At 46.6% G+C, this 72089-nt stretch overlaps 2 protein-coding genes across 12 annotated transcripts; both read left to right on the top strand.

Annotated features, from left to right (window-relative positions):
- Nucleotides 1-13775: 13775 nt before the first annotated feature.
- On the top strand, nucleotides 13776-45553 carry LOC120056809 (core histone macro-H2A.1). 11 transcript variants are annotated; one of them, XM_039005015.1, is made up of 10 exons: nucleotides 13790-13947; nucleotides 15708-15902; nucleotides 17184-17290; nucleotides 17562-17756; nucleotides 19781-19891; nucleotides 31311-31397; nucleotides 31536-31626; nucleotides 33075-33164; nucleotides 41086-41257; nucleotides 41749-45553. In XM_039005015.1, exons 2-10 carry the CDS (start codon nucleotides 15731-15733, stop codon nucleotides 41912-41914), a joined length of 1191 nt encoding a protein of 396 aa, XP_038860943.1. In that variant the 5' UTR covers nucleotides 13790-13947; nucleotides 15708-15730; the 3' UTR covers nucleotides 41915-45553. The 11 variants fall into 11 exon arrangements, 10 of the variants coding, with proteins under 10 accessions (XP_038860947.1, XP_038860946.1, XP_038860943.1 ...); XM_039005014.1 differs by having other exon boundaries at nucleotides 13791-13947; nucleotides 19784-19891; nucleotides 41083-41257; XM_039005011.1 differs by having other exon boundaries at nucleotides 13791-13947; nucleotides 41083-41257.
- An 18965-nt stretch (nucleotides 45554-64518) lies between these two features.
- LOC120056734 (extensin-like) lies at nucleotides 64519-71881 on the top strand. Its single transcript, XM_039004940.1, has 2 exons — nucleotides 64519-64760; nucleotides 70846-71881. The coding sequence occupies exons 1-2, from the start codon at nucleotides 64519-64521 to the stop codon at nucleotides 71879-71881; spliced, it is 1278 nt and encodes a 425-aa protein (XP_038860868.1).
- The last annotated feature ends 208 nt before the right edge of the window (nucleotides 71882-72089 follow it).

The raw sequence follows: 72089 nt of genomic DNA, 5'->3' as shown, positions 1-72089 counted from the left end.
GCCTTACAACAGGCCTACACGCCCTCAGTCCAGCCTCTCTCAGCCTATTGCGGACAGTCTGAGCAACTGATGGAGGGATTGTGCGTTCCCAGCTTCACCCGGTCAACCTACGGGATAGGGAACGTGTGATGACACTGGGTGTCAAGTGAAGTGTTACCTGATCATTGATGGGTTCGTTTATTAGTTAGACACATCCAACTCAAATCAAACACTTGCTGCATACTTCTGGGAGTATACAACATCGTAACATCTTTCAATCTTAATTTCAGAAATAGATTTATTAAATAACAATTCAACAGATCTCTGCTTTCTAATCAGATAACGAGGTTATGTCTGACTGGTAAAGTATCATTGACCTCTGTCCTGTCATTTTTCCTGAGCTTTGCACCCTCACATGGACGTTATCACAAAATGTTGAAACTCACAGGGATGTTCTTCAATATCTCGCCACATCTTTTTTTTATTTGCTACCTAAGGTGATCATCTAGCTGCATTTGGCACACATAAACAGAGAATATTTATGACTTATAAAATACAGGCTTGGGTTATGCTAGGTCACTAGAGTATCTTCTACAGATTGCAGGAGGGGGTAGGCACTGGGTAAACACTGTAAAGGGTCAATCTGCAGTTCCTACATTCATTTTTGGACTTATAAATTAATTTAACTTATAAATGCCTCATGAGCTTGGTTTCATTGTCATACCCCATCAGAATCCAAAATATAAGTTTTACTCCAATGTTTAAACCTTATTTAGCCTCAAAACATGGTTTAAACAGTCCTTGCATCCATAGCTCTGTCTATGAATTTGAGAGTGGTTACATCTCTCAGATTTTTTACCAAAACAGGGGCGGGGATGACGCTTTGTTATTGTTTCAACTGCTGATTGCTGCTTTAAGTAACCAGCGGTTATCAGTAATGGTGGTCGTTATCTCGCCAATGTCCTGTCCAACAACATCTATTAATTAAACTCCGTAAGAGTACTTTGGACCGATCGACAGATGGGCATGCCGTTCATAGGGACCGGAGTTTTCCCTGACCATGTGACCTGAACAGGAGAGAAACTCCTGGTCCTATTTACAGTGTAATTATTATGAACTTCCCAACACACATGCTAGTACAAAACACACACGCACACCAGTGAAAATTTGAGGATTTCATAAGGATGGTGATTATCCGTGTTGGACGCCTACTGTAATAATATGGAGGTCATGGTGAGATACAGGAGGATATTGTGTGTGTGTCTGTGGAACAGGATTCGATTGACTGTAGCGGGTTGTTCTTGTTCGGTGGAATTCTGTACCGGGTGACGAAGTTGGGCTTTCCAGTGTATGAAATCTGTACTGGGTGAAGTTGGGCTTTCCAGTGTATGAAATCTGTACTGGGTGAAGTTGGGCTTTCAGGTGTATGAAATCTGTACTGGGTGAAGTTGGGCTTTCAGGTGTATGAAATCTGTACTGGGTGAAGTTGGGCTTTCCAGTGTATGAAATCTGTACTGGGTGAAGTTGGGCTTTCCAGTGTATGAAATCTGTACCGGGTGATGTTGGGCTTTCCAGTGTATGAAATCTGTACTGGGTGAAGTTGGGCTTTCCAGTGTATGAAATCTGTACTGGGTGAAGTTGGGCTTTCCAGTGTATGAAATCTGTACTGGGTGAAGTTGGGCTTTCCAGTGTATGAAATCTGTACTGGGTGAAGTTGGGCTTTCCAGTGTATGAAATCTGTACTGGGTGAAGTTGGGCTTTCCAGTGTATGAAATCTGTACTGGGTTGTTCTTGTTCAGTGGAATTCTGTACCGGGTGATGTTGGGCTTTCCAGTGTAATCAACCAGCATGAGCAGAAGATTGGAGCCCCAGAAAGCCACAAAGGGCCCCATGTTCAGCACAACACAAATCAATGCATTATAACGTCCAATACAAAACAACAACCACATCGCGTACACATGGTCCAATTCAAGATACAGCATCATGTCCTAACACTGTCATAGAACAGCTCAGCGTGTTTCACTCAGTCCAGTACATTAACATCTCTTAAAAGTGATAGAACCACAAGGCTACCTGGGGTGGCAGGTAGCCTAATGGTTAGAATGTTGGGCCAGTAACCGAAAGGTTGCTGGATCGAATCCCCGAGCTGACGAGGTAAAAATCTGTCGTTCTGCCCCTGAACAAGGCAGTTGTTCTCCGGTGATTTGTCATTGTAAGTAAGAATTTGTTAACTGACTTGCCTAGTTAAAAAAAGGTTGGATAAATAAATAAATATGTATATTTAAAAGCAATACCAGAGCTGGTGACTTAATTACTTCCCTCCCATATCCTAAGGCAATATTACATCGTGACCATGTGGCTAATAGCAAGCCAAAATGGCTCCTGAAGTTCCCTGTTAGACAGGTTTCTATTTAAAAGACCTTAGTGTGTTGGAACAGAAATGGATTTCACAACTGAATTCTGCGGAGAAAAAAAGAAAAAAAAGCCTTTACTGTTGACTTATTTTGTCATTATTTTGACCTCTGTCACACAGATTTCAGAGCTGTGGAATATCAGAATTCCAGGAGAGTTCTACTGTGCTGTTAATTCCTTCCGGTTCCTTTGTGCTTCCCAGAATGCTTCCCTTAGTTTATGTCAGATGAATATTTCCAGCCTCTATATTCCAAGATGGCCTGTCACCCTGTCATGTATGTCACACCTGTTATAAAGCTGTATGGGGACATGTTTTTCTGTTGTACTCCTCCTATCGTGATGAGGTAGCCTTGCGTGCAACATAGAATCATTATCAGGTGGGAATTAGCTCATGGTCTAATGGTTAAGACTTTTGTTTCCCAAGTAGTGGCCAGTGGGAGACCAGGGTTCAGATCCCACCAATTATATTGTCTCTTACCATTTTATAGAACAAGGCTGTCTCATGTCCCTCCCAGCTCTGGACCTTCACTGGTTCTGCCAGAAGTCTCCTGATGCTCCCCAAAACCTTTGTAGATGCCTGGGATGAACAGGGAGAAAGCTACATTTTTTTTTTAATTAAGCGCAAAAACTATTAAATATTGTGCTTATTACTGTATGTAACTAATTAATATAATTCACGTAAATATAACATTGGTTTATGTTTGTTCTGAAATCATCCCTAGATGCTGTGTAAAGGTCTTGTTGTCGTTAGGAACGCTGCCGGGACAAAGAGGCCGTATCCAATGACGATGACTGCTTTCATCACAGAGTCTGTCTGAGACTTCTGTGGCATTGTGTGTTGTTACAAAACTGCATATTTTGGAGTGGCCTTTTATTGTCCCCAGCACATTTAATAAATGGATCACTAGTCACTTTAATAGAGAGTATTGCCAGAAAGCAATACTCTCTACAAAGATGGTGGATAAATTAAGATGCGCCACTCAGGCCATGTATCATTGGCAAAAAATGGCCACAGTTCCGGTCTGCTTAAGGGGTGGCTCTCCCATAGGCAGCAATGCATTAGCAGTTAGATATGGTCTGCTTAGTTCATTGACTGCTTAGTTCATCTCTCTTCCACCTCTGCTCTCTCTCTTTCACTCTCCCCCTCGCTCTGTTCTGAACGTCTTTAAACATTTGTTTAAATCATATTATCAAAGGTTTGGACACACTGGAGGCCAGAGCCACTCGAGACCTGTGTCCTGTGGGGTTGACAACTCAAAGAGTATTGACGTCACTGTCAAATGACCTGCCACTGGCATTAAACAAAGCCTGCATGTCCATGTATGCTGATGATTCAACCATATACGCATCAGCAACCACAGCCAATGAAGTCACTGAAACCCTTAACAAAGAGTTGCAGTCAGTTTTGGAATGGGTGGCCAGTAATTAACTGTTCCTGAACATCTCTAAAACTAAGAGCATTATATTTGGTACAAATCATTCCCTAAGTTATAGACCTCAGCTGAATCTGGTAGTGAATGGTGTGGCTGTTGAACAAGCTGAGGAGACTAAATTACTTGGTATTACTTTAGATTGTAAACTGTCATGGTCAAAACATATAGATTCAATGGTTGTAAAGATGGAGAGGTACAGTGGGGCAAAAAAGTATTTAGTCAGCCACCAATTGTGCAAGTTCTCCCACTTAAAAAGATGAGAGAGGCCTGTAATTTTCATCATAGGTACACTTCAACTATGACAGACAAAATGAGAAAAACAAATCCAGAAAATCACATTGTAGGATTTTTGATGAATTTATTTGCAAATTATGGTGGAAAATAAGTATTTGGTCAATAACAAAAGTTTCTCAATACTTTGTTATATACCCTTTGTTGGCAATGACAGAGGTCAAACGTTATCTGTAAGTCTTCACAAGGTTTTCACACACTGTTGCTGGTATTTTGGCCCATTCCTCCATGCAGATCTCCTCTAGAGCAGTAATGTTTTGGGGCTGTTGCTGGGCAACATGGACTTTCAACTCCCTCCAAAGATTTTCTATGGGGTTGAGATCTGGAGACTGGCTAGGCCACTCCAGGACCTTGAAATGCTTCTTACGAAGCCACTCCTTCGTTGCGTGGGCGGTGTGTTTGGGATCATTGTCATGCTGAAAGATCCAGCCACGTTTCATCTTCAATGCCCTTGCTGATGGTAGGCTTTGTTACTTTGGTCCCAGCTCTCTGCAGGTCATTCACTAGGTCCCCCCGTGTGGTTCTGCGATTTTTGCTCACCGTTCTTGTGATCATTTTGACCCCACGGGGTGAGATCTTGCGTGGAGCCCCAGATCGAGGGAGATTATCAGTGGTCTTGTATGTCTTCCATTTCCTAATAATTGCTCCCACAGTTGATTTCTTCAAACCAAGCTGCTTACCTATTGCAGATTCAGTCTTCCCAGCCTCGTGCAGGTCTACAATTTTGTTTCTGGTGTCCTTTGACAGCTCTTTGGTCTTGGCCATAGTGGAGTTTGGAGTGTGACTGTTTGAGGTTGTGGACAGGTGTCTTTTATACTGATAACAAGTTCAAACAGGTGCCATTAATACAGGTAACGAGTGGAGGACAGAGGAGCCTCTTAAAAAAGAAGTTACAGGTCTGTGAGAGCCAGACATCTTGCTTGTTTGTAGGTGACCAAATACTTATTTTCCACCATAATTTGCAAATAAATTCATAAAAAATCCTACAATGTGATTTTCTGGATTTTTTTCCTCATTTTGTCTGTCATAGTTGAAGTGTACCTATGATGAAAATTACAGGCCTCTCATCTTTTTAAGTGGGAGAACTTGCACAATTGGTGGCTGACTAAATACTTTTTTACCCCACTGTATATCAGTCGTTGGTTGGCCACGAGTTGGTCATACCCCACCCTATGGTTTGACCAACGCATTGCTGTGGAGAGAGAGAGAGGGAGAGAAACGCATCTGTATCTCTCACAGAACTAGATTCACTTTATATGATCTTCCTATCTCCATCTGCTCTGATAGACATGAGCCTGAAACTCCCATCTCTCCAGGGTTGCACTTCGTCATTTATTTCCTGATAGAATCTTAGCCGCTGGAAGGGTTCTGCCGCAGCGCCGCCCTGATGAAATGGAATACATTTGCCAAAGTTCTAGAATCCCTGCCGTCTGTTCAGAAAGAAATGAAATAATTCAGAACACTACATCTGCTTCCGAGTGGCGCAGCAGTCTAAGGCAGTGCATCTCAGTGCTAGAGGTGTCACTACAGTCCCTGGTTTGAATCCAGGTTGTATCACATCTGGCCGTGATTGGGAGTCCCATAAGGCGGCGCATAATTGGCCCAGTGTCGTCTGGGTTTGGCCGGTGTAGGCCGTCATTGTAAATAAGAATTTGTTCTTAACTGACTTGCCTGGTTAAATGAAGGTTAAAATAGAAACAACAGGAGTAGGCCTATAATTTTGCCACAGAGGATCAATAGCTTTAAAAAATAAACGTATAGCCTAGCTGTGGATTGCGTGTAGCCCAATCACAAGGCATGCCTACAGTTGGGAATGTGTGGCAAATCTGTCAGTGAACACAGTATTAAGCCAAAATAAGCCTTTTTGCAATTTTTAAAATACAATCACGGGAAAACACAGGTTGGTATGCAAACGGCTCCCGCTGAAAAAAGACTAGTCTGTCTGTAGGTTACCAAATATGTTATCAACTTCCAAATAAGCCTATTGAGCGAACAGCATTGTTTTACGAAGCAGAACAAGAGAGAGATAGGCTTTTGTCAGGAGCGCATTGGCCATCACCACTGAGTGAGCTACGCATCATTAGGTGAGTGTTTTCAGGGCTATAATTTCCTCCTCAAATTGTACAACGTGTGTCTCCACACACCTAGGCCTAAACTATTGATGGATTCAAGACCAGGTCGTTTTTTAAATTAATTTTTTTAGCTCAGATTCTCAGTTTGTCAGTGTCAAAGTATAGCCTGTCATTTTCGATAATTTGTGAGGTATTAAAAAAGGAATCTGCTAAAGTCTCCAATCATTTGAAATGATGTAGAATTGCATAAAATGCGTTTATAAAAGGCCACATTTTTTGTTCCTGGACCCTGGGCTTAAAAAAGAATCCCCATGTGTGCAACTTGTCCAAGCGCCTCTACTGCTCTACACCAGCACGCAAAAAACAATGATAATACAGTTGAAGTCGGAAGTTGACATACACCTTAGACAAATACATTTAAACTCAGTTTTTCACAATTCCTGACATTTAATCCTAGTAAAGATTCCATGTCTTAGGTCAGTTAGGATCACCACTTTATTTTAAGAATGTGAAATGTTAGAATAATAGTAGAGAGAATGATTTATTACAGCTTTTAATTTTTTTCATCACATTCCCAGTGGGTCAGAAGTTTACATACACTTAATTAGTATTTGGTAGTATTGCCTTTAAATTGTTTAATTTGGGTCAAACGTTCCGGGTAGCCTTCCACAAGTTTCCCACAATAAATTGGGTGAATTTTGGCCCATTCCTTCTGACAGAGCTGGTGTAACTGAGTCAGGTTTGTAGGTCTCCTTGCTCGCACACGCTTTTTCAGTTCTGCCCACAGATTTTCTATAGGATTGAGGTCAGGCCTTTTGAGGGCCACTCCAATACCTTGACTTTGTTGTCCTTAAGCCATTTTGCCACAACTTTGGAAGTTTGCTTGGGGTCATTGTCCATTTGGAAGACCCATTTGCGACAAAGCTTTAACTTCCTGACTGATGTCTTGAGATGTTGCTTCAATATATCCAAATAATTTGACTTCCTCATGATGTCATCTATTTTGTGAAGTGCACCAGTCCCTCTTGCAGCAAAGCCCCCCCACAACATGATGCTGCCACCCCCGTGCTTCACGGTTGGGAGGGTGTTCTTTGGCTTGCAAGCCTCCCCCTTTTTCCTCCAAACATAACGGTGGTCATTATGGCCAAACAGTTCTATTTTTGTTTCATCAGATCAGAGGCCATTTCTCCAAAAAGTACGATCTTTGTCCCCATGTGCAGTTGCAAACCGTAGTCTGGCTTTTTTATGGCGGTTTTGGAGCAGTGGCTTCTTCCTTGCTGAGCGGCCTTTCAGGTTATGTTGATATAGGACTCGTTTTACTGTGGCTATAGATACTTTTGTACCCGTTTCCTCCAGCATCTTCACAAGGTCCTTTGCTGTTGATCTGGGATTGAATTGCACTTTTCGCACCAAAGTACGTTCATCTCTAGGAGACATAACGCGTCTCCTTCCTGAGCGGTATGACGGCTGCGTGGTCCCATGCTTTTTAAACTTGCGTACTGTTATTCATCCCATGGATGAACCAGACTTGTGGAGGTCTACAATTTTTTTTCTGAGGTCTTGGCTGATTTCTTTAGATTTTCCCATGATGTCAAGTAAAGAGGCACTGAGTTTGAAGGTAGGCCTTGAAATATATCCACAGGTACGCCTCCAATTGACTCAAATTATGTCAATTGACTCAAATTATGTCAATTAGCCTATCAGAAGCTTCTAAAGCCATGACATAATTTTCTGAAATTTTCCAAGCTGTTTAAAGGCACAGTCAATTTAGTGTATGTAAACTTCTGACCCACTGGAATTGTGATACAGTGAAATAATCTGTCTGTAAACAATTGTTGGAAAAATGACTTGTGTCATGCACAAAGTAGATGTCCTAACCGACTTGCCAAAACTATAGTTTGTTAACAAGAAATTTGTGGAGTGGTTGAAAAACAAGTTTTAATGACTCCAACCTAAGTGTATGTAAACCTTCGACTTCAACTGTTCATGCAATGCTTAATTATAAAGGTGATTTTCTTTCTTCATGCGTTCCGGTACCTCACAACCCCCCCAGATCATCCCCATCTTGGCTCACTTTTTGTTCTGGCACCTCCCAATTTACAACTTACGCACTGAGTGCACATGTGAAGTTGGGCTGTGTAAATAAATCTAGTAGTGTCAGTTCAGATAAAGCTAAGCTGAACTAAGATAAGCTAAATCTAAACCTAAACCTAAACTTAGCTAAGCTAAAGCTAAACTAAGCTAAAGCTAAACTAAGCTAAAGCTAAGCTAAAGCTAAGGGTATGGCAAGGAATTTTTTGGAAGTTGAAACTCATTTATTGCACAATTTAAAAACTCTAAAATGCTATTTGGAGAACAGCAAAAACGAACAAGAATGAATCCAGACATTATTTATCACGGCAATATTAGGTTTAAAGGTCTGTGGAACAGTATATATATTTGATTTCATTTACATCCCAGTCGTTTAGCACAATGTTTCCCAACCCTGGTCTTCAGTACCCCCAACAACCCAACCCTGGTCTTCAGTACCCCAACAGCCCAACCCTGGTCCTCCAGTACACCCAACAACCCAACCCTGGTCCTTCAGTACCCCCAACAACCCAACCCTGGTCCTTCAGTACCCCAACAACCCAACCCTGGTCCTCCAGTACCCCCAACAACCCAACCCTGGTCTTCAGTACCCCCAACAGCCCAACCCTGGTCTTCAGTACCCCCAACAGCCCAACCCTGGTCCTTCAGTACCCCAACAACCCAACCCTGGTCCTTCAGTACCCCCAACAACCCAACCCTGGTCCTTCAGTACCCCCAACAACCCAACACTGGTCCTCCAGTACACATTTTTGTTGTAACCGTGGACATGCACACCTGATTTAACTTGTCAACTAATCATCAAGCCCTCAATGAGTTGAATCAGGTATGTTTGTCCAGGGCTACAACAACAATGTGAACTGTTGAGGGTACTGTAGGACTGGAGTTGGGCTGTTGGAGGTACTGTAGGAGTGGATTTGTGCTGTTGGGGGTACTGGAGGAGTGGAGTTGTGCTGTTTGGGGTACTGGAGTTGTGCTGTTGGGGGTACTGGAGGAGTGGAGTTGAGCTGTTGGGGGTACTGGAGGACTGGAGTTGGGCTGTTGGGGGTACTGGAGGACTGGAGTTGGGCTGTTGGGGGTACTGGAGGAGTGGAGTTGTGCTGTTGGAGGTACTGGAGGAGTGGAGTTGTGCTGTTTGGGGTACTGGAGGACTGGAGTTGGGCTGTTGGGGGTACTGGAGGACTGGAGTTGGGCTGTTGGGGGGTACTGGTGGGCTGTTGGGGGTACTGGAGGACTGGAGTTGGGCTGTTGGGGGTACTGGAAGACTGGAGTTGGGCTGTTGGGGGGTACTGGTGGGCTGTTGGGGGTACTGGAAGACTGAAGTTGGGGCTACTGGAAGACTGGAGTTGGGCTGTTGGGGGGTACTGGTGGGCTGTTGGGGGTACTGGAAGACTGAAGTTGGGGCTACTGGAAGACTGGAGTTGGGCTGTTGGGGGGTACTGGAGGACTGGAGTTGTGCTGTTGGGGGTACTGGAGGACTGGAGTTGGGCTGTTGGGGCTACTGGAAGACTGGAGTTGTGCTGTTGGGGGTAATTAAAACATAAAGTGGATAGCAGAGAACATGTCTAGGTACCCATTATATAAATTTAGATCCATCCCTTATTGGATGTGCCGCTTATGCCGACAGCAATGTGAACGCAACTAGTGAATAAACCAGCTAGCCAGGCGAGGCTTACAAAGCCGAGTTCAAATGACAACATCAAATTCAAAGCAATCGGCGTACTGCCTAAACAGCTGACCTGCAAAGCAAACTGTCTGGCAATGTCTCCGCTTTCTTAAAAGACAAAGTGCTCTTTAACAGAAGCTTGCCGTGAACGATCGTTCCATGTCATTTCATCAAGCCATGACGACTACCATCTCAGGCTATTCTGAAATGGTTCCAGTAAGTTAGAAGGACCATTTTATTATGATTCCTCGTGTGTAACTCATTGTTAGGAAAAAAAAGTTTGGATGTCGGATGTTATGTATTATATGAATCCTATAAATGAAAATGTCCTAATAATAAATGAAAAGGTCCTAATAGAGGTCCTAATAGAGGTCCTAATGGAGGTCCTAATGGAGGTCCTAATGGAGGTCCTAATGGAGGTCCTAATGGAGGTCCTAATGGAGGTCCTAATGGAGGTCCTAATGGAGGTCCTAATGGAGGTCCTAATGGAGGTCCTAATGGAGGGCCTAATGGAGACTAATGGAAGTCCTAATAAAGGCCCTAATGGAGGTCCTAATGCAGGTCCTAATGGAGACCCTAATGGAGGTCCTAATGCAGGTACTAATGCAGGTCCTAATAGAGGTCCTAATGGAGGTCCTAATGCAGGTACTAATGCAGGTCCTAATAGAGGTCCTAATAGAGGCTCTAATGGAGGCCCTAATGGAGATCCCAATGAAGGCCCTAATGGAGGTCCTAATAGAGGTTCTAATGGAGGTCCTAATGGAGGCTCTAATGGAGACTAATGGAAGTCCTAATAGAGGTCCTAATGGAGGCACTAAGGGAGGCCCTAATGGAGGTCCTAATGCAGGTCCTAATGGAGGTCCTAATGGAGGTCCTAATGGAGGTCCTAATGGAGGTCCTAATGGAGGTGAACGGTGCCTGAGGAAGACTAGTAGTCGTAACACGTTGCAGTTGTGCGTCCTGATGTACTATGCTTTTTGCTTCTATATGTATTATTTTGTAAATATATTCTGTTAATAGTTCACAAAAGTTTATTGCAATGTACCGGCCCTACTCGTCTTCTTCCCTAATGGAGCCCCTAATGGAGGTCCAAATGGAGGTCCTAATGGAGGTGTCAAATACCGATTATTAGCAGGTAATTATTTGAGAAGTCAACTGCTTCTAATACAGGTAGCCTAGACCAGGTCTGGCAGAATCTGTGCAGAAGATCTAGGTGCTGCTGTAGGCCCTCCTTGGTTGGTGACAGAAGCACCAGATCATCAGCAAACAGTAGACATTTGACTTTAGATTCTAGCAGGGTGAGACCGGGTGATGCAGACTGTTCTAGTGCCCTCGCCAATTTGTTGATATATATGTTGAAGAGGGTGGGGCTTAAGCTGTATCCCTGTCTCACCCCACGGCCCTTTGGAAAGAAATATGTGTTTTATTTTGCCAAATTTAACCTCACACTTGTTGTTTGTGTACATGGATTTTATAATGTCGTATGTTTTCCCCCTAACACCACTTTCCATCAATTTGTAAAGCAGACCCTCATTTGAAATTGAGTCAAAGGATTTTTTGAAATCAGCAAAGCATGAGAAGACTTTGCCTTTGTTTTGGTTTGTTTGTTTGTTTGTCAATTAGGGTGTGCAGGGTGAATACGTGGTCTGTCGTACGATAATTTGGTAAAGAGACAATTTGACATTTGCTCAGTACATTGTTTTCACTGAGAAAATGTATGAGTCTGCTGTTAATGAAAATGCAGAGGATTTTCCCAAGGTTGCTGTTGACGCATATCCCACGGTAGTTATTGAGGTCAAATTTGTCTCCACTTTTGTGGATTGGGGTGATCAGTCCTTGGTTCCAAATATTGGGGAAGATGCCAGAGCTAAGGATGATGTTAAAGAGTTTATGTATAGCCAATTGGAATTTGTTGTCTGTATATTTTATAATTTCATTGAGGATACCATCAACACCACAGGCCTTTTTGGGTTGGAGGGTTTTTATTTTGTCCTGTAGTTCATTCAAGGCAACTGGATAATCCAGTGGGTTCTGGTAGTCTCTCTCTCTCTCTCTCTCCTACTCTCTCATGACCTCTAGTGTGGTAACAGCCTCACTACACATGTTCGTATGTAGCAGATGGGTATCTGTGAAACTCATTCAGTCCAAAGTGTCTCCACTTCCACTGGCAAATATCTATGGCGCAAATGGGTAAGACTCTTCAGGAAGGCCGCCACGTGTGTTTGCGAGGCATAGGTCCTGGGTTCGAGGTATGAGCTGAATCAGGAGACCGCGGTACTCGCTAGGCAGCCAGCCTGAAGTTCTTTATACCAGTGGAAGCTGCTGAAGGACGGACGTCTCATAATAATGTCTGGAATGGAGTTAATGGAATGGTATAAAACACACCAAATACCTGGTTTCCATGTGGTTGATACCATTCCATTGACTCCATTCCAGCTATTATTAGGAGCCGTCCTCCCCTCAGCAGCCTCCACTGCTTTACACATAGACATAACATTCAACCTCTTGCAGAGATCTTTGATATTAAAAAGTGCTTGATAGGATACTATTGAATGCTGCAGAAAAAAAAACATAATTAGCACAGTCAGCTTCCATATGAGTTACTGAGTTCCATATACTCAGACATGCATGAATCGAGAGCGAATCCAGTGAATAACATGATTTTATGAATGACAATATCATATCCCCATTGGAGATGGGTTTCATGAGTACTGATCTAAGACAGCGACATGATCTGTGTGGTGTTTTAAAAAGCACTAACCCAGTCACTGATATCCATATGATTGACATCATTTATTCACTCCTGAAACAAAATGTTCTCGCATTCCATTATTTAAAAAAAAAAATGTTAATAAGCCGGTGTGGAATTCAGCACACGTCTGTTTGACAGGTGTGATGTGAAATGTTTAACTTTTAGTGTGATGTTTAGACAGTGGTGGATTTAGGTATAAGCGACATGGACAGCTGCCCGGGGCGGCATCTTGCCAGGGGGCGGCACGGGGCGCCCGCATTTTTTTTTTTTTTTTTTTTTTGGAATGGTGACATTTGCGCAATTGGTTTTCTATCGCTCATTTGAACGTCACATCAATGATATCATGTCACCGTGTGGGACTGTGGATCAATTAACCTTGTCGGAGTGGGCACCCTGATTCTAGTTTGTTAGCTAGTCAGGCTACTGCCTGGGAAGGTCTCCCACTCAGAAGTATGAGATGGGGAGGGGGGCGGGGGTAGGTTGACCTCAGGTCTCCCCACTGGAAGCCCGAGGTAGGGGGAGCGGTGGAATCTATCAAATAGCGCACCTCTAACTTTGTACAGTACTAATGCAATTAGTAAAATCAGTCACACTATGAAACGCTACCAAATAAATCACAATTCATTCATAATACTGTGAATATATAGTTTCACAGACATATTGTTGCATTTTCTTCCAGTTTGTGCGAAATCGTTAAGAATAATTTAAAACCAGTCTGCACACCACCAAGGTGAATTGGTTTAGTCTTAGACTCTTGGTTGACAGTGTTGGGGCATGGGTAATGTATTAATGCTCGAGTGCCAAATCAACATTTGTCTTTGTTACTTCTTTTTGACATTTATGAGTCTAATATTTGTATATATTTTTTATAGTTTTAAATGTACATTATTTATTTGTGTTGTTCCAAATGTCTGAATAAAAAAGTAGGAATTTGGGGGGGGTTCGCCCAGGGAGCCATACAAGCTAGAAACGTCACTGTGTTTAGGGATATTTATATATGTATTACCAATCATGTGCTTATGAATAGGGGTTGTCAATAGTGGGCTTAGCGCACAGGGTAGGTTAAAGTTCACAGCGCGCATACGGAGAGTTGAGTTTCTTGCAGTCTAAAATCTATTCATTCCAGAACAGGATACAGCGCTGGCCCAGTTCAATATATTCTTTCGCTGTGGATTCTGGGAGTTGAGGACACTGTCCAAGCTTGTTGTAGCCTACCGGGTGTTGACAGAAGACACGTTGCTGTTCCCCTTTTCTGTAAGTAATGAACCTCTTTTGGTTAACAATAACATTTACATCGTTGAGCCAGATGCTTCCGATATGTCACAGTTATCCTTCCCTCGAACGCTCACGTTGCTATTTTGTCTTTATCTTGCAAGTACGGCAAAATTGTAGGCTATTTATGGCTATGAGGGCTAACTGGAAATATGACGTTAGGATTTGCAACTCAAACGCGCGTCGTGAGCAAGCGAATGTCCTTGGGTTCGCGTGTGTGCCATTCTCCCTTAAGCGCCATTTAATTCAATTCCATTTTGTAAACATTCTACAGGCCTACATGTGGACGAGATCAAATGGACCGTTTACACCAGGAAATCGTTCTCTTGACAGACCCCGCAACAACAACAAAAATAACTCTTAAATCGCGGTCTTGTGCACCTGGATGGCTCTGACTTTCTGACAGATGTTGCTCTGTTCATTTGTCAGTCAATTGGAGTGCATTTACGTCTCAATCTGGTCATTGCAAATTTGTATATTTTATTCTTCAGAAAGAAATGTCTTTACCCCTTTGTAGCAGCATGATATGCATTTGTTTTAGGCCCATTGTATTATAACGTATCAATTGATCCTTTATTGCGTGTAAGTGAGCTTGAGGTAGGCTACTTTATAGAAAGTAGGCCTGTTCTTAGCTACAGATTGTTACACCAGAATGTGATTTAACCAAAGATTTGTTACATCAGATAATGTTATTTAAACAAAGATTTTTGGTATCTATTATAGTACTGGGAGTTACAGGTTTGCCTATACAAAACGTCGCCAGAGAATTGAACCTGGTATTGGCGATACGATCTTCGTTCTCGATTCAGCCAAACATGTATCTTCTAAAATGTTTTTTTTGTCCAGTTACAGGTGGTGTGTTTTGAAGTTAGAAAATTATCCATTATTTAAATAACAAAACATTTTCCTCCATGAAGTAATCCAACGATGTGTATGCCGCCATCTTGTATATTTCAAATCTTCTCTCATTGATCAAGACAGGTGAGTGTCATCATGACATGCGGCACATTGTGGTGGACCCACCTGTTCAACCAATGAGAGAAGATTTGAAATATATAAGATGTCGGCTTACACGTTTGTATTTATTTTAGTAACGGAGAATTTTTTTACTTCTAACGCACCACCTGCAACTGGACACAAACATTCTAGAAGATACATGTTTGGCCAAATCGAGAAGACAATAACATCGCCAATACCAGGTTAGTTGAAAAATCTCTGGCAACGTTTTCTATAGACAAACTTGTTACTCCCAGTAATGGGATTGAACCTACAATCTTTGTTTAAATCCCATTATCTGGTGTGTAACCATCTGTAGCTAGACTGTACTAGGCCTGTGACGGGAAAGGATATGTTTTCATAAATAATAGCCTAGTGCTGATGAATTGCCAACTTGGCATTCCCTAGGTAGTTGTAATACACTTACAACTCTCACATCATTCTTTTAAAATAATATAATTTATATTACAGTATATAAATGTATCGTTCACAAAAAGAGAAACATATTGTCTCAAGATTTTGAGTGTATTGAGAAAATATGTTAATTTAGGCATTTCCACTGCAAATAATGACCTAATAAAAGAAAATCATATTTATATTCTGGTAGTGTGACTTGATGTATTATACATTATAGAAAAGTGGGTATTATTCTAACACAGTATTTTATAGGCCTTTGTTTGATTAGTATACTACTCACAACAACTCGATTGTGACCAAACCGATATGAATCTGTCCTGTAAAAGCAGAACATCACACTGGTAGCGACACCATGTCCAGCCGAGGAGGAAAAAAGAAGATGACCAAGATGTCCAGGTCGACAAAGGCCGGAGTCATCTTCCCTGTGGGGCGAATGCTGCGCTACATCAAGAAGGGTCTGCCCAAGTACAGGGTCGGTGTGGGTGCCCCAGTCTACATGGCCGCTGTTCTGGAGTACCTCACTGGTGAGGAAGCAAAACAAATCATATGAAGACACCGGATGTATCCCAAATTACTCCCCTTTTGGGCCCTGGTCAGAAGTAGTATACTGTATAGGGGGGGGGAAGGTGTAATTTGGGATACATCCAATGCATTTCAATGCTTTTGAATGTTTTTTTGGTGATGCCATGTTGTGAGATACTCCAGAACAATTATCTCACTGGTGAGAGCGCAACGGTGCAATGTTGTACAGTAGTTAACTTTTAAATGAGTCAAAATGTTCATGTTGGTGATGAGTTATTTAGCTAAATAAAGTTGGCTGCTCAACCCTACCGTGTTGGGAGATTAACTGATCAGTGAGAGGAGATGTTAAAGCCCCATTTCAGTTTTTGTAATAATATATATATTTTTAAACATCACTGTTTATTTAATGACGCTGTGTGGTCTGCAAAGCGTATGCACTTGCATCTCAGATGGTATTTTTGCATCTCAAACGGTATGTAGGCGCACAACCTGGTGACATTTGTTGGTCTCCAGTCAGTTTGGTGTCAGTCAGTAGCTCTGGTCCAGGGCGCCAGTGTGCTACGCACATACCAGTCGGTGCACTAGCTCTTGTCCAGGGTGTTCTGTTAACCACTGATGCTTGTGCAGCTCGCTAATACACGCTAGCTGGCTAATACACGCTAGCTGGCTAATACACGCTAGCTGGCTAGTACACGCTAGCTGGCTAGTACACGCTAGCTGGCTAGTACACACTAGCTGGCTATCTAGTACACTAGCTAGTACCTAGTTTTATAATTCTAAATGTAATTTCACCACCCGTGCTGTTGGTGGCAGTAACGCGCCATCCTCTGGCACCATTCGACATCCTGTCTCATTTTGTGTCTCACAGCGTCTGTTGCGTGAGAAGGTATCTGCTGGAGCCAGACTTGGAAATTCCATGCATTTTTTTTCAAACAGCTCTTACACAAAAAGGGCATTATAATTTTCACATTCATTGTTATTTTGACCTCATAGTGTGGAAATGCCATTAAAAAAAAACAGGACAATCCTGTTATTAACTGCACTGCACCTTAAAGATATCGATATATTCTTAATCCCTCCTGTGGACCTGCATTCCCAGTGCCCTCACTACTCTACACTGTTCTTCCACTTCTGAAAGCAGCTTAATTCTGACTTATCTTCAATGCTGCTGGTCTTGGGCTTATTTGGCTGCTGGCCAGTGGATGCTTTTGAGTTACATTGTCAGACCTCTGCACCAGGTCAAGCTGTGTTAACAAAATTAACTATCTATTCTTGTGTTCCAGCTGAAATCCTGGAGCTGGCGGGCAATGCAGCCAGGGACAATAAGAAAGGACGTGTCACACCACGACACATCCTTCTAGCCATCGCCAACGACGAGGAGCTCAACCAGGTCAGCTGTTATTCTGGTAACTTTCCCAAAAAATTCCCGGGTTTTCCAGAAATACTGCTTGGAAGGTTCCTGGAATCCGGAGGGGAATAAACAGGAAATCTGGGAATCCTCCGACTGGGATATCTGGAAAAACCTTGGGAGTTTGGGAAAGTTACCAGCTTTTTGCAACCTTAGTTTAAATACATGCCCCATCTTTGTGAGGTCATCCGCTGGTTAGAGAAGGGTGCAATCCAATGCAGACCACATGATTTCACCCACTGTCTCTCTGCAGCTGCTGAAAGGTGTGACCATCGCAGCCGGCGGAGTCTTACCTAACATCCACCCTGAGCTGCTAGCTAAGAAGAGGGGGTCAAAGGGCAAGCTGGAGGCTGTCATCACGCCTCCTCCCGCCATCAAGAAATCCAAGATGTCCGCCACTAAGAAATCGGCCAAAAAGGCAGCTGCAGGGAAAAGGGCCAAAGCTAAGGTATACAATATGTGAGGGATAAACGCAAACATTCTGTGTAGGGGTGAACGACTCCAGGATCCTGTGATTTAAAAAAAAAAAGAATAATCATGTTTTTGTAGTTGGAGTGGACTCTTGCTCGACTCCCAAAACACGCTGAAGCGGCTACGTACACACCACCTCATTATGGCAGAATCCTACTAGGGAGACTACTATTGCGTACCAGAAAGGACGAGCATGAAGCTTTGCATTTGCTCATCAATTTAGCCTATAAAAAGCCTATGTTGTTTGAGTGTAGAAGGTGATGTGTAGGGACTAGAATATTTCAGTGATATTTCCGCTGTGCACCGCCTTGACCGATCCCGTGGGATGATGCAGCGCACTATTCTTTGCCGTGTTATAGTCCTATTGGACGGGACTAGTATTACTAGAGTCCTATTGGACGGGACTAGTATTACTAGAGCCCTATTGGACGGGACTAGTATTACTAGAGCCCTATTGGACGGGACTAGTATTACTAGAGCCCTATTGGACGGGACTAGTATTACTAGAGCCCTATTGGACGGCACTAGTATTACTAGAGCCCTATTGGACGGCACTAGTATTACTAGAGCCCTATTGGACGGCACTAGTATTACTAGAGCCCTATTGAAGCTAAGAAGCTAACTTAACTCTAGTGGTGGGGTGTGAGGCCAGAGTTGCGTGAAGCAGCTTTAACTGGGAACTTAACCCCGTCCATATAAATCAGGCGTCTCACGTTATTCACGTAGTCTACCACTTGTTATGGAAACCCAGAGGAGTCCTACCTAACCGCCCGTGGCTTCACATAGCCCCCCTACACACAAACACTCCGCAACGCGCTACGATACAGTACAGATTTCGCTCCAACCTGTCACTCAATCATTCTAACTTTTTAGCCATTTTTATATAGGGACATTAAACTAAAACTGAGGCGGCACAAGTTTCAACTGAGGGGCTAAGCCCCCTTTTGGCCCCTCGTGGAACAGAGCTGTTTTATCATAAATATCCTGTGCTTTTTCGTTTGGCGCATACAGTCCCAGCTAGGCTACGTTGTAACCGCCGACGCGGCCATGGCGCTCGCATATGGGGCTCAGCCAGGACTATTAATTTTGTAACTGAATGAAAACAAAAAAAGTGATTTAAATGATTTGAAGTTGGGAAAATAGATGACAAAAATGCAGAATGGTGTTAAATGCCTGTAAACAGCTTGGGGAGGGAAATCATTTCATTGACTGACTGGTCCGTTGTGACAAAGCTCTTAAAAGAAAAGGAGAAAAAATTAGAATGGACTCTACCTACATGTGTATTTACCCTACTGTTATTACCAAACTAATGGCTGGATACAGCCCTCAACCACGCTAAATGGCTGGATACAGCCCTCAGCCACGCTAAATGGCTGGATACAGCCCGTAGCCACGCTAAATGGCTGGATACAGCCCGTAGCCACGCTAAATGGCTGGATACAGCCCGTAGCCACGCTAAATGGCTGGATACAGCCCGTAGCCACGCTAAATGGCTGGATACAGCCCGTAGCCACGCTAAATGGCTGGATACAGCCCTCAGCCACGCTAAATGGCTGGATACAGCCCGTAGCCACGCTAAATGGCTGGATACAGCCCGTAGCCACGCTAAATGGCTGGATACAGCCCGTAGCCATTTAGCGTGGCTAAGGTGCCTTATTGCTATTATAAACAGGTTAATAAAAAATGCCATACCTGTGGTATACGGTCTGATATACCACGGCTTTCAGACAATCTGCATTCTGGCCTTGAACCACCCGGTTTATAATATAACTTAAGGCTAAGGTATACAATATGTTATACAGGCAAGTTGGTTCAGGTGGAGACTTTGAATGTAGACCCCATAAATATCAACACGATAAAACAATTTAGGTTTAGCGCACCTCAACTTTATTATGTTAAACTCCCTTACGCAAATGTCCTAATGTCACTGAATGTTTTGGACTGTGTTGTCTAGGCCTACGTAATATCACCTGATGTTTCTCATATGTCTCTCTGGCCCAGCAGAAACAGGGAGAGGTGAGCAAAGCTGCCTCGGCGGACAGCACCACAGAAGGAACGCCTACGGACGGATTCACTGTCCTCTCCACCAAGAGTCTTTTCCTGGGTCAGAAGGTAGGTTCGTCGGTCACTACTACCACGTCACTTTTCATAGAGGCCTCGCAGCTTCTCCTCATTGAGACGAACAAAGGGTTCCATGCATTCAGGGTGACGTTGCTGATAGTAGATGGTGTATTGAGGGGAAATATGACGGGATATTCATATGCGCACTCACAGGAACCAAGACATTATAGTGGAGAATATAGAGGGGATGACATCATCTTATGTACTGCTTTACTTAACGTTGTTTTTCATTTCCTAAAAATTGCTTTTTTTATATATATACCATTATTTGTTTTGTATATAGATGAATTGTTCTGAAACTTTAACTATGGCAGCAAAATGTATAACAGTTTTTTTTATGGATCAACCTTTCACATAAATGTATGTTTCTCCATGGTCAATCAGCATGAGTTTCCTGTAGGGAAACCTTCATAAAGTGTTCATACCTCTTGACTTATTCCATATTTTGTTGTGTTAGAGCCTGAAATCAAAAAGGTATTAAATGTTTATTTTTTTCACCCATCGACACACAATACCCCATAATGACAAAGTGAAGACATGTTTTTAGACATTTTTGCAAATGTATTGAAAATTAAATACAGAAATATATTCACACTTCTGAGTCAATCAAATCAAATTTATTTATATAGCCCTTCTTACATCAGCTGATATCTCAAAGTGCTGTATAGAAACCCAGCCTAAAACCCCAAAGAGCAAGAAATGCAGGTGTAGAAGCACGGTGGCTAGGAAAAACTCCCTAGAAAGGCCAAAACCTAGGAAGAAACCTAGAGAGGAACCAGGCTATGAGGGGTGGCCAGTCCTCTTCTGGCTGTGCCGGGTGGAGATTATAACAGAACATGGCCAAGATGTTCATAAATGACCAGCATGGTCAAATAATAATAATCACAGTAGCTGTCGAGGGTGCAACAGGTCAGCACCTCAGGAGTAAATGTCAGTTGGCTTTTCATAGCCTCATTGAGAGTATCTCTACCGCTCCTGCTGTCTCTAGAGAGTTGAAAACAGCAGGTCTGGGACAGGTAGCACGTCCGGTGAACAGGTCAGGGTTCCATAGCCGCAAGCAGAACAGTTGAAACTGGAGCAGCAGCACGGCCAGGTGGACTGGGAACAGCAAGGCGTCATCATGCCAGGTAGTCCTGAGGCATGGTCCTAGGGCTCAGGTCCCCTGAGAGCGAGAATTAGAGAGAGCATACTTAAATTCACACAGGACACTGGAGAAATACTCCAGATATACTGGAGGCTGAGACAGGAGGGGGCAGGAGACACTGTGGTCCCATCCGATGATACCCCCGGACAGGGCCAAACAGGCAGGATATAACCCCAGCCACTTTGCTGAAGCACAGCCCCCACACCCCTAGAGGGATATCTTCAACCACCAACTTACCATCCTGAGACAAGGCCGAGTATAGCCCACTAAGATCTCCGCCACGGCACAACCCAAGGGGGGCCGCCAACCCAGACAGGAAGACCACGTCAGTGACTCAACCCATTTAAGTGACGCACCCCTCCTAAGGACGGCATGGAAGAGCACCAGTAAGCCAGTGACTCGGCCCCTGTAATAGGGTTAGAGGCAGAGAATCCCAGTGGAGAGAGGGGAACCGTCTAGGCAGAGACAGCAAGGGCGGTTCGTTGCTCCAGTGCCTTTCCGTTCACCTTCACACTCCTGGGCCAGACTACACTCAATTATAGGCCCTACTGAAGAGATGAGTCTTCAATAAAGACTTAAAGGTTGAGACCGAGTCTGCGTCTCTCACATGGGTAGGCAGACCATTCCATAAAAATGGAGCTCTATAGGAGAAAGCCCTGCCTTCAGCTGTTTGCCTAGAAATTCTAGGGACAATTAGGAGGCCTGCGTCTTGTGACCGTAGCGTACGTGTAGGTATGTACGGCAGGACCAAATCGGAAAGATGGGTAGGAGCAAGCCCATGTAATGCTTTGTAGGTTATCAGTAAAACCTTGAAATCAGCCCTTGCCTTAACAGGAAGCCAGTGTAGGGAGGCTAGCACTGGAGTAAAATTATCACATTTTTTGGTTCTAGTCAGGATTCTAGCAGCCGTATTTAGCACTAACTGAAGTTTATTTAGTGCTTTATCCGGGTAGCCGGAAAGTAGAGCATTGCAGTAGTCTAACCTAGAAGTAACAAAAGCATGGATTAATTTTTCTGCATCAATTTTGGACAGAACATTTCTGATATTTGCAATGTTACCTAGATGGAAAAATCTTTATGTTCGTCAAAAAAGAGATCAGGGTCCAGAGTAACGCCGAGGTCCTTCACAGTTTTATCGCCGAGGTCCTTCACAGTTTTATTTCAGACGACTGTACAACCATCAAGATTAATTGTCAGATTCAGCAGAAGATCTCTTTGTTTCTTGGGACCTAGAACAAGCATCTCTGTTTTGTCCGAGTTTAAAAGTAGAAAGTTTGCAGCCATCCACTTCCTTATGTCTGAAACACAGGCTTCCAGCGAGGGAAATTTTGGGGCTTCACCATGTTTCATTGAAATGTACAGCTGTGTGTCATCTGCATAGCAGTGAAAGTTAACATTATGTTTTCGAATGACATCCCCAAGAGGTAAAATATATAGTGAAAACAATAGTGGTCCTAAAACGGAACCTAGAGGAACACATACATTTACAGTTGATTTGTCAGAGGACCAACCATTCACAGAGACAAACTGATATCTTTCCGATGCAACTGCATCTAGGGTATTGCGCAAGGTTAAATTGAGTTCCTCAGTTAGGTGGTTAACTGATTTTTGTCCTCTGACGTCCTTGGGTAGGCAGAGGGAGTCTGGAAGGGCATCAAGGAATCTTTGTGTCGTCTGAGAATTTATAGCACGACTTTTGTTGCTCCTTGGTTGGGGTCTGAGCAGATTATTTGTTGCGATTGCAAACGTAATAAAATGGTGGTCCGATAGTCCAGGATTATGAGGAAAAATATTAAGATCCACAACATTTATTCCACGGGACAAAACTAGGTCCAGAGTATGACTGTGGCAGTGAGTAGGTCTGGAGACATGTTGGACAAAACCCACTGAGTCGATGATGGCTCCGAAAGCCTTTTGGAGTGGGTCTGTGGACTTTTCTATGTGAATATTGAAGTCACCAAAAATGTTAATATTATCTGCTATGACTACAAGGTCTGATTAGGATTTCAGGGAACTCAGTGAGGAACGCTGTATACGGCCCAGGAGGCCTGTAAACTGTAGCATGACTAGAAGCTCAAAAGACGAAAACATATATTTTTTTTTCATTAATTGAAATTTGCTTTCGTAAATGTTAGCAACACCTCCGCCTTTGCGGGATGTGCGGGGGATGTGGTCACTAGGGTAACCAGGAGGTGAGGCCTCATTTAACACAGTAAATTCATCAGGCTTAAGCCATGTTTCAATTAGGCCAAACACATCAAGTTTATGATCAGTGATTAGTTCATTGACTATAACTGCCTTTGAAGATCTAACAATAAGTAGCCCTATTTTGAGATGTGAGGTATCACGATCTCTTTCAATAATGGCAGGAATGGAGGAGGTCTTTATTCTAGTGAGATTGCTAAGGCGAACACCGCCATGTTTAGTTTTGCCCAACCTAGGTCGAGGCACAGACACGGTCTCAATGGGGATAGCTGAGATGACTACACTGACTGTGCTAGTGGCAGACTCCACTAAGCTGGCAGGCTGGCTAACAGCCTGCTGCCTGGCCTGCACCCTATTTCATTGTGGAGCTAAGGGAGTTAGAGCCCTGTCTATGTTCGTAGATAAGATGAGAGCACCCCTCCAGCTAGGATGGAGTCCGGCACTCCTCAACAAGCCAGGCTTGGTCCTGTTTGTGGGTGAGTCCCAGAAAGAGGGCCAATTATCTACAAATTCTATCTTTTGGGAGGGGCAGAAAACAGTTTTCAACCAGCGATTGAGTTGTGAGACTCTGCTGTAGAGCTCGTCACTCCCCCTAACTGGGAGGGGCCAGAGACAATTACTAGATGCCGACACATCTTTCTAGCTGATTTACATGCTGAAGCTATGTTGCGCTTGGTGACCTCCTGACTGTTTCATCCTAACATCGTTGGTGGCGACGTGGATAACAATATCACTATACTCTCTACACTCGCCAGTTTTAGCTTTAGCCAGCACCATCTTCAGATTAGCCTTAACGTCGGTAGCCCTGCCCCCTGGTAAACAGTGTATGATCGCTGGATGATTATTTTTAAGTCTAATACTATGGGTAATGGAGTCGCCAATGATTAGGGTTTTCAATTTGTCAGAGCTAATGGTGGGAGCCTTCGGCGTCTCAGATCCCGTAACGGGAGGAGTAGAGACCAGAGAAGGCTCGGCCTCTGACTCCGACTCGCTGCTTAATGGGGAGAACCGGTTGAAAGTTTCTGTCGGCTGAATGAGCGACATGTTGGAATCACCTTTGGCGGTGATTACAGCTGTGAATCTTTCTGGATAAGTCTCTAAGAGCTTTGCACACCTGGATTGTACAATATTTGCACATTTTAAAATTCTGCAAGCTCTGTCAAGGTAAATAAATACAAGTTGGATGTTGATCATTGCTAGTCAGCCATTTTCAAGTCTTGCCATAGATTTTCAAGCTGATTTAAGTCAAAACTGTAACTAGGCCACTCAGGAACATTCAATGTTGTCTTGATAATCAACTCCAGTGTATATTTGGTCTTGCATTTTAGGTTATTGTCCTGCTGAAAGGTGAATGTGTCTGTTGGAAAGCAGACTGAACCAGGATTTCCTCTAGGATTTTGCCTGTGCTTACGTAGCTCTTCTGTTTCTTTTTATCCTAAAAAACTCCCTTTTACTTGCCGATGACAAGCATACCCATAACATGATGCAGCCACCACCATGCTTAAAAATATGAAGAGTGATGTGCTGGTTGGATTTTCCCCAAACATAACACATAGCAAAACCATAGCAAAGTTAATTCCGTTGCCACATTCTTTGCAGTTTTATTTAGTGCCTTATTGCCAACAGGATGCACATTTTGGAATATTTTTTAATTCTGTACAGGCTTCCTTTTCCCTCTGTCATTTAGGTTAGTATTGTGGAGTAACTACAAAGGGGTTGAGCCATCCTCAGTTTTCTCCTATCACAGCCATTAAACTCTTAACTGTTTTTAAGTCACCATTGGCCTCATGGTGAAATCCCTGAGCGATTTCCTTCCTTTCCGGCAACTGAGTTAGGAAGAACGCCTGTATCTTTGTAGTGACTGAGTATATTGATGCACCATCCAAAGTGTATTTAGTAACCTCACCATGCTCAAAGGGATATTCAATGTCTGCTTTAAAAAAATAAATGTTTATCCATCTACCAAAAGGTGACCTTCTTTGCTTATTGACTCGAGACATTTCATCTTTCAATTAAAAAAATACATTGTAAACATTTCTAAAAACATTAATCCACTTTGATATTATGTGGTATTTTGTGTAGGCCAGTGATGCGAAATATCAATGTAATTCATTTTAAATTCAGGCTGTAACACAACAATATGTGGAAGAAGTGACACTTTCTCAAGGCATTTGTAAAAGGATATCCTTCCAGTGTCGACTGTTAGACCAGTAACACCCCGTGAATCCCATGAGCTCCAAATGGCAACTTATGGCACCCTATTGCCCAAAGAGCTATTGCCCAAAGAGGGCACCCTATTGCCCAAAGAGCTATTGCCCAAAGAGGGCACCCTATTGCCCAAAGAGGGCACCCTATTGCCCAAAGAGGGCACCCTATTGCCCAAAGAGGGCGCCCTATTGCCCAAAGAGGGCGCCCTATTGCCCAAAGAGGGCGCCCTATTGCCCAAAGAGGGCGCCCTATTGCCCAAAGAGGGCGCCCTATTGCCCAAAGAGGGCGCCCTATTGCCCAAAGAGGGCGCCCTATTGCCCAAAGAGGGCACCCTATTGCCTCTACAGTGCATTACTTTTGACCAGGGCACATAGATTTGTGGTCAAATGTAGTGCACTATATAGGGACTAGGGTGCCATTTCAGACACATGATTGGTTACTGCTACATGATTGGTTACTGTGTATCTGTGAAAAGAGTTCCCCTCCCTCCTCGCTGCTGCTCCCCTGCAATGAAGACAATCGAGTGCTTTATTTTCTTTGTTCACTTGCTGATGTCACCTCGTACTTTGGCCTCGCAAACATACGCTAACAAACCAGGCTGCCGCACTAAACTAACCAGTTTATCTACTGTAGAGTGGGTGCCGCCATAGCTGGCAGCTAGGATGGTGTGAGTGAGAAGGTGTTTGTGGTTTGTAGTTCATCCGGCTCAACGTCTATTTGCTCGTTGAGACTATTTTTGCAGTGAAGTGCCCCTTGTTGAACGAAAGTTTGGGAAACATCATTAGTCGATGTCTGTTTTTTTTTCTTTTCATATCTGTCCAATGATTTTTATGCCCAATTCTATAAAACATTTATGACCTTTTTTAAAAAATGTGTTTGTTAGATTTTATGGAAAGAAAGCTACATTAAATCAATGGAATTCAAGTAATTTAGCTTGAGTATGTGGTTGGCAGTTAGATGTTCTACTGTTAGGGGTAGAGCAGTTGATGAAGGAGCTAATCACAGATTGCTGCATTTCGTTGAAATCGATGGAAAATGTAATAATGAATGTCATTAACCTAATTTACCATTCACTGGTGGTGGGTTCTTCTGACTGAAAGCAGACTTTATCTATTCAGACATACAGTTGAAGTCAGAAGTTTACATACACTTAGGTTGGAGTCATTAAAACTCGTTTTTCAACCACTCCACACATTTCTTGTTAACAAACTAGTTTTGGCAAGTCGGTTAGGACATCTACTTTGTGCATGACACAAGTAATTTTTCCAACAATTGTTTACAGACAGATTATTTCACTGTATCACAATTCCAGTGGATCAGAAGTTTACATACACTAAGTTGACTGTGCCTTTAAACAGCTTGGAAAATTCTAGAAAATGATGTCATGGCTTTAGAAGCTTCTGATAGGCTAATTGATATCATTTGAGTCAATTGGAGGTGTACCTGTGGATGTATTTCAAGGCTTACCTTCAAACTCAGTGCCTCTTTCCTTGACATCATGGGAAAATCTAAAGAAATCAGCCAAGACCTCAGAAAAAAAATTGTAGACCTCCACAAGTCTGGTTCATCCTTGGGAGCAATTTTTCCAAATGCCTGAAGGTACCACGTTCATCTGTACAAACAATAGTATTCAAGTATAAACACCATGGGACCACACAGCCGTCATACCGCTCAGGAAGGAGACGCGTTCTGTCTCCTAGAGATGAACGTACTTTGGTGTGAAAAGTTCAAATCAATCCCAGAACAACAGCAAAGGACCTCGTGAAGATGCTGGAGGAAACAGGTACAAAAGTATCTATATCCACAGTAAAATGAGTCCTATATCGATGTAACCTGAATGGCCACTCAGCAAGGAAGAAGCCACTGCTCCAAAACCGCCATAAAAAAGACAGACTACGGTTTGCAAGTGTACATGGGGACACACAGTGGGGCAAAAAAGTATTTAGTCAGCCACCAATTGTGCAAGTTCTCCCACTTAAAAAGATGAGAGAGGCCTGTAATTTTCATCATAGGTACACTTCAACTATGACAGACAAAATGAGAAAAAAAAATCCAGAAAATCACATTGTAGGATTTTTAATGAATTTATTTGCAAATTATGGTGGAAAATAAGTATTTGGTCAATAACAAAAGTTTCTCAATACTTTGTTATATACTCTTTGTTGGCAATGACAAGAGGTCAAACGTTTTCTGTAAGTCTTCACAAGGTTTTCACACACTGTTGCTGGTATTTTGGCCCATTCCTCCATGCAGATCTCCTCTAGAGCAGTAATGTTTTGGGGCTGTTGCTGGGCAACACGGACTTTCAACTCTCTCCAAAGATTTTCTATGGGGTTGAGATCTGGAGACTGGCTAGGCCACTCCAGGACCTTGAAATGCTTCTTACGAAGCCACTCCTTCGTTGCCTGGGCAGTGTGTTTGGGATCATTGTCATGCTGAAAGACCCAGCCACGTTTCATCTTCAATGCCCTTGCTGATGGAAGGAGGTTTTCACTCAAAATCTCACGATACATGGCCCCATTCATTCTTTCCTTTACACGGATCAGTCGTCCTGGTCCCTTTGCAGAAAAACAGCCCCAAAGCATGATGTTTCCACCCCCATGCTTCACAGTAGGTATGGTGTTCTTTGGATGCAACTCAGCATTCTTTGTCCTCCAAACACGACGAGTTGAGTTTTTCCAAAAAGTTATATTTTGGTTTCATCTGACCATATGACATTCTCCCAATCTTCTTCTGGATCATCCAAATGCTCTCTAGCAAATTTCAGACGGGCCTGGACATGTACTGGCTTAAGCAGGGGGACACGTCTGGCACTGCAGGATTTGAGTCCCTGGCGGCGTAGTGTGTTACTGATGGTAGGCTTTGTTACTTTGGTCCCAGCTCTCTGCAGGTCATTCACTAGGTCCCCCCGTGTGGTTCTGGGATTTTTGCTCACCGTTCTTGTGATCATTTTGACCCCACGGGGTGAGATCTTGCGTGGAGCCCCAGATCGAGGGAGATTATCAGTGGTCTTGTATGTCTTCCATTTCCTAATAATTGCTCCCACATTTGATTTCTTCAAACCAAGCTGCTTACCTATTGCAGATTCAGTCTTCCCAGCCTGGTGCAGGTCTACAATTTTGTTTCTGGTGTCCTTTGACAGCTCTTTGGTCTTGGCCATAGTGGAGTTTGGAGTGTGACTGTTTGAGGTTGTGGACAGGTGTCTTTTATACTGATAACAAGTTCAAACAGGTGCCATTAATACAGGTAACGAGTGGAGGACAGAGGAGCCTCTTAAAAAAGAAGTTACAGGTCTGTGAGAGCCAGAAATCTTGCTTGTTTGTAGGTGACCAAATACTTATTTTCCATCATAATTTGCAAATAAATTCATAAAAAATCCTACAATGTGATTTTCTGGAGAAAAAAAAATCTAATTTTGTCTGTCATAGTTGAAGTGTACCTATGATGACAATTACAGGCTTCTCTAATCTTTTTAAGTGGGAGAACTTGCACAATTGGTGGCTGACTAAATACTTTTTTGCCCCACTGTATATAGTACTTTTTGGAGAAATGTCCTCTGGTCTGATGAAACAAAAATAGACTGTTTGGCCATAATGACCATCATTATGTTTAGAGGAAAAAGGGGGAGGCTTGCAAGCCAAAGAACACCATCTCAACCGTGAAGCGCGGGGGTGGCAGCATCATGTTTGGGGGGTGCTTTGCTGCAGGAGGGGGGGGGGTGCTTTGCTGCAGGAGGGACTGGTGCACTTCACAAAATAGATGGCATCATGAGGAAGTCAAATTATGTGGATATATTGAAGAAACATCTCAAGACATCAGACAGGAAGTTAAAGCTTGGTTGCAAATGGGTCTTCCAAATGGACAATGACTCCAAGCATACTTCCAAAGTTGTGGCAAAATGGCTTAAGGACAACAAAGTCAAGGTATTGGAGTGGCCATCACAAAGCCCTGACCTCAATCCTATAGTAAATTAGTTGGCAGAACTGAAAAAGCGTATGCTAGCAAGGAGGCCTACAAACCTGACTCAGTTACACCAGCTCTGTCAGGAGGAATGGGCCAAAATTCACCCAACTTATTGTGGGAAGCTTGTGGAAGGCTACCCAAAACGTTTGACCCAAGTTAAACAATTTAAAGGCAATGCTACCAAATACTAATTGAGTGTATGTAAACTTCTGACCCACTGGGAATGTGATGAAAGAAATTAAAGCTGAAATAAATCATTCTCTCTACTATTATTCTGACATTTCACATTCTTAAAATAAAATGGTGATCCTAACTGACCTAAGACAGGGGATTTTTTTACTAGGATTAAATGTCAGGAATTGTGAAAAACTGAGTTTAAATGTATTTGGCTAAGGTGTATGTAAACTTCCGACTTCAACTGTATGTACAAGTCATCTCACTTTGATCGTTTCCTGGCTCTGTGTTTTCAGACACAATGGTTGTGGGAGGAGACTTGACTATAAGTCTGCATCCCTACATACTATTGGCCTATTTATTGCCTTACCTCCTTACTTCATTTGCACACACTGTATACAGATTTTTCTATTGTGTTATTGACTGTACGCTTGTTTATTCCACGTGTAACTCTGTTAGTTTTTGTCGCACTGCTTTGCTTTATCTTGGCAGAGGTCGCAGTTGTAAATGAGAACTTGTTCTCAAATGGCCTAGCTGGTTAAATGAAGGTGAAATTTAAAAAAGTGTGCTTTGGGGGTACAGGGTGCCATTTGGGATGTAGGCCAAATCTTTTTGTTTATGTACTGTATTCGTTGCGTCTTCCTTCTTTAAAAAAAAAAAAAATAGTTTTGTCTTTTTGGAGATGTCACAGTAGAAATGAATCGGCATGTCTTCATTCATGCATATCAAGTCATTTTCTGGGCTATTGTAAACATTTTGAATTAGTTTGATATCTACTCTGTGATGGTGTCATTCTAGTTTGGGATTGTTTTTTGACTGAAACAGATTGTTCTATCCTTCTCTGCTTCTAAATTCTATGGGCAATTTTATGTACCTCACTGCCAGTTGCCTAAAATCTGAAACACCTGGCTCAATACTCAGTAACTATGTAATCGGGAATGTTTTTCTAGAAGTTCATCTCTTTTTTTTGTTTTTCTCAGTGCAGTGTCTCAAACTAACAGGCTAATAGGATAACTATTTCATGTTCCTTTTCTGCGACGCTTGCTTTCTGATTCCTGCACTCTTCTAAATTCTACTTGTACCAAATCAGTCCTGCACTAAGGTGTGGTTTGATCGATCTAACGGCTTTGCTTCCCCCCCACCCCCCTCCCTGCTTGCTGGCGGCATGCTCTCTTCCCCCCCCCCCCCCCCCCCCAGCTAAACCTGGTTCACAGTGAGGTCAGTAACTTGGCTGGCTTTGACGTGGAGGGGGTCATCAACCCCACCAATGCAGACATTGACCTTAAAGATGATCTAGGTGAGCTCCCTTTCACTCTGCGGTTTGAAAGATCCTTGAATGCTGAACTTAAATGGGACACAGTCCCCAAATCGACTAGTTTATTAGAAACAAATGTGAAAAATGAATACATACATTGGATCTCAGGCTTATCCCTCAGATGAAATTCTAGGATTTTGTCAAATCTCTGCAGAGCAGTTGTCACCCCCCCCCCTGCCTGTCATGGATGTTATTGTTGGGTCTGTCTCTCTGGATTGGTCAGTCAGTCTCCTGTGTTTCTGAAATAAGTAAATAAGGAGCACAGCACTCTCACCTCTCGTTCTTTCTCCCCGATCCCTTTATGTTTTTACGTTCCTCATTTTTTCCCCCCATCCTCTTCCCCCTTCACCACTCACTGTGTTTTACCTCCCATGTTGATTGCCTGTTGTCATTGTTTGTAGTTGCAAGTTGTGCAAGCCGACATTTCCACCATTGACAGCGAGGCTGTTGTTCACCCGACCAATTCCACCCTCTACACTGGTGGTGAAGTAGGTAATAGAACCCTCCCTCATCACCATGGGTACAACGTGTTTTACGTTCCTCATTTTTTCCCCCCATCCTCTTCCCCCTTCCCCACTCACTGTGTTTTACCTCCCATGTTGATTGCCTGTTGTCATTGTTTGTAGTTGCAAGTTGTGCAAGCCGACATTTCCACCATTGACAGCGAGGCTGTTGTTCACCCGACCAATTCCACCCTCTACACTGGTGGTGAAGTAGGTAATAGAACCCTCCCTCATCACCATGGGTACAACGTGTTACCATGCCGACACCTGTAGCAAAGCATCCCATAATGCATCTTCTTCCTCCTCTTAGACAAATTTGTTCTCAGGGTGGAATTCTAACATTTTAGATGTAATTCAGACTTTTTCTGTGTTAATCGTGTGCATTGATCCATAAGAGATTGACGTCAACGCATGAGAGATTGTCTGTTTTTGGATCTGAAGTTTGGTTGCCTAGCCATACTACGTGTATGAAAGTAGAACTTTTTTTCAACCACCAATTACTGTGTAACTAATAACTTTTAAAAAGAGCATACTTCATGTTGTCAGCTATTGTATGAGGAGTTGGAAGAACATGCACCAATGCTTTGTGTTTTGATAACCTCTAAAAGGCCTCAATTCTCTCTTTTTCTTAAAAAAAAAATAGATTTTCTTACATCTGCCTGTATTTCCCTGTATTTGTTTTATGTGGATGTTTTTTATGTGTGAACACTCTTACATTATACTTCCTCTCTCTGATTTATCTGCCTGCATCGCTTCCCACTCTAAGGACCGACCAGAAGGGAATCAATGCTAAATCTGAAATTTAACACCTAGGAAGTGTCTTAAAAATGTCACCATCTGATTAAGTGGAAAGGAAAAGCCTACTACAGTAGTAGCTAGATAAGGACTGTTTTAATAACTAGTAGTACTATTTAGTTACTTTATACACAGAGTATAAAACCATTAAGAACATCTTCCTAATAGTGAGTTGACCCCCCCCCCCTTTTGCCCTCATTACATCCTCAATTCGTCAGGGAATGGACTACAAGGTGTCGAAAGCATTCCACAGGGATGCTAGGCCCATGTTGACTCCAATGCTTCCCACACTTGTGTCAAGGTGGTGGACCATTCTTGATACCCAACAGCATTGCAGTTCTTGACACATATAGGTGTGTCTGGAACTCACTACCATACCCCTGTTCAAAGGCACTTCCAATATTTTGTCTTGCCCCATTTAACTCTCTGAATGGCACACATACACAATCCATGAATCAATTGCCTCGAGGCTTAAAGATGATTATTTTAACCCTGTCTCTTCCACTTCATCTACACTGATTTTTTTTTAATTCGATTTAACAAGGGACATCAATAAAGGACCATGGCTTCCACCTGGCTTCACTTGGTCAGTCTGTCATGGAAAGAACAGCTGTTCTTAATGTTTTGTCCACTCGGTGTACATGGGAACTGTGGTGTACAGTGGGCAAAGAGATTCAGAGAGGGTCAAATGAAAGAACAGTCTTGCCTCTCTCGCTCTCACTCAGCTCAGACCCATGATGCATGTCTGCTGTCTGTCCGCTTGTCCGTCCCTTTCCCTCAGTATGTCTGTCTGTCTGTCTGCACTCAACATAACAGCAACAACAACAACAGGAGGACACTAAAGACCCCAGACTGTTTCCCCTACAGGTGGTGCTCTGGAGAAGAAGGGAGGGGAGGAGTTTGTGGATGCCATGTTGGAGTTACGGAAGAAGAACGGTCCCCTGGAGGTGGCTGGAGGTAGGGAGAAATCAATACCAGTCCCCCGGAGGTGGCTGGAGGTAGGGAGAAATCAATACCAGTCCCCCGGAGGTGGCTGGAGGTAGGGAGAAAGCAATACCAGTCCCCTGGAGGTGGCTGGAGGTAGGGAGAAATCAAGACCAGTCCCCTGGAGGTAGGGAGAAATCAATACCAGTCCCCCGGAGGTGGCTGGAGGTAGGGAGAAATCAATACCAGTCCCCCGGAGGTGGCTGGAGGTAGGGAGAAATCAATACCAGTCCCCCGGAGGTGGCTGGAGGTAGGGAGAAATCAATACCAGTCCCCCGGAGGTGGCTGGAGGTAGGGAGAAAGCAATACCAGTCCCCTGGAGGTGGCTGGAGGTAGGGAGAAATCAAGACCAGTCCCCTGGAGGTAGGGAGAAATCAATACCAGTCCCCTGGAGGTAGGGAGAAAGCAAGATCAGTCCCCCGGAGGTAGGGAGAAACAAGACCAGTCCCCTGGAGGTGGCTGGAGGTAGGGAGAAAGCAATACCAGTCCCCCGGAGGTGGCTGGAGGTAGGGAGAAACAAGACCAGTCCCCCGGAGGTGGCTGGAGGTAGGGAGAAATCAATACCAGTCCCCTGGAGGTGGCTGGAGGTAGGGAGAAATCAATACCAGTCCCCCGGAGGTGGCTGGAGGTAGGGAGAAACAAGACCAGTCCCCCGGAGGTGGCTGGAAGTAGGGAGAAATCAATACCAGTCCCCCGGAGGTGGCTGGAGGTAGGGAGAAACAAGACCAGTCCCCCGGAGGTGGCTGGAGGTAGGGAGAAACAAGACCAGTCCCCCGGAGGTGGCTGGAGGTAGGGAGAAATCAAGACCAGTCCCCTGGAGGTGGCTGGAGGTAGGGAGAAACAAGACCAGTCCCCCGGAGGTGGCTGGAGGTAGGGAGAAATCAATACCAGTCCCCCGGAGGTAGGGAGAAATCAATACCAGTCCCCTGGAGGTGGCTGGAGGTAGGGAGAAATCAAGACCAGTCCCCCGGAGGTGGCTGGAAATAGGGAGAAAGCAAGACCAGTCCCCTGAAGGTGGCTGGAGGTAGGGAGAAAGCAATACCAGTCCCCTGGAGGTGGCTGGAGGTAGGGAGAAAGCAAAACCAGTCCCCTGGAGGTGGCTGGAGGTAGGGAGAAAGCAATACCAGTCCCCCGGAGGTGGCTGGAGGTAAGGAGAAACAAGACCAGTCCCCCGGAGGTGGCTGGAAGTAGGGAGAAAGCAAAACCAGTCCCCTGGAGGTGGCTGGAAGTAGGGAGAAAGCAAGACCAGTCCCCTGAAGGTGGCTGGAGGTAGGGAGAAAGCAATACCAGTCCCCCGGAGGTGGCTGGAAATAGGGAGAAAGCAAGACCAGTCCCCTGAAGGTGGCTGGAGGTAGGGAGAAAGCAAGACCAGTCCCCTGAAGGTGGCTGGAGGTAGGGAGAAAGCAATACCAGTCCCCTGGAGGTGGCTGGAGGTAGGGAGAAAGCAAAACCAGTCCCCTGGAGGTGGCTGGAGGTAGGGAGAAAGCAAGACCAGTCCCCTGGAGGTGGCTGGAAATAGGGAGAAAGCAAGACCAGTCCCCTGAAGGTGGCTGGAGGTAGGGAGAAAGCAATACCAGTCCCCTGGAGGTGGCTGGAGGTAGGGAGAAAGCAAAACCAGTCCCCTGGAGGTGGCTGGAGGTAGGGAGAAAGCAAGACCAGTCCCCTGGAGGTGGCTGGAGGTAGGGAGAAAGCAAGACCAGTCCCCTGGAGGTAGGGAGAAAGCAAGACCAGTCCCCCGGAGGTGGCTGGAGGTAGGGAGAAAGCAAGACCAGTCCCCTGGAGGTGGCTGGAGGTAGGGAGAAAGCAAGACCAGTCCCCTGGAGGTGGCTGGAGGTAGGGAGAAACAAGACCAGTCCCCCGGAGGTGGCTGGAGGTAGGGAGAAAGCAAGACCAGTCCCCTGGAGGTAGGGAGAAAGCAAGACCAGTCCCCTGGAGGTGGCTGGAGGTAGGGAGAAAGCAAGACCAACAGTTAGGATGGCTACCCTCTGCTTTGATCTCCTCTGACATCAACCCTCATTTTCTTTTAATTTCCCAACAATTAAACATGTTGAATCACAACCGTTCGTGGACACCCAGCAGTTGATCTAATGCGTGGCTGACGTTCATTATTGTAACTATTTACCTTTACCAGGATTAATCAACAAACACTTTCAGAAATGATTGTCCAAAAATAGCTTTCAGGATCCCCATGATGTTGACCTGTGATGTGTCCAGTAGAGGGGGGGAGGGGATATGCATGTGTCCACTGTCCAGTGATGGGATTGGCACAGGTAGAAGTTTCAACTCAAACCATGAACATGTTGTGGCTAACAGGCGAGGCTGGACCTGCACGGCATGGGATGTTCTGAAAGACTCCTGTTAGGTTACTACATCACAACCTAATTACATGAACATCTTATGGTCTGATTTTGTAATCAACGTTGCACCAAGCTGAGGAGCATCTTATTCGTCGAGACATTTGACCCAATAGGCTGTGGTTTAGGTAAGATCTGGCTTTGTGATCATGTCATTCCTGTAATGAATTCAAAACCTCAGTTTTCTTTGTTGTCCATAGACTGCTTACAGGGTAAGGAAACCAATGGCATTTTGGGAATTGGGGGAATTATCCTTTTAATCCCCGGCGCAGTCTGTCAGTCATCATTAACTCCCCTCTATACAGTCTCTGTCATCATTAACTCCCCCTCTATACAGTCTCTGTCATCATTAACTCCCCCTTTATACAGTCTCTGTCATCATTAACTCCCCTCTATACAGTCTCTGTCATCATTAACTCCCCTCTATACAGTCTCTGTCATCATTAACTCCCCCTCTATACAGTCTCTGTCATCATTAACTCCCCTTCTATACAGTCGGTCAGTAATTCACTCCCCCTCTACACAGTCTCTGTCAGTAATTCACTCCCCCTCTATACAGTCTCTGTCAGTAATTCTCACTCCCCCGTCTATACAGTCTCTGTCATCATTAACTCCCCCTCTATACAGTCTCTGTCATCATTAACGCCCCCTCTATACAGTCTCTGTCATCATTAACTCCCCTCTATACAGTCTCTGTCATCATTAACTCCCCCTTTATACAGTCTCTGTCATCATTAACGCCCCCTCTATACAGTCTCTGTCATCATTAACTCCCCCTCTATACAGTCTCTGTCATCATTAACTCCCCCTTTATACAGTCTCTGTCATCATTAACTCCCCTCTATACAGCCTCTGTCATCATTAACTCCCCTCTATACAGTCTCTGTCATCATTAACTCCCCCTCTATACAGTCTCTGTCATCATTAACTCCCCTTCTATACAGTCGGTCAGTAATTCACTCCCCCTCTACACAGTCTCTGTCAGTAATTCACTCCCCCTCTATACAGTCTCTGTCAGTAATTCTCACTCCCCCGTCTATACAGTCTCTGTCATCATTAACTCCCCCTCTATACAGTCTCTGTCATCATTAACGCCCCCTCTATACAGTCTCTGTCATCATTAACTCCCCCTCTATACAGTCTCTGTCATCATTAACTCCCCCTTTATACAGTCTCTGTCATCATTAACTCCCCTCTATACAGTCTCTGTCATCATTAACTCCCCTCTATACAGTCTCTGTCATCATTAACTCCCCCTCTATACAGTCTCTGTCATCATTAACTCCCCTTCTATACAGTCGGTCAGTAATTCACTCCCCCTCTACACAGTCTCTGTCAGTAATTCACTCCCCCTCTATACAGTCTCTGTCAGTAATTCACTCCCCCTCTATACAGTCTCTGTCAGTAATTCTCACTCCCCCGTCTATACAGTCTCTGTCATCATTAACTCCCCCTCTATACAGTCTCTGTCATCATTAACGCCCCTCTATACAGTCTCTGTCATCATTAACTCCCCTCTATACAGTCTCTGTCATCATTAACTCCCCCTCTATACAGTCTCTGTCATCATTAACTCCCCTTCTATACAGTCGGTCAGTAATTCACTCCCCCTCTACACAGTCTCTGTCAGTAATTCACTCCCCCTCTATACAGTCTCTGTCAGTAATTCACTCCCCCTCTATACAGTCTCTGTCAGTAATTCTCACTCCCCCGTCTATACAGTCTCTGTCAGTAATTCACTCCCCCGTCTATACAGTCTCTGTCAGTAATTCACTCCCCCTCTATACAGTCTCTGTCAGTAATTCACTCCCCCGTCTATACAGTCTGTCACTAAGTCACTCCCCCTCTATACAGTCTCTGTCAGTAAGTCACTCCCCCTCTATACAGTCTCTGTCAGTAAGTCACTCCCCCTCTATACAGTCTCTGTCAGTAAGTCACTCCCCCTCTATACAGTCTCTGTCAGTAAGTCACAACCCCCCTCTATACAGTCTCTGTCAGTAAGTCACTCCCCCTCTATACAGTCTCTGTCAGTACTTCACTCCCCCTCTATACAGTCTCTGTCAGTACTTCACTCCCCCTCTATACAGTCTCTGTCAGTACTTCACTCCCCCTCTATACAGTCTCTGTCAGTAAGTCACTCCCCCTCTATACAGTCTCTGTCAGTAATTCACTCCCCCTCTATACAGTCTCTGTCAGTAAGTCACTTCCCCTCTATACAGTCTCTGTCAGTACTTCACTCCCCCTCTATACAGTCTCTGTCAGTACTTCACTCCCCCTCTATACAGTCTCTGTCAGTACTTCACTCCCCCTCTATACAGTCTCTGTCAGTACTTCACTCCCCCTCTATACAGTCTCTGTCAGTAAGTCACTCCCCCTCTATACAGTCTCTGTCAGTAAGTCACTCCCCCTCTATACAGTCTCTGTCAGTAAGTCACTCCCCTCTATACAGTCTCTGTCATCATTAACTCCCCTCTATACAGTCTCTGTCATCATTAACTCCCCTCTATACAGTCTCTATCATCATTAACTCCCCCTCTATACAGTCTCTATCATCATTAACTCCCCCTCTATACAGTCTCTGTCATCATTAACTCCCCTCTATACAGTCTCTATCATCATTAACTCCCCCTCTATACAGTCTCTGTCATCATTAACTCCCCCTCTATACAGTCTCTGTCATCATTAACTCCCCCTCTATACAGTCTCTGTCATCATTAACTCCCCTTCTATACAGTCGGTCAGTAATTCACTCCCCCTCTACACAGTCTCTGTCAGTAATTCACTCCCCCTCTATACAGTCTCTGTCAGTAATTCACTCCCCCTCTATACAGTCTCTGTCAGTAAGTCACTCCCCCTCTATACAGTCTCTGTCAGTAAGTCACTCCCCCTCTATACAGTCTCTGTCAGTAAGTCACTCCCCCTCTATACAGTCTCTGTCAGTAATTCACTCCCCCTCTATACAGTCTCTGTCAGTAATTCACTCCCCCGTCTATACAGTCTCTGTCAGTAATTCACTCCCCCTCTATACAGTCTCTGTCAGTAAGTCACTCCCCCTCTATACAGTCTCTGTCAGTAAGTCACTCCCCCTCTATACAGTCTCTGTCAGTAAGTCACTCCCCCTCTATACAGTCTCTGTCAGTAATTCACTCCCCCTCTATACAGTCTCTGTCAGTAATTCACTCCCCCTCTATACAGTCTCTGTCAGTAATTCACTCCCCCTCTATACAGTCTCTGTCAGTAATTCACTCCCCCTCTATACAGTCTCTGTCAGTAATTCACTCCCCCTCTATACAGTCTCTGTCAGTAATTCACTCCCCCTCTATACAGTCTCTGTCAGTACTTCACTCCCCCTCTATACAGTCTCTGTCAGTACTTCACTCCCCCTCTATACAGGCTCTGTCAGTAAGTCACTCCCCCTCTATACAGTCTCTGTCAGTAATTCACTCCCCCTCTATACAGTCTCTGTCAGTACTTCACTCCCCCTCTATACAGTCTCTGTCAGTAAGTCACTCCCCCTCTATACAGTCTCTGTCAGTACTTCACTCCCCCTCTATACAGTCTCTGTCAGTACTTCACTCCCCCTCTATACAGTCTCTGTCAGTACTTCACTCCCCCTCTATACAGTCTCTGTCAGTAAGTCACTCCCCCTCTATACAGTCTCTGTCAGTAAGTCACTCCCCCTCTATACAGTCTCTGTCAGTAATTCACTCCCCCTCTATACAGTCTCTGTCAGTAATTCACTCCCCCTCTATACAGTCTCTGTCAGTAATTCACTCCCCCTCTATACAGTCTCTGTCAGTAATTCACTCCCCCTCTATACAGTCTCTGTCAGTAATTCACTCCCCCTCTATACAGTCTCTGTCAGTAATTCACTCCCCCTCTATACAGTCTCTGTCAGTACTTCACTCCCCCTCTATACAGTCTCTGTCAGTACTTCACTCCCCCTCTATACAGTCTCTGTCAGTAAGTCACTCCCCCTCTATACAGTCTCTGTCAGTAATTCACTCCCCCTCTATACAGTCTCTGTCAGTACTTCACTCCCCCTCTATACAGTCTCTGTCAGTAAGTCACTCCCCCTCTATACAGTCTCTGTCAGTACTTCACTCCCCCTCTATACAGTCTCTGTCAGTACTTCACTCCCCCTCTATACAGTCTCTGTCAGTAAGTCACTCCCCCTCTATACAGTCTCTGTCAGTAAGTCACTCCCCCTCTATACAGTCTCTGTCAGTAAGTCACTCCCCCTCTATACAGTCTCTGTCAGTAAGTCACTCCCCCTCTATACAGTCTGTCAGTAAGTCACTCCCCCTCTATACGGTCTCTGTCAGTAAGTCACTCCCCCTCTATACGGTCTCTGTCAGTAAGTCACTCCCCCTCTATACGGTCTCTGTCAGTAAGTCACTCCCCCTCTATACGGTCTCTGTCAGTAAGTCACTCCCCCTCTATACGGTCTCTGTCAGTAAGTCACTCCCCCTCTATACGGTCTCTGTCAGTAAGTCACTCCCCCTCTATACGGTCTCTGTCAGTAAGTCACTCCCCCTCTATACGGTCTCTGTCAGTAAGTCACTCCCCCTCTATACGGTCTCTGTCAGTAAGTCACTCCCCCTCTATACGGTCTCTGTCAGTAAGTCACTCCCCCTCTATACGGTCTCTGTCAGTAAGTCACTCCCCCTCTATACGGTCTCTGTCAGTAAGTCACTCACCCTCTATACGGTCTCTGTCAGTAAGTCACTCCCCCTCTATACGGTCTCTGTCAGTAAGTCACTCCCCCTCTATACGGTCTCTGTCAGTAAGTCACTCCCCCTCTATAAGGTCTCTGTCAGTAAGTCACTCCCCCTCTATAAGGTCTCTGTCAGTAAGTCACTCCCCCTCTATAAGGTCTCTGTCAGTAATTCATGTCTCTGGCTCTCTGCCTTCATCTGGAGATCGACGTTTTGGGTTCACTTTGAGTCTTAAGCCAGTCACACACTCAGAGGCCTAATGAAGTACAACTGGAGGGTATTTCACTTCACAGGATCAGGGCCTTTTAGCTGAGTTACAGTGTGTGTGTATGGGGGGGGCTTGCCTGATGCTATGTGCTCCAGAGATGAACAGTCACTCAATTACCTCCAGCCCTGAGGGGGGGAAAAGTCTCTCTCTCTCCTTCCCACACTCTCTCTCTCTCTCTCTCTCTCTCTCTCTCTCTCTCTCTCTCTCTGGCGGCCCACTTTTCATGTTGCTTCCAAGAGCTCAGTCCCTCTGGGGAAGTGATTTCTCCAACCCTCCTCGTCTAATTCCTTGTTATCAACAGCATTAAGTTATTGGAGCACCCCCCCCCCCCCCCCCCTCTATTTTCATTTGGCATGAATGTTGTGTTCATGTAATTGTGTATCACGAGTGTGACTTTGCAGTATGTCAGTATTTTGTAATTATTGGACGAGTGTCAGTTGTCTTCACACTTAGGGAAAGATTCAACACATGCAGAGGAAGTCTAATGCTAATTTCTGTCTCACTTTCGCTCTCTCCTCTCTCTTCTGCCTCTCTCTGCTTTCCACTGTTAGCAGTGCTGTCCTCTGGCTATGGGCTTCCTGCCAAGTTTGTGATCCACTGCAACAGTCCAGGCTGGGGTTCGGACAAGTGTGAGGAGCTGCTGGATAAGACCGTGAAGAACTGCCTGGCCCTGGCTGACGAGAAGAAGCTCAAGTCTGTGGCCTTCCCTTCGATTGGCAGTGGAAGGTACTATACAACCTCCCGTCCCCTAGCAACAAGCCTCATCACGCTCCCAAGGCCTTTGTGTCTCCCATGGTATCCATCCACATGGTTATCACCATGGTGCTTATTCTTGTGGAGGAAAAGCATGCTACTTAATCTGACTGTTTTGGCGGAGGTAACGGTTGTCACATTAAGATACGATGCATAAGTTAGCGTAGTAGTATGTAATATAGCTTGCTGTGATGTATTGAAAATGACTGTATCTCTTTAAGATGTCTAACCACGAACCCTAACAGTCCTATTCCTCTTGTTCACGTGAGGAAAAAAGCTTTACAACTAACATTCTCACCGTATTACTGTCGTCATAATCAGTTATTTAACCTTTTTTTTTTATCCTGATTTTTCAAAATGGCTTCTCCCCCCCCCCCCCCGATTTTTAAAGTGCTTTGATGTTATTTATGTAATGAAAAGCGCGATATAAGTGAATTAAATGGTATTATTATTTGTTCCCTCAGGAATGGCTTCCCGAAGCAGACGGCTGCCCAGCTCATTTTAAAAGCCATCTCCAACTACTTTGTTGCCACCATGTCTTCTTCCATCAAGACGGTCTACTTCGTGCTGTTCGACAGCGAGAGCATAGGGATCTATGTGCAGGAAATGGCCAAGCTTGACACAAACTAAGCCCCCACCTCCTTGCATTACTACAGGCTTATTTAGAATTTTATTTGGAGAGAAAAATTAAAGATGTTTACCAGGGATTTTGTAAAAAAAAGAAGAAGAAAAAACACACACAAAAAAACTAAACTTTATTGAGAGGAAGTGATTTCCGTTATGTTTTATTTGTTGAGATGAATCGTTGCAGTTCAGATGGTAATGTGTCCCTGGTGGCGTCAGACCTGGGTCCCGCTCAGAAGGGCGACCTGTTCTGAATGTCGTCTTCTCTCTGACATGATTCCCTTATTGTACATGACACAGTCTGTTCTGTTGTGTTTCCACTGAGCAAGGACCTGGTCGAATGTTTCCGTAATGTTCCACCCCGCTGAGCAAGGCCCTGGTCCATCAGGATGGTGTTCCTTAAGTTCCTTGTGGTAATTATTTCTTAAGTTCTGTGTTGCTAAAACTGAAAGGGTTGCATTCCAAGTGTTGCAGTACTGTGGTCTTTGTGAGATTTGTCTAAATTTGTCTTTAAAAAAATGTTGGGAACAGAACCTTTTTATGTTCATGCTGTATTAACAGTGGTATGTCCTAGATGGAGTGAGTGAAATGTTTTAGTAAAATATTAGACAGTGACAAGGTTTTCCTAGGTTTTCCTATTTTCTTTTACGGTTTGCTTTTATTCTGATTTTCACTTTGTCAACTCTAAAAGAAACGTATTTGAAAAGAAAAGTGATTTGTGTTTTTATTCGGTTATAAAGCTATTGACAGTGTGTAGCTTTTTGTTTTGAGGAGTTGAAAGAAGGACAGGCTTTTGCTCACAGGCAATTAGTCCCCTCTCTGCTTACAGGCAATTAGTCCCCTCTCTGCTTACAGGCAATTAGTCCCCTCTCTGCTTACAGGCAATTAGTCCCCTCTCTGCTTACAGGCAATTAGTCCCCTCTCTGCTCATAGGCAATTAGTCCCCTCTCTGCTTACAGGCAATTAGTCCCCTCTCTGCTTACAGGCAATTAGTCCCCTCTGCTCACAGGCAATTAGTCCCCTCTCTGCTTACAGGCAATTAGTCCCCCCTCTGCTTACAGGCAATTAGTCCCCCCTCTGCTCATAGGCAATTAGTCCCCTCTCTGCTTACAGGCAATTAGTCCCCTCTCTGCTTACAGGCAATTAGTCCCCTCTCTGCTTACAGGCAATTAGTCCCCTCTCTGCTTACAGGCAATTAGTCCCCTCTCTGCTTACAGGCAATTAGTCCCCTCTCTGCTTACAGGCAATTAGTCCCCTCTCTGCTCATAGGCAATTAGTCCCCTCTCTGCTTACAGGCAATTAGTCCCCTCTCTGCTTACAGGCAATTAGTCCCCTCTGCTCACAGGCAATTAGTCCCCTCTCTGCTTACAGGCAATTAGTCCCCCCTCTGCTTACAGGCAATTAGTCCCCCCTCTGCTCATAGGCAATTAGTCCCCTCTCTGCTTACAGGCAATTAGTCCCCTCTCTGCTTACAGGCAATTAGTCCTCTCTGCTTACAGGCAATTAGTCCCCCCTCTGCTTACAGGCAATTAGTCCCCCCTCTGCTTACAGGCAATTAGTCCCCTCTCTGCTCATAGGCAATTAGTCCCCTCTCTGCTTACAGGCAATTCGTCCCCTCTCTGCTTACAGGCAATTAGTCCCCTCTCTGCTTACAGGCAATTAGTCCCCTCTCTGCTTACAGGCAATTAGTCCCCTCTCTGCTTACAGGCAATTAGTCCCCTCTCTGCTTACAGGCAATTAGTCCCCTCTCTGCTTACAGGCAATTAGTCCCCTCTCTGCTTACAGGCAATTAGCCCCCTCTCTGCTTACAGGCAATTAGTCCCCTCTCTGCTTACAGGCAATTAGTCCCCTCTCTGCTTACAGGCAATTAGTCCCCTCTCTGCTTACAGGCAATTAGTCCCCTCTCTGCTTACAGGCAATTAGTCTCCTCTCTGCTTACAGGCAATTAGTCCCCTCTCTGCTCATAGGCAATTAGTCCCCTCTCTGCTCATAGGCAATTAGTCCCCTCTCTGCTTACAGGCAATTAGTCCCCTCTCTGCTTACAGGCAATTAGTCCCCCCTCTGCTTACAGGCAATTAGTCCCCTCTCTGCTCATAGGCAATTAGTCCCCTCTCTGCTCATAGGCAATTAGTCCCCTCTCTGCTTACAGGCAATTAGTCCCCTCTCTGCTTACAGGCAATTAGTCCCCTCTCTGCTTACAGGCAATTAGTCCCCCCTCTGCTTACAGGCAATTAGTCCCCCCTCTGCTTACAGGCAATTAGTCCCCTCTCTGCTTACAGGCAATTAGTCCCCCCTCTGCTTACAGGCAATTAGTCCCCCCTCTGCTTACAGGCAATTAGTCCCCTCTCTGCTCATAGGCAATTAGTCCCCTCTCTGCTTACAGGCAATTAGTCCCCTCTCTGCTTACAGGCAATTAGTCCCCTCTCTGCTTACAGGCAATTAGTCCCCTCTCTGCTTACAGGCAATTAGTCCCCTCTCTGCTTACAGGCAATTAGTCCTCTCTGCTTACAGGCAATTAGTCCCCTCTCTGCTCATAGGCAATTAGTCCCCTCTCTGCTCATAGGCAATTAGTCCCCTCTCTGCTTACAGGCAATTAGTCCCCTCTCTGCTTACAGGCAATTAGTCCCCTCTCTGCTTACAGGCAATTAGTCCCCTCTCTGCTTACAGGCAATTAGTCCCCTCTCTGCTTACAGGCAATTAGTCCCCTCTCTGCTTACAGGCAATTAGTCCCCTCTCTGCTTACAGGCAATTAGTCCCCTCTCTGCTTACAGGCAATTAGTCCCCTCTCTGCTTACAGGCAATTAGTCCCCTCTCTGCTTACAGGCAATTAGTCCCCTCTCTGCTTACAGGCAATTAGTCCCCTCTCTGCTCACAGGCAATTAGTCCCCTCTCTGCTCACAGGCAATTAGTCCCCTCTCTGCTCACAGGCAATTAGTCCCCTCTCTGCTCACAGGCAATTAGTCCCCTCTCTGCTTACAGGCAATTAGTCCCCTCTCTGCTTACAGGCAATTAGTCCCCTCTCTGCTCACAGGCAATTAGTCCCCTCTCTGCTTACAGGCAATTAGTCCCTTCTCTGCTTACAGGCAATTAGTCCCCTCTCTGCTCACAGGCAATTAGTCCCCTCTCTGCTTACAGGCAATTAGTCCCCTCTCTGCTCACAGGCAATTAGTCCCCTCTCTGCTCACAGGCAATTAGTCCCCTCTCTGCTCACAGGCAATTAGTCCCCTCTCTGCTCACAGGCAATTAGTCCCCTCTCTGCTCACAGGTAATTAGTCCCCTCTCTGCTCACAGGTAATTAGTCCCCTCTCTGCGCACAGGCAATTAGTCCCCTCTGCTTACAGGCAATTAGTCCTCTCTCTGCTCACATGCAATTAGTCCCCTCTCTCACCAGTAGATGGCTCCCTATCGTCAGGAGTGAGGTCTTTCACTGAGCCATTTTGTGCTGGAAAGACCTCTTTTTCATTAAGATGTCTAAAATGAAGTATCTGATACAATGGGTGGATCAGAATGGACGTTGCACTAACTATTTGCTGTAAGCACTGTGTTTTGGAATTTTCCATATCTTTCTAATGATGACTGGAAGATGAAAAGCCTTCTTAGTATTGCTAAACATGACAATACAGAACTATCCAATAAAGTATATTGAAAACATGTTTGTACTCTCTAGTAAATAATGTAACCATATCAGAAAGTGTGTCTGTGTGTCTACCTGTCTGTCTGTGTGTGTGTGTGTACCTGTCTGTGTGTGTGTGTGTGTGTCTACCTGTCTGTGTGTGTGTGTCTACCTGTCTGTGTGTGTGTGTGTGTGTGTCTACCTGTCTGTGTGTGTGTGTGTCTACCTGTCTGTGTGTGAACATGGAGGGATAGTTGTTGTAGCCTACTAACATTTTAGGTAGTGTGTAGCCGGTGGGTGCAGAGACCCTAGGCCTCTGTCTCATCCGGTGGCTATGTTGGCAGGGCGCTCTGAGGACCAGGAGTCAGACGGGGGTCACTTTCCCAGCACCACAGCGCGAGAGCGGGAGGCAGAGACCCAGGACCTCCTCGAAGGGCGCCCATCTGATGACTAATCCCCAGGAAATACACGCAGGTCCCCCCTCCTCTCGCAGGGAAAGCTCCGTAAATTCAAAGCATCTGTACAAGGCCGGGGCCAGTCCTTCTCCACTGTACAGGGCCGCGTTCCCAGAGTCCCTTGCAGATGAAATTGTATTCTTTGCGAGGAAAAAATTACACAGAGAGAGAGAGAGAGGAGGGAAAACTAAATAAAGTAAAACAAACACTGGCGAAGATCAAGGACGCGGCCAGTCCTCCACACTGTGAACAGGGCCGCGTTCCCAGAGTCCCTTGCAGATCAAGGACGGTAAGAAGTTGTTCATCAAAGATCTTGCCAGTGTTCATCATGAAAGGAATGTAGTAGTACCCTCAGATACATACACCAGTCCCGTTCAAACCACTGGTGATTTTATCTTAATTACTCATCGTCCTGCTCAAGTGTTTGGGTTCCACTGGTTTGTTTTCTGTCAATGCATGTAAGCGTCAGTCATTTTGAAAAGAGCTGAATATTCAGTGAATGCGGCGGAGGTTGTGTGCCTGGTAGCAAAGTCTGAGTTGATCCTATGTCATGTCTTCTGTGGTCTGTCATGTGAGGACATGGAGTTGTGTTGCTTTCACCCACATCATGTTCTGTGCCAAATGGCAATATGATTGGAGAACCAGTTCTTTCCTGACTCTCTCCAATCACATGACTGTATTGAAATGGAATTCCTACCTTTAGTGGTAGAGCTAAGTAGAACAGTCAGTGGCTAAGTAGCAGCGGTAGTAGTTTTTCCTATCCAATATGGCCGCCCTACTTACATAGACACAGTACCTTCTTTCACTACCGTTGAGAACATATCTGACTTTACTAAGCTTCAATGGAACTCACGGAACTGGGAAGTCCAGTTCCGTCCACAGCCAATAGGATGGGACGAAGCGAAAGTTACACGAAAGCAGTGAAGGAGGGAGTGGCACTTCTTAGCAACTGTCACTCTGCCATGCCTGCCTGTGTTTTGCTTGTGTTTCTGGGCCTGCGGTCTCCGAGCGTCAGTCGATGAATTAGAAGGAACAGCCAGGGTGTTGCCGCCCGTCTCCAAGCACCAGCAAAGGGTTAAGGCGGATCCCAGTCTTCGCCACGTCGCACTGTGGACCCGTTAGCACAGGAAACCTGATAGTTTTGTTCGTTTTGATGGCCTGATTCCCTGGCTTACAAGAATAAATTAAATGCAATCCCAGCTAGGCTTCAGCTGCAATGGAGGGGCATACTACTTTATCTTCTTCATCTGGGGAGTTTAAAGCCAACCTCTCCCCCCCGCTGACCCCACAGCCAACCAAAAGGAGATTGGGAATATGCAGCCCTAATCTGGTTAAACCGTGCAAAGGCCCAGAGAGAGCCACGAGTCTAATGCTAGGGGAGAATAGCAGCACCAGTCTAATGCTAGGGGAGAATAACAGCATCAGTCTAATGCTAGGGGAGAATAACAGCACCAGTCTAATGCTAGGGGAGAATAACAGCACCAGTCTAATGCTAGGGGAGGATAGCAGCACCAGTCTAATGCTAGGGGAGAATAACAGCACCAGTCTAATGCTAGGGGAGAATAACAGCACCAGTCTAATGCTAGGGGAGAATAACAGCACCAGTCTAATGCTAGGGGAGAATAACAGCACCAGTCTAATGCTAGGGGAGAATAACAGCACCAGTCTAATGCTAGGGGAGGATAGCAGCACCAGTCTAATGCTAGGGGAGAATAGCAGCACCAGTCTAATGCTAGGGGAGAATAACAGCACCAGTCTAATGCTAGGGGAGAATATCAGCACCAGTCTAATGCTAGGGGAGAATAGCAGCACCAGTCTAATGCTAGGGGAGAATAACAGCACCAGTCTAATGCTAGGGGAGGATAGCAGCACCAGTCTAATGCTAGGGGAGAATAACAGCACCAGTCTAATGCTAGGGGAGAATAGCAGCACCAGTCTAATGCTAGGGGAGGATAGCAGCACCAGTCTAATGCTAGGGGAGAATAACAGCACCAGTCTAATGCTAGGGGAGAATAGCAGCACCAGTCTAATGCTAGGGGAGAATAGCAGCACCAGTCTAATGCTAGGGGAGAATAGCAGCACCAGTCTAATGCTAGGGGAGAATAGCAGCACCAGTCTAATGCTAGGGGAGAATAGCAGCACCAGTCTAATGCTAGGGGAGAATAGCAGCACCAGCCTAATGCTAGGGGAGAATAGCAGCACCAGTCTAATGCTAGGGGAGAATAGCAGCACCAGTCTAATGCTAGGGGAGAATAGCAGCACCAGTCTAATGCTAGGGGAGAATAGCAGCACCAGTCTAATGCTAGGGGAGAATAACAGCACCAGTCTAATGCTAGGGGAGAATAACAGCACCAGTCTAATGCTAGGGGAGAATAACAGCACCAGTCTAATGCTAGGGGAAAATAGCAGCACCAGTCTAATGCTAGGGGAGAGTAGCAGCACCAGTCTAATGCTAGGGGAGGATAGCAGCACCAGTCTAATGCTAGGGGAGAATAACAGCACCAGTCTAATGCTAGGGGAGAATAACAGCACCAGTCTAATGCTAGGGGAGAATAACAGCACCAGTCTAATGCTAGGGGAGAATAACAGCACCAGTCTAATGCTAGGGGAGAATAACAGCACCAGTCTAATGCTAGGGGAGAATAACAGCACCAGTCTAATGTGTTTAGACTGCATATCTTTGTGTGTGCCGACCACGTGCTGTCTCCCTCTCTGTTACAGTACTGTTAGTGGTGCTGTCTCCCTGTCTGTCTGTTACAGTACTGTTAGTGGTGCTGTCTCCCTGTCTGTCTGTTACAGTACTGTTAGTGGTGCTGTCTCCCTCTCTGTTACAGTACTGTTAGTGGTGCTGTCTCCCTGTCTGTCTGTTACAGTACTGTTAGTGGTGCTGTCTCCCTCTCTGTTACAGTACTGTTAGTGGTGCTGTCTCCCTGTCTGTTACAGTACTGTTAGTGGTGCTGTCTCCCTGTCTGTTACAGTACTGTTAGTGGTGCTGTCTCCCTCTCTGTTACAGTACTGTTAGTGGTGCTGTCTCCCTGTCTGTTACAGTACTGTTAGTGGTGCTGTCTCCCTGTCTGTCTGTTACAGTACTGTTAGTGGTGCTGTCTCCCTGTCTGTCTGTTACAGTACTGTTAGTGGTGCTGTCTCCCTCTCTGTTACAGTACTGTTAGTGGTGCTGTCTCCCTCTCTGTTACAGTACTGTTAGTGGTGCTGTCTCCCTGTCTGTTACAGTACTCTTAGTGGTGCTGTCTCCCTGTCTGTCTGTTACAGTACTGTTAGTGGTGCTGTCTCCCTGTCTGTCTGTTACAGTACTGTTAGTGGTGCTGTCTCCCTGTCTGTCTGTTACAGTACTGTTAGTGGTGCTGTCTCCCTCTCTGTTACAGTACTGTTAGTGGTGCTGTCTCCCTGTCTGTCTGTTACAGTACTGTTAGTGGTGCTGTCTCCCTCTCTGTTACAGTACTGTTAGTGGTGCTGTCTCCCTGTCTGTCTGTTACAGTACTGTTAGTGGTGCTGTCTCCCTCTCTGTTACAGTACTGTTAGTGGTGCTGTCTCCCTCTCTGTTACAGTACTGTTAGTGGTGCTGTCTCCCTGTCTGTTACAGTACTGTTAGTGATGCTGTCTCCCTCTCTGTTACAGTACTGGCAGTGCTTGTCTCGATGGCACACTCAGTGAATGATGCATGAACAGAGGTTGGGGGGGCCATACGCTGCGCCATCATCCAGGGTTTGGTCATTTGCAGAGGATAAAGCTACCCAGGCGTATCCACCTAGTTTATTAGGGAAACTAGGCCTCATTTAGTGTCTGTCTTTCAGTAGATGCAGAGCTGGCAATATATGTCCTGTTTTTTAGTAGTTTGTGTGTTTTGTTGGATTCCATTGGCATTGTTGTGTCACAGGAATCTTTTTATAGGAATCGTTGAAGTAAGCAAACAACCTTTTTGCACAGAATTGTAATTAAGAGTCACCTTCGAAAGTATTTTTTCCAAAGGTAGTATGATATCTATAAAGCAGTACTTGAGGTGGCTAGGGTTGTGTCTCAGTACCTGGTTGATCTCCCCGTCCAGGGTTGTGTCTCAGTAACTGGTTGATCTCACCGTCCAGGGTTGTGTCTCAGTACCTGGTTGATCTCCCCGTCCAGGGTTGTGTCTCAGTAACGTGTTGATCTCACCGTCCAGGGTTGTGTCTCAGTAACGTGTTGATCTCACCGTCCAGGGTTGTGTCTCAGTACCTGGTTGATCTCACCGTCCAGGGTTGTGTCTCAGTACCGTATTGATCTCACCGTCCAGGGTTGTGTCTCAGTATCGTGTTGATCTCACCGTCCAGGGTTGTGTCTCAGTAACGTGTTGATCTCACCGTCCAGGGTTGTGTCTCAGTATCGTGTTGATCTCACCGTCCAGGGTTGTGTCTCAGTACCGTGTTGATCTCACCGTCCAGGGTTGTGTCTCAGTAACGTGTTGATCTCACCGTCCAGGGTTGTGTCTCAGTATCGTGTTGATCTCACCGTCCAGGGTTGTGTCTCAGTATCGTGTTGATCTCACCGTCCAGGGTTGTGTCTCAGTAACGTGTTGATCTCACCGTCCAGGGTTGTGTCTCAGTAACGTGTTGATCTCACCGTCCAGGGTTGTGTCTCAGTAACGTGTTGATCTCACCGTCCAGGGTTGTGTCTCAGTAACGTGTTGATCTCACCGTCCAGGGTTGTGTCTCAGTAACGTGTTGATCTCACCGTCCAGGGTTGTGTCTCAGTAACGTGTTGATCTCACCGTCCAGGGTTGTGTCTCAGTAACGTGTTGATCTCACCGTCCAGGGTTGTGTCTCAGTAACGTGTTGATCTCACCGTCCAGGGTTGTGTCTCAGTACCGTGTTGATCTCACCGTCCAGGGTTGTGTCTCAGTATCGTGTTGATCTCACCGTCCAGGGTTGTGTCTCAGTATCGTGTTGATCTCACCGTCCAGGGTTGTGTCTCAGTATCGTGTTGATCTCACCGTCCAGGGTTGTGTCTCAGTATCGTGTTGATCTCACCGTCCAGGGTTGTGTCTCAGTAACGTGTTGATCTCACCGTCCAGGGTTGTGTCTCAGTACCGTGTTGATCTCACCGTCCAGGGTTGTGTCTCAGTACCGTGTTGATCTCACCGTCCAGGGTTGTGTCTCAGTACCGTATTGATCTCACCGTCCAGGATTGTGTCTCAGTACCGTGTTGATCTCACCGTCCAGGGTTGTGTCTCAGTACCGTGTTGATCTCACCGTCCAGGGTTGTGTCTCAGTATCGTGTTGATCTCACCGTCCAGGGTTGTGTCTCAGTATCGTGTTGATCTCACCGTCCAGGGTTGTGTCTCAGTATCGTGTTGATCTCACCGTCCAGGGTTGTGTCTCAGTATCGTGTTGATCTCACTGTCCAGGGTTGTGTCTCAGTACCGTATTGATCTCACCGTCCAGGGTTGTGTCTCAGTAACGTGTTGATCTCACCGTCCAGGGTTGTGTCTCAGTACCGTATTGATCTCACCGTCCAGGGTTGTGTCTCAGTAACGTGTTGATCTCACCGTCCAGGGTTGTGTCTCAGTACCGTATTGATCTCACCGTCCAGGGTTGTGTCTCAGTAACGTGTTGATCTCACCGTCCAGGGTTGTGTCTCAGTAACGTGTTGATCTCCCCGTCCAGGGTTGTGTCTCAGTAACGTGTTGATCTCCCCGTCCAGGGTTGTGTCTCAGTAACGTGTTGATCTCACCGTCCAGGGTTGTGTCTCAGTACCGTGTTGATCTCACCGTCCAGGGTTGTGTCTCAGTAACGTGTTGATCTCACCGTCCAGGGTTGTGTCTCAGTACCGTATTGATCTCACCGTCCAGGGTTGTGTCTCAGTATCGTGTTGATCTCATCGTCCAGGGTTGTGTCTCAGTAACGTGTTGATCTCACCGTCCAGGGTTGTGTCTCAGTATCGTGTTGATCTCACCGTCCAGGGTTGTGTCTCAGTATCGTGTTGATCTCACCGTCCAGGGTTGTGTCTCAGTAACGTGTTGATCTCACCGTCCAGGGTTGTGTCTCAGTACCGTATTGATCTCACCGTCCAGGGTTGTGTCTCAGTACCGTATTGATCTCACCGTCCAGGGTTGTGTCTCAGTAACGTGTTGATCTCACCGTCCAGGGTTGTGTCTCAGTACCGTATTGATCTCACCGTCCAGGGTTGTGTCTCAGTAACGTGTTGATCTCACCGTCCAGGGTTGTGTCTCAGTACCGTATTGATCTCACCGTCCAGGGTTGTGTCTCAGTAACGTGTTGATCTCACCGTCCAGGGTTGTGTCTCAGTATCGTGTTGATCTCACTGTCCAGGGTTGTGTCTCAGTACCGTATTGATCTCACCGTCCAGGGTTGTGTCTCAGTAACGTGTTGATCTCACCGTCCAGGGTTGTGTCTCAGTACCGTATTGATCTCACCGTCCAGGGTTGTGTCTCAGTAACGTGTTGATCTCACCGTCCAGGGTTGTGTCTCAGTACCGTGTTGATCTCACCGTCCAGGGTTGTGTCTCAGTAACGTGTTGATCTCACCGTCCAGGGTTGTGTCTCAGTACCGTATTGATCTCACCGTCCAGGGTTGTGTCTCAGTAACGTGTTGATCTCACCGTCCAGGGTTGTGTCTCAGTAACGTGTTGATCTCACCGTCCAGGGTTGTGTCTCAGTAACGTGTTGATCTCACCGTCCACGGTTGTGTCTCAGTAACTGGTTGATCTCACCGTCCAGGGTTGTGTCTCAGTACCGTATTGATCTCACCGTCCAGGGTTGTGTCTCAGTATCGTGTTGATCTCCCCGTCCAGGGCTGTGTCTCAGTAACTGGTTGATCTCCCCGTCCAGGGCTGTGTCTCAGTAACTGGTTGATCTCACCGTCCAGGGTTGTGTCTCAGTATCGTGTTGATCTCACCGTCCAGGGTTGTGTCTCAGTAACGTGTTGATCTCACCGTCCAGGGTTGTGTCTCAGTACGGTATTGATCTCACAATCCAGGGTTGTGTCTCAGTACGGTATTGATCTCACCATCCAGGGTTGTGTCTCAGTACGGTATTGATCTCACCGTCCAGGGTTGTGTCTCAGTACGGTATTGATCTCACCGTCCAGGGTTGTGTCTCAGTAACGTATTGATCTCACCATCCAGGGTTGTGTCTCAGTAACGTGTTGATCTCACCGTCCAGGGTTGTGTCTCAGTACCGTATTGATCTCACCGTCCAGGGTTGTGTCTCAGTAACGTGTTGATCTCACCGTCCAGGGTTGTGTCTCAGTAACGTGTTGATCTCACCGTCCAGGGTTGTGTCTCAGTAACGTGTTGATCTCACCGTCCAGGGTTGTGTCTCAGTAACGTGTTGATCTCACCGTCCAGGGTTGTGTCTCAGTAACGTGTTGATCTCACCGTCCAGGGTTGTGTCTCAGTAACGTGTTGATCTCACCGTCCAGGGTTGTGTCTCAGTAACGTGTTGATCTCACCGTCCAGGGTTGTGTCTCAGTAACGTGTTGATCTCACCGTCCAGGGTTGTGTCTCAGTATCGTGTTGATCTCACCGTCCAGGGTTGTGTCTCAGTAACGTGTTGATCTCACCGTCCAGGGTTGTGTCTCAGTAACGTGTTGATCTCACCGTCCAGGGTTGTGTCTCAGTAACTGGTTGATCTCACCGTCCAGGGTTGTGTCTCAGTATCGTGTTGATCTCACCGTCCAGGGTTGTGTCTCAGTAACTGGTTGATCTCACCGTCCAGGGTTGTGTCTCAGTAACGTGTTGATCTCACCGTCCAGGGTTGTGTCTCAGTAACGTGTTGATCTCACCGTCCAGGGTTGTGTCTCAGTACCGTATTGATCTCACCGTCCAGGGTTGTGTCTCAGTAACGTGTTGATCTCACCGTCCAGGGTTGTGTCTCAGTATCGTGTTGATCTCACCGTCCAGGGTTGTGTCTCAGTAACGTGTTGATCTCACCGTCCAGGGTTGTGTCTCAGTACCGTATTGATCTCACCGTCCAGGGTTGTGTCTCAGTAACGTGTTGATCTCACCGTCCAGGGTTGTGTCTCAGTATCGTGTTGATCTCACTGTCCAGGGTTGTGTCTCAGTACCGTATTGATCTCACCGTCCAGGGTTGTGTCTCAGTAACGTGTTGATCTCACCGTCCAGGGTTGTGTCTCAGTACCGTATTGATCTCACCGTCCAGGGTTGTGTCTCAGTAACGTGTTGATCTCACCGTCCAGGGTTGTGTCTCAGTACCGTATTGATCTCACCGTCCAGGGTTGTGTCTCAGTAACGTGTTGATCTCACCGTCCAGGGTTGTGTCTCAGTATCGTGTTGATCTCACTGTCCAGGGTTGTGTCTCAGTACCGTATTGATCTCACCGTCCAGGGTTGTGTCTCAGTAACGTGTTGATCTCACCGTCCAGGGTTGTGTCTCAGTACCGTATTGATCTCACCGTCCAGGGTTGTGTCTCAGTACCGTGTTGATCTCACCGTCCAGGGTTGTGTCTCAGTAACGTGTTGATCTCACCGTCCAGGGTTGTGTCTCAGTAACTGGTTGATCTCACCATCCAGGGCTGTGTCTCAGTAACGTGTTGATCTCACCGTCCAGGGTTGTGTCTCAGTATCGTGTTGATCTCACCGTCCAGGGTTGTGTCTCAGTAACGTGTTGATCTCACCGTCCAGGGTTGTGTCTCAGTAACGTGTTGATCTCACCGTCCAGGGTTGTGTCTCAGTAACTGGTTGATCTCACCGTCCAGGGTTGTGTCTCAGTACGGTATTGATCTCACCATCCAGGGTTGTGTCTCAGTAACGTGTTGATCTCACCGTCCAGGGTTGTGTCTCAGTAACGTGTTGATCTCACCGTCCAGGGTTGTGTCTCAGTAACTGGTTGATCTCACCGTCCAGGGTTGTGTCTCAGTAACTGGTTGATCTCACCGTCCAGGGTTGTGTCTCAGTACGGTATTGATCTCACCATCCAGGGTTGTGTCTCAGTACGGTATTGATCTCACCGTCCACGGTTGTGTCTCAGTAACTGGTTGATCTCACCGTCCAGGGTTGTGTCTCAGTAACGTGTTGATCTCACCGTCCAGGGTTGTGTCTCAGTACGGTATTGATCTCACCATCCAGGGTTGTGTCTCAGTACGGTATTGATCTCACCGTCCACGGTTGTGTCTCAGTAACTGGTTGATCTCACCGTCCAGGGTTGTGTCTCAGTACCGTATTGATCTCACCGTCCAGGGTTGTGTCTCAGTATCGTGTTGATCTCCCCGTCCAGGGCTGTGTCTCAGTATCGTGTTGATCTCACTGTCCAGGGTTGTGTCTCAGTAACTGGTTGATCTCACCGTCCAGGGTTGTGTCTCAGTAACGTGTTGATCTCACCGTCCAGGGTTGTGTCTCAGTATCGTGTTGATCTCCCCGTCCAGGGCTGTGTCTCAGTATCGTGTTGATCTCACCGTCCAGGGTTGTGTCTCAGTATCGTGTTGATCTCAAAATCCAGCGTTTCTTTTATGAAGGCACTGTAATATCTATAGAAGTTTACTTGAATCTCTTTCCAGATAAGACTGAAAAGCCATTAACTTATATAGCTATAAAAATGTTTTCTCAAGATAGTTAAAAAGAGATTTATTTTAATCATCGCGCCGCCTTAGTGAGCTTTGCCCTATGACTAAGGTAAAGCTCTCCCTGCTTATTGTAGCAGATCTCAGTAGTACCTGGCTACTAAATAACAGAAAAAGCCCAGGCACCTCTCTCAACCTCATGGGAATACCACGACGGGTCAAGTAATGTATCACTGCTGGGTAGTAAATTGTTTACCAGTGGACTTTTATTGGACTTGCCAGGGTCTTAGGGGTTAGGCTGTGGTTCCTGAGCGCTCTCTCCCCCTCCACCTCCCTCAACCTCCTCCCCCCCCTCCACCTCAGTCTCACCGGTCTATCTCCAACCTGTCTTTGTCTCTGAGGTTAATCTATAGGCCAGATCAAAGGGTCAGGACCACAGATAAACTCCAGCCCTTGAGGTTTCTTCTTCTCTCGTATCTGCAGATGATTAAACTCAAGGTGATTCATGGGGCAATATGGCTGTAGCAGAGCAAAGGAGCCAGAGAGGATTCCAACAGCCGACAGGGAGGATTTGTTCAAACCGTCGCTATCAACCTCATTGTCATTCACCCAGAGATGGAGTTACAGATAGAGACAGTTATTCTGTCACTCCCTTTGGAGCTGATCTATGCACCAGCGCAGAAATGAGTCCCACTTGGAGACCCAGGGGATAAAATAACAAGACTACTCTGGCTGATAAAATAACAAGAGTACTCTGGCTGATAAAATAACAAGAGTACTCTGGCTGATAAAATAACAAGAGTACTCTGGCTGATAAAATAACAAGACTACTCTGGCTGATAAAATAACAAGAGTACTCTGGCTGATAAAATAACAAGAGTACTCTGGCTGATAAAATAACAAGAGTACTCTGGCTGATAAAATAACAAGAGTACTCTGGCTGATAAAATAACAAGAGTACTCTGGCTGATAAAATAACAAGAGTACTCTGGCTGATAAAATAACAAGAGTACTCTGGCCGATAAAATGACACGAGTACTCTGGCCGATAAAATAACACGAGTACTCTGGCTGATAAAATAACACGAGTACTCTGGCCGATAAAATAACACGAGTACTCTGGCCGATAAGATAACACGAGTACTCTGGCCGATAAGATAACACGAGTACTCTGGCCGATAAAATAACACGAGTACTCTGGCCGATAAAATAACACGAGTACTCTGACTGACAGGAAGGGGTCTGGACTGCTGCCTTATGACTACCAAATGATTATTCCCACCTTTTGTAGATTCAAAAAGTAGGCAGAAGAATGGCTATGCTTTATCGAGCAGCAAATGTTTGAACGAGCGAAATAAACCTGTTTGTTCTTGTTCGATTTGGAAAACTCGCCTCACACAATATACGGAGGAACTGATAAATTGCACGTGTCATCGTTGTTGACAAGCTAAACGAAGGGCATCGAAGCATGGAAGGTAGGCATGAAGAGAGAAAAAAAACAGTCCTCTCGCTGGGAAAGAGACGTTGACAGCTGAACACCCTTTACACAAGTAGGCCGCAAATATGCCGTTTCTATTGAACACACTGAAAAGGGGCTCACCCTTGAACTTCTTGGATCATTGTCAGTGAATGAAATCATGTATCTCCATGTGTGGTGATACCTGTGTAGCTGTGTGCCTGTGTTTAAGGTGTATGCTGGGACCGAGGAGAGGGGGGAGAGAATGCCCCTGAGTTAATTGTGAGCTCACCTTTCTTTAGAGTCAGCCACCGCCTACGCACTACACACAACCTAAATGCTAGTAAGGGGGTCTCCATACAACATCACTACGCTCCATACAACATCACTACGCTCCATACAACATCACTACGCTCCATACAACATCACTAAGCTCCATACAACATCACCAGGCTCCATACAACATCACTACGCTCCATACAACATCACCAGGCTCCATACAACATCACTAAGCTCCATACAACATCACTACGCTCCATACAACATCACTACGCTCCATACAACATCACCAGGCTCCATACAACATCACTACGCTCCATACAACATCACTAAGCTCCATACAACATCACTACGCTCCATACAACATCACCAGGCTCCATACAACGTCACCAGGCTCCATACAACATCACTACGCTCCATACAACGTCACCAGGCTCCATACAACATCACTACGCTCCATACAACATCACCAGGCTGCATACAACGTCACCAGGCTCCATACAACATCACTACGCTCCATACAACATCACTACGCTCCATACAACATCACTACGCTCCATACAACATCACTACGCTCCATACAACGTCACCAGGCTCCATACAACATCACCAAGCTCCATACAACATCACTAAGCTCCATACAACATCACTAAGCTCCATACAACATCACTACGCTCCATACAACATCACTACGCTCCATACAACATCACTACGCTCCATACAACATCACTACGCTCCATACAACATCACTACGCTCCATACAACATCACCAAGCTCCATACAACATCACTACGCTCCATACAACGTCACCAGGCTCCATACAACGTCACCAGGCTCCATACATCACTACGCTCCATACAACATCACCAGGCTCCATACAACGTCACCAGGCTCCATACAACATCACTACGCTCCATACAACATCACCAGGCTGCATACAACGTCACCAGGCTCCATACAACATCACTACGCTCCATACAACATCACTACGCTCCATACAACGTCACCAGGCTCCATACAACATCACTACGCTCCATACAACGTCACCAGGCTCCATACAACATCACTACGCTCCATACAACATCACCAGGCTGCATACAACGTCACCAGGCTCCATACAACATCACTACACTCCATATAACATCACTAGGCTCCATACAACATCACCAGGCTCTATACAACATCACTACACTCCATATAACATCACTACGTTCCATACAACGTCACCAGGCTCCATACAACGTCACCAGGCTCCATACAACATCACTACGCTCCATACAACATCACTACGCTCCATACAACATCACCAGGCTCCATACAACATCACTAAGCTCCATACAACATCACTACGCTCCATACAACATCACTACGCTCCATACAACATCACCAGGCTCCATACAACATCACTACGCTCCATACAACATCACTAAGCTCCATACAACATCACTACGCTCCATACAACATCACCAGGCTCCATACAACGTCACCAGGCTCCATACAACATCACTACGCTCCATACAACGTCACCAGGCTCCATACAACATCACTACGCTCCATACAACATCACCAGGCTGCATACAACGTCACCAGGCTCCATACAACATCACTACGCTCCATACAACATCACTACGCTCCATACAACATCACTACGCTCCATACAACATCACTACGCTCCATACAACGTCACCAGGCTCCATACAACATCACCAAGCTCCATACAACATCACTAAGCTCCATACAACATCACTAAGCTCCATACAACATCACTACGCTCCATACAACATCACTACGCTCCATACAACATCACTACGCTCCATACAACATCACTACGCTCCATACAACATCACTACGCTCCATACAACATCACCAAGCTCCATACAACATCACCAGGCTCCATACAACATCACCAGGCTCCATACAACATCACTACGCTCCATACAACGTCACCAGGCTCCATACAACGTCACCAGGCTCCATACATCACTACGCTCCATACAACATCACCAGGCTCCATACAACGTCACCAGGCTCCATACAACATCACTACGCTCCATACAACATCACCAGGCTGCATACAACGTCACCAGGCTCCATACAACATCACTACGCTCCATACAACATCACTACGCTCCATACAACGTCACCAGGCTCCATACAACATCACTACGCTCCATACAACGTCACCAGGCTCTATACAACATCACTACGCTCCATACAACATCACCAGGCTGCATACAACGTCACCAGGCTCCATACAACATCACTACACTCCATATAACATCACTAGGCTCCATACAACATCACCAGGCTCTATACAACATCACTACACTCCATATAACATCACTACGTTCCATACAACGTCACCAGGCTCCATACAACGTCACCAGGCTCCATACAACATCACTACGCTCCATATAACATCACTACGCTCCATACAACATCACTAAGTTCCATACAACATCCATGCATGGGAGTCCGGTAACAACGTAAGGAGAACCATCTGGATGATGAGAAAACTGCATCACAAATGGTACCTTATTCTATTTATAGTGCAGTACTTTGACCATGGCCCGTAGGACCTGTACTAGGGTACTTCATGAAACGGGAGCACCTGCAAAGAGTTAACATTCTCAGAGGCTTATCCAGAGCCAATCTTCTCATACACCCACAGCCAATATGAAGGGATTCTAAAAAGGATGTTGAGGATATTTGTTGAAAGATTGACTCGGTGACGCAGTGGGCAAATTAAATCTTAAATCAACAATGGTCTCAATCCTGCCTTTCTTTAAAAAGAAATATATATATATATATATATATATATATATATATATATATATATATATATATATATATATATTTGACACAGTGGATCAATGGTGAACTGTGCCTTCAGAATGAACCAGAGACCAGACTGAGAATCACACAGGAGATGTTTGATTTACAACATCCATACAGTACTATCTAAAGGGATATTGGGCTCCCGAGTGGCGCAGTGGTCTAAGGCACTGCATCTCAGTGCAAGAGGCGTCACTACAGTTCCTGGTTTGAATCCAGGCTGTATCACATCCGGCCGTGATAGGGAGTCCCTTGGGGCGAAGCACGAAGTGCCAAGAGCGGTACCGGAGTGCCAAGTCTAGGACAAAAAGGGCTTCTCAACATTTCTTACCCCAAAGCCATAAGCCTCCTGAACAGGTAATCAAATGGTTACCCGGACTATTTGCATTATATGCCCCCCCCCCCCCCCCCCAACCACTCTTTTACGCTGCTGCTACTCTCTGTTTATCATATCATACTACCTCAATTGGCCCGACCAACCAGTGCTCCCGCACATTGGCTAACCGGGCTATCTGCATTGTGTCCCGCCACCCACCACCCGCCAACCCCTCTTTTACGCTACTGCTACTCTCTGTTCATCATATATGCATAGTCACTTTAACCATATCTACATGTACATACTACCTCAATCAGACAGACTAACCGGTGTCTGTATTTAGCCTGGCTACTTTTATAGCCTCGCTACTGTATATAGCCTCGCTACTGTTTTTCACTGTTTTTTTACTGCTGTTTATATTTCTTTACTTACCTATTGTTCACCTAATACCTTTTTTGCACTATTGGTTAGAGCCTGTAAGTAAGCATTTCACTGTAAGGTTGTATTTGGCGCATGTGACAAATACACTTTGATTTGAATTGGCTCAGCATTGTACGGGTTTGGCCCGGGGGGGGGGTTAGGCCGTCATTGTAAATAAGAATTTGTTCTTAACGGACTTGCCTGGTTAAATAAAGGTTCAATAAATAAAATATGTGTGTGATCTGGGGGGTCCAACCAAGCAAACGCAAACATTTAGCAGACATGTCTGTCTGTAATGGATGAACAGTTGTTACATCATAGTGTATATTTATTCACACATACTCCCTCATAGTACAGCAGGATAAACTGTGCTGAGCAACCACACACACACACACACACACACACAACAGGGCTTGTGTCTGCACAAGCCCAGCAACAAATGTACCTCCTAAGTCCCTTTTATAAAGCAACCCCGTCCCATTGGCTTTCTTGGCTTTTCTTGGCACATATTGTCAAGTAAGCCTGGTGAAGACAGGGCCATTGATCCTTTAACACAGACACACACGTCATACAGTAAACGCCTGTTGTGACGTCCATGATTATAGATGTGTGGTGCAGGGAGCAGAGACATCCTCAGTCAGGCTGGTTTGACAGATATCATATAGCTTAAATGCTGCCAGTGTTGCGTTGGGCTGAAAAGATAGATTATGTCTGGGTCTGTCTACACAGGCAGGGCAGACAAACAAAGAAACAGACAGACAGACAGGCAGACAGACACAGACAGACAAACGAACAGAGGGACAGGCAGATAGACAGACAGACAGACAGAGGAACAAAGGAACAGACAGACAGGCAGGCAGACACATACAGACAGACAGACAGACGGAACAGACAGACAGACAGAAAGAAGAACAAACAGACAGACAGAAAGAAGAACAAACAGACAGACAGAAAGAAGAACAAACAGACAGACAGAAAGAAGAACAAACAGACAGACAGAAAGAAGAACAAACAGACAGACCGGTTGGAGGTAGGGCTGAATCAAAGGGTAGGTTAGCGTAGGTTAGGGTAGGTTAGGGTAGGTTAGGGCGGTGGATAAGGGTCCCAGGGCCTTGCCTGACGAGTCCTGACAAAGGGACTGGGGCTTTTCTCCGGTTGCCACAGAGACTCAGTTCCCGGTGGCTTCTCTGCTTGGCCCCAGACTCCAGGCCAGAGCTGTCATTTATTACAACTCAATTCAAAGTCCACCAGAACAATGAACAGCAATTAGGAGCTTAGGGGGATTCTGGCCTGTCACAGGGTTGATGGATCCTGTCTGACTGAAGACTCCTCTGAAGACATGTTGGGGATTTCAGTTTGGGTAAAGGAAAAGTAGGGAAATATATGGAAGTGTTGGGATGAGGGCAAGGCTTTCCCTCCATTACTGTAATTGGTTTTGGTGATAGGTGTTGTAAGGACATTAGATGATGTGCGGTAGGTAGCCTAGTGGTTAGAGTGTAGGGGCGGTAGGTAGCCTAGTGGTTAGAGTGTAGTGACGGCAGGTAGCCTAGTGGTTAGAGTGTAGGGGCGGTAGGTAGCCTAGTGGTTAGAGTGTAGGGGCGGTAGGTAGCCTAGTGGTTAGAGTGTAGAGGCGGTAGGTAGCCTAGTGGTTAGAGTGTAGAGGCGGTAGGTAGCCTAGTGGTTAGAGTGTAGGGGCGGTAGGTAGCCTAGTGGTTAGAGTGTAGGGGCGGTAGGTAGCCTAGTGGTTAGAGTGTAGGGGCGGTAGGTAGCCTAGTGGTTAGAGTGTAGGGACGGCAGGTAGTCTAGTGGTTAGAGTGTAGGGGCGGTAGGTAGCCTAGTGGTTAGAGTGTAGGGACGGCAGGTAGTCTAGTGGTTAGAGTGTAGGGGCGGTAGGTAGCCTAGTGGTTAGAGTGTAGGGGCGGCAGGTAGCCGAGTGGTTAGAGTGTAGGGGGGGGTAGGTAGCCTAGTGGTTAGAGGGGGGAGGGGGTAGCCTAGTGGTTAGAGTGTAGGGGCAGTAGGTAGCTTAGTGGTTAGAGTGTAGTGTGGGAGCAGGGGGAGGTCAGTACTATAACAGGGATAGGGCAGAGGAGAGGGGGGAGGGGTAGCCTAGTGGTTAGAGTGTAGGGGCGGTAGGTAGCCTAGTGGTTAGAGTGTAGGGGCGGTAGGTAGCCTAGTGGTTAGATTGTAGGGGCGGCAGGTAGCCTAGTGGTTAGAGTGTAGGGGCGGCAGGTAGCCTAGTGGTTAGAGTGTAGGGGCGGTAGGTAGCCTAGTGGTTAGAGTGTAGGGGCGGTAGGTAGCCTAGTGGTTAGTGTAGGGGCGGCAGGTAGCCTAGTGGTTAGAGTGTAGGGGCGGTAGGTAGCCTAGTGGTTAGAGTGTAGGGGGGGGGGGGTAGCCTAGTGGTTAGAGTGTAGGGGCGGTAGGTAGCCTAGTGGTTAGAGCATTGGGCCAGTAACTGAAAGGTTGCTGGATCGAATCGCTGAGCTGACAAGGTAAAAATCTGTTGTTCTGCCCCTGAACAAGGCAGTTAACCCACTGTTCCCCGGTAGGCCGTCATTGTAAATAAGAATTTGTTCTTAATTGACTTTGCTAGTTAAAATAAAGGTTAAACATTTTATTTATTTTTAAATCGCTAAGGGAATCAGAGGTTATGGATATTGATCATAATATATGATTTGGATGAGTTGACACCTCTACGTTGCTTATCTTTTCTATTGGTCTTGTTTCTCTAGCCTCATTTACACTTTGCTTTAGCATGTGAATTTCATGATCTGATCAATATGATCCAATCACTATCCGATCAAGGTTTGTTGCGTCGACACATTGTGTTAAAAAATTTGTCTTTTGCCTCCCGGGTGGCGCAGTGGTCTAGGGCACTGCATCGCAGTGCTAGCTGCGCCACCAGAGTCTCTGGGTTCGCGCCCAGGCTCTGTCGCAGCCGGCCGCGACTGGGAGGTCCGTGGGGCGACGCACAATTGGCATAGCGTCGTCCGGGTTAGGGAGGGTTTGGCCGGTAGGGATATCCTTGTCTCATCGCGCTCCAGCGACTCCTGTGGCGGGCCGGGCGCAGGGCGCGCTAACCAAGGGGGCCAGGTACACGGTGTTTCCTCCGACACATTGGTGCGGCTGGCTTCCGGGTTGGAGGCGCGCTGTGTTAAGAAGCAGTGTGGCTTGGTTGGGTTGTGCTTCGGAGGACGCGTGGCTTTCGACATTCGTCTCTCCCGAGCTCGTACGGGAGTTGTAGCGATGAGACAAGATAGTAATTACTAGCGATTGGATACCACGAAAATTGGGGAGAAAAATGGGATAAAATTTAAAATAAAAAAATGTGTCTTTTATCCGTCCGCTGTGTCGGCATGGTGACCAGATGAGCTGGTGCCTCCTTGTATGCAAATTATTTGACAGATATTCTTTCAAAAATAATACGAATGTGTTTATTTTAAGACAGTTACTGATGCCATATGTCAATGGTGCCATATGTCAATGATTTTAGAGATCGGTATAATGATGATTTAACGATCCATATCTGTTTAAACTTGATTGATATCCAGACACAATGCGTGCCTGACTACCTCCGGAGGTAGATCTGATCTGATCACAATATGTGTCTTTCAATGATCTACACCTGCCTAATAAATGTGGGCACAATCAGATTGTGGACAAGATCTGTACAAAGGTACGTGAGTGTAGTTGAATTTTGGATGTGGCTGAAAGATGATCGTTGAGGCAGATTTGCAGACGCCTCACCCTGGAGGACCATCTCACCCTGGAGGACCATCTCACCCTGGAGGACCATCTCACCCTGGAGGACCATCTCACCCTGGGACCATCTCACTCTGGAGGACCATCTCACCCCGGAGGACCATCTCACCCCGGAGGACCATCTCACCCCGGAGGACCATCTCACCCCGGAGGACCATCTCACCCCGGAGGACCATCTCACCCCCTGACATATAGTACATGTAGATCTTCATATCCCCAGTAATAGGCATATAGTATGGACGCGTCCCAGATAGCCCTCTAATCCCTATATAGTGCTCTAATGTTAACCAGAGCCCACACAGGGCTCTAATCAAAGTAGTGCACTAATATGTGGAATAGAGTTCCATTTGGGACGTAGCCGGAGTGTCCCCTCCACTCTGATCTCTGTGTCCCCTCCACTCTCCACTCTTGTGTCCACAAGTCCTGTGACTGTCTTTGTCTGAGGCTAATGTAACAGAAACCTTGTCTAGACTGACTGGCTACTGGTTATAATCCTCAGAAACATCCAGCGGAATCAATGTGAAACCCGAGAGGGGACAGTCCCCAGTCAAGACCCCCATGTTAGTGTTAGTAGAGGGAGGCTTCCCTGGATTGATTAGACAATGGGGGTCAGAGCAACCACACACACACAGACAGAGAGAGAGTCCAGTGCAGACACACACACACACACACAGAGAGAGAGTCCAGTGCAGACACACACACACACACAGAGAGAGAGAGTCCAGTGCAGACACACACACACACACACACACACAGAGAGAGAGTCCAGTGCAGACACACACACACACACACACAGAGAGAGAGTCCAGTGCAGACACACACAGACACACACACACACACAGAGAGAGAGTCCAGTGCAGACACACACACACACACAGAGAGAGAGTCCAGTGCAGACACACACACACAGAGAGAGAGTCCAGTGCAGACACACACACACACAGAGAGAGAGTCCAGTGCAGACACACACACACACAGAGAGAGAGTCCAGTGCAGACACACACACACACACACAGAGAGAGAGTCCAGTGCAGACACACACACACACAGAGAGTCCAGTGCAGACACACACACACACAGAGAGAGAGTCCAGTGCAGACACACACACACACAGAGAGAGAGTCCAGTGCAGACACACACACACACACACAGAGAGAGAGTCCAGTGCAGACACACACACACACACACAGAGAGAGAGTCCAGTGCAGACACACACACACACACACAGAGAGAGAGTCCAGTGCAGACACACACACACACACACAGAGAGAGAGTCCAGTGCAGACACACACACACACACACAGAGAGAGAGTCCAGTGCAGACACACACACACACACACAGAGAGAGAGTCCAGTGCAGACACACACACACACACACAGAGAGAGAGTCCAGTGCAGACACACACACACAGAGAGAGAGTCCAGTGCAGACACACACACACACACAGAGAGAGAGTCCAGTGCACACACACAGAGAGAGAGTCCAGTGCAGACACACAGAGAGAGAGAGTCCAGTGCAGACACACAGAGAGAGAGAGTCCAGTGCAGACACACAGAGAGAGAGAGTCCAGTGCAGACACACACAGAGAGAGAGTCCAGTGCAGACACACAGAGAGAGAGAGTCCAGTGCAGACACACACAGAGAGAGAGAGTCCAGTGCAGACACACACAGAGAGAGAGAGTCCAGTGCAGACACACAGAGAGAGAGAGTCCAGTGCAGACACACACAGAGAGAGAGTCCAGTGCACACACACACAGAGAGAGAGTCCAGTGCACACACACACAGAGAGAGAGTCCAGTGCAGACACACACAGAGAGAGAGTCCAGTGCAGACACACACAGAGAGAGAGTCCAGTGCAGACACACACACACACAGAGAGAGTCCAGTGCAGACACACACACACACACACAGAGAGAGAGTCCAGTGCAGACACACACAGAGAGAGAGTCCAGTGCAGACACACACAGAGAGAGAGTCCAGTGCAGACACACACAGAGAGAGTCCAGTGCAGACACACACACACACACACAGAGAGAGAGTCCAGTGCAGACACACACAGAGAGAGAGTCCAGTGCAGACACACACACACACACACAGAGAGAGAGTCCAGTGCAGACACACACACACACACAGAGAGAGAGTCCAGTGCACACACACAGAGAGAGAGTCCAGTGCAGACACACAGAGAGAGAGAGTCCAGTGCAGACACACAGAGAGAGAGAGTCCAGTGCAGACACACAGAGAGAGAGAGTCCAGTGCAGACACACACAGAGAGAGAGTCCAGTGCAGACACACAGAGAGAGAGAGTCCAGTGCAGACACACACAGAGAGAGAGAGTCCAGTGCAGACACACAGAGAGAGAGAGTCCAGTGCAGACACACACAGAGAGAGAGTCCAGTGCACACACACACAGAGAGAGTCCAGTGCACACACACACAGAGAGAGAGTCCAGTGCAGACACACACAGAGAGAGAGTCCAGTGCAGACACACACAGAGAGAGAGTCCAGTGCAGACACACACACACACAGAGAGAGTCCAGTGCAGACACACACACACACACACAGAGAGAGAGTCCAGTGCAGACACACACAGAGAGAGAGTCCAGTGCAGACACACACAGAGAGAGAGTCCAGTGCAGACACACACAGAGAGAGAGTCCAGTGCAGACACACACAGAGAGAGTCCAGTGCAGACACACACACACACACACAGAGAGAGAGTCCAGTGCAGACACACACAGAGAGAGAGTCCAGTGCAGACACACACAGAGAGAGAGTCCAGTGCAGACACACACAGAGAGAGTCCAGTGCAGACACACACACACACACACAGAGAGAGAGTCCAGTGCAGACACACACAGAGAGAGAGTCCAGTGCAGACACACACAGAGAGAGAGTCCAGTGCAGACACACACACAGACACACACAGAGAGAGAGTCCAGTGCAGACACACACAGAGAGAGAGTCCAGTGCAGACACACACACAGACACACACAGAGAGAGAGTCCAGTGCAGACACACACACACACACACACAGAGAGAGAGTCCAGTGCAGACACACACAGAGAGAGAGTCCAGTGCAGACACACACAGAGAGAGTCCAGTGCAGACACACACACAGACACACACAGAGAGAGAGTCCAGTGCAGACACACACAGAGAGAGAGTCCAGTGCAGACACACACAGAGAGAGAGTCCAGTGCAGACACACACAGAGAGAGTCCAGTGCAGACACACACAGAGAGAGAGTCCAGTGCAGACACACACAGAGAGAGAGTCCAGTGCAGACACACACAGAGAGAGAGTCCAGTGCAGACACACACAGAGAGAGAGTCCAGTGCAGACACACACAGAGAGAGAGTCCAGTGCAGACACACACAGAGAGAGAGTCCAGTGCAGACACACACAGAGAGAGAGTCCAGTGCAGACACACACAGAGAGAGAGTCCAGTGCAGACACACACAGAGAGAGAGTCCAGTGCAGACACACACAGAGAGAGAGTCCAGTGCAGACACACACAGAGAGAGAGTCCAGTGCAGACACACACAGAGAGAGAGTCCAGTGCAGACACACACAGAGAGAGAGTCCAGTGCAGACACACACAGAGAGAGAGTCCAGTGCAGACACACACAGAGAGAGAGTCCAGTGCAGACACACACAGAGAGAGAGTCCAGTGCAGACACACACAGAGAGAGAGTCCAGTGCAGACACACACAGAGAGAGAGTCCAGTGCAGACACACACAGAGAGAGAGTCCAGTGCAGACACACACAGAGAGAGAGTCCAGTGCAGACACACACAGAGAGAGAGTCCAGTGCAGACACACACACAGAGAGAGAGTCCAGTGCAGACACACACAGAGAGAGAGTCCAGTGCAGACACACACACAGAGAGAGAGTCCAGTGCAGACACACACAGAGAGAGAGTCCAGTGCAGACACACACAGAGAGAGAGTCCAGTGCAGACACACACAGAGAGAGAGTCCAGTGCAGACACACACAGAGAGAGAGTCCAGTGCAGACACACACAGAGAGAGAGTCCAGTGCAGACACACACAGAGAGAGAGTCCAGTGCAGACACACACAGAGAGAGAGTCCAGTGCAGACACACACAGAGAGAGAGTCCAGTGCAGACACACACAGAGAGAGAGTCCAGTGCAGACACACACAGAGAGAGAGTCCAGTGCAGACACACACAGAGAGAGAGTCCAGTGCAGACACACACAGAGAGAGAGTCCAGTGCAGACACACACACAGAGAGAGAGTCCAGTGCAGACACACACACAGAGAGAGAGTCCAGTGCAGACACACACAGAGAGAGAGTCCAGTGCAGACACACACACAGAGAGAGAGTCCAGTGCAGACACACACAGAGAGAGAGTCCAGTGCAGACACACACAGAGAGAGAGTCCAGTGCACACACACACAGAGAGAGAGTCCAGTGCAGACACACACAGAGAGAGAGTCCAGTGCAGACACACACACAGAGAGAGAGTCCAGTGCAGACACACACAGAGAGAGAGTCCAGTGCAGACACACACAGAGAGAGAGTCCAGTGCACACACACACAGAGAGAGAGTCCAGTGCAGACACACACAGAGAGAGAGTCCAGTGCAGACACACACAGAGAGAGAGTCCAGTGCAGACACACACAGAGAGAGAGTCCAGTGCAGACACACACACAGAGAGAGAGTCCAGTGCACACACACACAGAGAGAGAGTCCAGTGCAGACACACACAGAGAGAGAGTCCAGTGCAGACACACACAGAGAGAGAGTCCAGTGCAGACACACACACAGAGAGAGAGTCCAGTGCAGACACACACAGAGAGAGAGTCCAGTGCAGACACACACACAGAGAGAGAGTCCAGTGCACACACACACAGAGAGAGAGAGTCCAGTGCAGACACACACAGAGAGAGTCCAGTGCAGACACACACAGAGAGAGTCCAGTGCAGACACACACAGAGAGAGAGTCCAGTGCAGACACACACAGAGAGAGTCCAGTGCAGACACACACAGAGAGAGTCCAGTGCAGACACACACAGAGAGAGAGTCCAGTGCAGACACAGAGAGAGAGAGTCCAGTGCAGACACACACAGAGAGAGTCCAGTGCAGACACAGAGAGAGAGAGTCCAGTGCAGACACACACAGAGAGAGTCCAGTGCAGACACACACAGAGAGAGTCCAGTGCACACACACACAGAGAGAGTCCAGTGCAGACACACACAGACACACCAGCAGTTATTGTCTACAACGACACAGATGTCATCAGAAGATTGATTACCTAGCTAGCCAGTCAGGCAAGGTAAAATATCACATGACGTTTGATAGTAAACAGAAAATGGCTCTATCGGTGTCTCCGGCTGGAACAGCATACTACTTTTAATTAGCTAGTAAATTACCATCAATCAATGCATCGATAAACATGTTTTTCTTTGGAAATGTAGTTGATGATCGAGAGTAGGCAGCTATGAGAGAGTAGGAAGCTATGAGAGAGTAGGAAGTTATGAGAGAGTAGGAAGTTATGAGAGAGTAGGAAGCTATGAGAGAGTAGGAAGTTATGAGAGAGTAGGAAGTTATGAGAGAGTAGGAAGCTATGAGAGAGTAGGAAGCTATGAGAGAGTAGGAAGTTATGAGAGAGTAGGAAGCTATGAGAGAGTAGGAAGCTATGAGAGAGTAGGAAGCTATGAGAGAGTAGGAAGCTATGAGAGAGTAGGAAGCTATGAGAGAGTAGGAAGCTATGAGAGAGTAGGAAGCTATGAGAGAGTAGGACGTTATGAGAGAGTAGGAAGTTATGAGAGAGTAGGAAGCTATGAGAGAGTAGGAAGCTATGAGAGAGTAGGAAGCTATGAGAGAGTAGGAAGCTATGAGAGAGTAGGACGTTATGAGAGAGTAGGAAGCTATGAGAGAGTAGGACGTTATGAGAGAGTAGGACGTTATGAGAGAGTAGGACGCTATGAGAGAGTAGGACGCTATGAGAGAGTAGGACGCTATGAGAGAGTAGGAAGCTATGAGAGAGTAGGACGTTATGAGAGAGTAGGAAGCTATGAGAGAGTAGGACGCTATGAGAGAGTAGGAAGCTATGAGAGAGTAGGACGTTATGAGAGAGTAGGACGTTATGAGAGAGTAGGAAGCTATGAGAGAGTAGGAAGCTATGAGAGAGTAGGAAGCTATGAGAGAGTAGGACGTTATGAGAGAGTAGGAAAGTTATGTCTAGGTCTCCACTTTATCATTAGACATGTCTTCAGTTGAATTTCTGCTGTCTGTCCCCCTGGAAGCACCCACCAGCCACCAGCCCCCAGCCACCAGCCCCCAGCCACCATCCACCAGCCCCCAGCCCCCAGCCCCCAGCCCCCAGCCACCAGCCCCCAGACACCAGCCCCCAGCCACCACCCCCCAGACACCAGCCCCCACCCCCCAGACACCAGCCCCCAGCCCCCAGACACCAGCCCCCAGACACCAGCCCCCAGCCACCAGCCCCCAGCCACCAGCCCCCAGACACCATCCACCAGCCCCCAGCCACCACCCCCCAGACACCAGCCCCCAGACACCAGCCCCCAGCCACCACCCCCCAGACACCAGCCCCCAGCCACCACCCCCCAGACACCAGCCCCCAGCCACCACCCCCCAGACACCAGCCCCCAGCCACCCCACCCACCATCCACCAGCCCCCAGCCCCCAGCCACCACCCCCCAGACACCAGCCCCCAGCCACCACCCCCCAGACACCAGCCCCCAGCCACCCCACCCACCATCCACCAGCCCCCAGCCACCACCCCCCAGACACCAGCCCCCAGCCACCACCCCCCAGACACCAGCCCCCAGCCACCCCACCCACCATCCACCAGCCCCCAGCCACCACCCCCCAGACACCAGCCCCCAGCCACCCCACCCACCATCCACCAGCCCCCAGCCACCACCCCCCAGACACCAGCCCCCAGCCACCCCACCCACCATCCACCAGCCCCCAGACACCAGCCCCCAGCCACCCCACCCACCATCCACCAGCCCCCATCCACCAGCCTCTAGCCACTCCCCACCAGCCCCCAGCCACCAGTCACCATCCACCAGCCCCACCCACCACCAGGCCCCACCCACCACCAGGCCCCAGCCACCACCAGGCCCCACCTACCACCAGGTCCCACCCACCACCAGGCCCCAGCTACCACCAGGCCCCACCCACCACCAGGCCCCACCCACCACCAGGCCCCAGCCACCACCAGGCCCCAGCTACCACCAGGCCCCACCCACCACCAGGCCCCAGCTACCACCAGGCCCCAGCTACCACCAGGCCCCACCCACCACCAGGCCCTAGCCACCACCAGGCCCCAGCCACCACCAGGCCCCACCCACCACCAGGCCCCACCCACCACCAGGCCCCAGCCACCACCAGGCCCCACCCACCACCAGGCCCCAGCCACCATCAAATATATAAACAACAACAGTCACAGAAACATGTCATCATCCCGCAGCAGCTAACAACTCATAAATGGGGATCAGCTTTAACGACCCTGTGTTCTTAG

The sequence above is a fragment of the Salvelinus namaycush genome, chromosome 12, assembly GCF_016432855.1.
Source record: "Salvelinus namaycush isolate Seneca chromosome 12, SaNama_1.0, whole genome shotgun sequence".
Taxonomy (NCBI): domain Eukaryota; kingdom Metazoa; phylum Chordata; class Actinopteri; order Salmoniformes; family Salmonidae; genus Salvelinus; species Salvelinus namaycush.
The sequence above is the reverse complement of the archived record's forward strand: the minus strand, read 5'-3'. Positions and strand labels throughout refer to the sequence as shown.

Coding starts and splice junctions, on each gene's coding strand:
- LOC120056734 (XM_039004940.1), top strand. CDS start 64,519: ATGATCGTTGAGGCAGATTTGCAGACGCCTCACCCTGGAGGACCATCT. Junction 64,761..70,845: donor ATCTCACCCCCTGACATATA/GTACATGTAGAT, acceptor TCCCCCTGGAAG/CACCCACCAGCCACCAGCCC.
- LOC120056809 (XM_039005011.1), top strand. CDS start 15,731: ATGTCCAGCCGAGGAGGAAAAAAGAAGATGACCAAGATGTCCAGGTCG. Junction 17,757..19,780: donor GGAAAAGGGCCAAAGCTAAG/GTATACAATATG, acceptor TCTCTGGCCCAG/CAGAAACAGGGAGAGGTGAG. Junction 41,258..41,748: donor CCTTCGATTGGCAGTGGAAG/GTACTATACAAC, acceptor TTGTTCCCTCAG/GAATGGCTTCCCGAAGCAGA.